The sequence below is a fragment of the Triticum urartu genome, chromosome 3A (genome assembly GCF_056163025.1).
Source record: "Triticum urartu cultivar PI428250 chromosome 3A, HENAU_Tu73, whole genome shotgun sequence".
Lineage (NCBI taxonomy): Eukaryota > Viridiplantae > Streptophyta > Magnoliopsida > Poales > Poaceae > Triticum > Triticum urartu.
Genome location: NC_141875.1, coordinates 209,976,517 through 210,048,312, shown reverse-complemented (window position 1 = coordinate 210,048,312; position 71,796 = coordinate 209,976,517). Strand labels below are relative to the sequence as shown.

At 47.1% G+C, this 71,796-nt stretch overlaps 2 protein-coding genes across 2 annotated transcripts; one reads left to right on the top strand and one right to left on the bottom strand.

The window, feature by feature from the left end:
* The first annotated feature begins 36,885 nt into the window (after positions 1-36,885).
* Positions 36,886-39,471, top strand: LOC125548281 (uncharacterized). The gene is made up of 6 exons (XM_048711932.2): positions 36,886-37,041; positions 37,148-37,354; positions 37,484-37,768; positions 37,961-38,122; positions 38,718-38,801; positions 38,936-39,471. The coding sequence occupies exons 1-6, from the start codon at positions 37,012-37,014 to the stop codon at positions 39,041-39,043; spliced, it is 876 nt and encodes a 291-aa protein (XP_048567889.1). The 5' UTR covers positions 36,886-37,011; the 3' UTR covers positions 39,044-39,471.
* Positions 39,472-40,388: 917 nt separating this feature from the next.
* Positions 40,389-40,995, bottom strand: LOC125548280 (uncharacterized). The gene has a single exon (XM_048711931.2). The coding sequence runs from the start codon at positions 40,802-40,804 to the stop codon at positions 40,547-40,549; it is 258 nt and encodes an 85-aa protein (XP_048567888.1). The 5' UTR covers positions 40,805-40,995; the 3' UTR covers positions 40,389-40,546.
* Between the last annotated feature and the right edge of the window lie 30,801 nt (positions 40,996-71,796).

Sequence of the window (71,796 nt, the reverse complement as noted above, 5' to 3'; positions counted from 1 at the left end):
ATTTGGAGCTATCCATTGGAGTGAGTTGCACTTTCAATACCTACACGGGTTAGTCCCACAAGGAACAAATAAGGATATCCATAGACATAAAGTGATGCACACACAAGATGATGTCTATGAAAGCTTTTAGGTTACCTTGTCCCTTGTCTTACAAACGAGAGGGTTTGTGACTCCTTGAACTAGTGCAAGATGTGGAAGTTGATTGCACTTGTTCTTGCCAAGATGATAAGAGTGAAGTTTGTTGGCGGAGTCACCCTCAAGAACTCTCTAGTTCTTCTTATTCGGGATCCACACCATCTTGATGGGAATCCTCGGTGTTGTAGTTGTACTTGATGAAGTGGGACTTGAAGTAGTCTTGGGAACCCACTTGACCAAGGCCTTAGGAGCTTCTTCAAATGCATCAATTTCCTCTTGAAGCTTGTCCTTGCCTTTTTGCTTGTGGTCTTGTGGTGGAAGATCATCTTGAGCTTGTGTCCCTTTGAAAGAAGTAGGATCATACTTCTCTTGTTGAGGAACAAACTTCGTCTTGGTGTATTGATCTTCTTCCCACTCAACTCCATTGGCATTGAACTTTCGTTCAAAACCAACACCTTGATTCTTCCGGTGCCTTCCTTGCTTGCGTACAATTTCCTCGAATTGCTTACTTCCGGCAAGGCTCTTGTAAACACCTTTCTCTATAATTCCCTTCAATAAGCTATTTTCTTGCTCAAGTGTAACTTGGCTAAGAGAATCATTAGTGGAATCAAGAGAACTACTAGAAGCAACAATATTGGATTTAGCATGATTATTGTTACTACTAGAGGAAGAATCTTTCTTGTTCTTGTTACTAGACTTGACTTGAGGCATGTAAGTGGATAAGAGTAAACGCTTGGCAATGTAAGAAGAACTTTTCTTGCGAAGATCATCATTGATTGCTTTTAAGAACTCATGCTCTTGCTCAAGGTTGAGCTTTTCAAAGCATAATTTCTCATGAGTCCTTAAAAGTTCTCGATGATCTCCTAAGATAGTTTCATGAGCTAACTTAAGAGTGTTTAGTTCTTTAGTTAGAGACTCAATCTTCTCCTTATCATTGTCATTTGTTTTATCTTGATTAGCATGATTAATTGACGTTTCATCATAGTATTCATCACTAGAGTTGTCAACAAGTAAATCATCATCACCTACCAAGTCATCTTCATCACTATTGAAATCAACATACTCAGGGTGTGATACCTTTGGGCCTTTAGCCATGAAGCATGTTCCAACTCCTTCATTTGGTGAGTCAAATATGTCATAGGAGTTGGTTGTCACAAGTGCTAGACCGACAACACCTTCATCTTGAGTATATTCGGAGTCGGAGTGATAGCTTCTCTCGGAGTGGTTGTCGGAGTCGGAGCCGGATACCCATTCACCAACATGAGCTTGATGTCTTCGTTTTGTGTAGCTCCTTGATGACTTGTCCTTTCTTTCCGAATCCTTGCTTCTCCGTGAGGGTCTTCGTTCATAACGATCATCTCTACTCCTTCTTTCTCTAGATGGCGATTCTTCTCTTCTACTTCTTCTCTTGGGAGAATCTTCTCTTCTCTTGTAGGGGGCCGTACACTCATTGGAATAGTGTCCGGCCTTCCACAATTGTAGCAATTTCTCTCTCGACTAGAAGATCTTTTGTCATTGTAGGACCTTGACTTGGAGCTTCACTCTTTGCTTCTACTCTTGTAGAACTTGTTGAAGTTCTTCACCACTAAGCTCAATTCTTCATTGAAGGTTTGTTTCTCATTCGATGATGTGGGGGCTTCACATGAGGCTTTGAAAGCACCACTTGATTTGTTGTGAAGTTCCTCTTTATCCTTGAGTGACATCTCATGAGCAACAATTCTTCCGATGACTTCCGTTGGCTTGAGATCTTTGTAATTGGGAATCATTTGGATCAATGTGCACAAGGTATCATATTTTCAATCCAAGGCTCTTAGGATCTTCTTGATGATGAATCTATCAGTCATCTCTTCACTCCCTAAGCCGGCAATCTCATTTGTGATAAGAGCAAGCCTAGAGTACATTTCAGCGACACCTTCACCATCCTTCATTTTGAACTTGTCAAGTTGACTTTGAAGCACATCCAATCTGGATTCCTTGACGGAGTCGGTACCTTCGTGCATATCAATCAAAGTATCCCAAATTTCCTTTGCATTCTCAAGACGGCTGATTTTGTTGAATTCTTCGGGGCACAATCCGTTGAAGAGGATATCACAAGCTTGAGCGTTGTATTGCAGCATCTTCAACTCTTCTGTGGTAGCTTCACGGTTCTGTTCTTTCCCATCAAAGAATTCACCTTGCAAGCCAATACACACAATAGCCCAAACGGCGGGGTTATGTCCAAGAATATGCATTTTCATCTTATGCTTCCAACTAGCAAAATTAGTGCCATCAAAGTAAGGACCTCTACGGTGATAATTTCCCTCGCTAGATGCCATACACTCCTAGTTGTGAAACCAAGGCTATGATCACCAAAAGCTATGGAAATCAAAGAAAATGGAGACCAAAGCTCTGATACCACTTGTAGGATCAAAAGTATGTCTAGAGGGGGGGTTAGACTACTTGACCAAATAAAAATCTAGCCTTTTCCCAATTTTAGTTCTTGGCAGATTTTAGCTATCTTAGCACAAGTCAAGCAATCTCCACACAATTCAAGCAAGCATGCAAAAGAGTATATGAGCAGCGGAAAGTAAAGCATGCAACTTGCAAGAATGTAAAGGGAAGGGTTTGGAGGATTCAAATGCAATTGGAGACACAGATGTTTTTGTCGTGGTTCCGATAGGTGGTGCTATCGTACATCCACGTTGATGGAGACTTCAACCCACGGAGGGTAACGGTTGCGCGAGTCCACGGAGGGCTCCACCCACGAAGGTTCCACGAAGAAGCAACCTTGTCTATTCCATCACGGCCGTCGCCCACGAAGGACTTGCCTCACTAGCGGTAGATCTTCACGAAGTAGGCGATCTCCTTGCCCTTACAAACTCCTTAGTTCAACTCCACAATCTTGTCGGAGGCTCCCAAGTGACACCTAGCCAATCTAGGAGACACCACTCTCCAAGAAGTAACAAATGGTGTGTTGATGATGAACTCCTTGCTCTTGTGCTTCAAATGACAGTCTCCCCAACACTCAACTCTCTCTCACAGGATTTGGATTTGGTGGAAAGAAGATTTGAGTGGAAAGCAACTTGGGGAAGGCTAGAGATCAAGATTCATATGGTTGGAATGGAATATCTTGACCTCAACACAAGTGTAGGTGGTTCTCTCTCAGAAAATGTGTATTGGAAGTGTAGGTATGTTCTGATGGCTCTCTCCACGAATGAAGAGTGGGTGGAGGGGTATATATAGCCTCCACACAAAATCTAACCATTACACACAATTTGCCAAACTTGGTGGGACCGAATGGTTAAACTCGGTCGGACCGATTCAGCAAACCTAGTGACCGTTAGGATTTTCGGTGGGACTGAGATGCAACTCGGTAGGACCGATATGGTTAGGGTTAGGGTATAACGTAATCTCGGTGTGACCGATTACACAAACTCGGTGGGACCGATTTTGGTAATAAGCTAACCAGAGAGTTGGTCAGGTAAACTCGGTGGGACCGATTCGCTCATCTCGGTGAGACCGAAATGTTACAAAAGGGAAACAAAGAGTTTACATTGCAATCTCGGTGGGACCGATCGCTCATCTCGGTAAGACCAAAACATTACGAAGGGAAACAGAGAGATTACAATCCCATCTCGGTGAGACCGAGATCCCTATCGGTGAGACCGATTTGCCTAGGGTTTGTGGCAGCGGCTATGACATTTGAAACTCGGTGGTGCCGGATAGAAAGAATCGGTGGGGCCGAGTTTGACTTTTGGTTTATGTCATATGTGGATGTGGGAAGGTAGTTGAGGGTTTTGGAGCATATCACTAAGCATTTTGAGCAAGCAAGCCATTAAGCAACACCTCATCCCTCCTTGATAGTATTGGCTTTTCCTATAGACTCAATGTGATCTTGGATCACTAAAATATAAAATGTAGAGTCTTGATCTTGAAGCTTGAGCCAAACTTTTTGTCCTTAGAATTTTGAGTGATCCACTTTCCTCATCCATGCCATGCCATTCATTGACCTTTTCCTGAAATATTAATCTTGGAATAATGTTAGCTCAATGAGCTATATGTTGTTAGGAATTACCAAAACCACCCAGGGATAGTTGCACCTTCAAAGCATAGCAAAGTCATAGCAACATCAATCTCAGAACATAGTGGACACTAGGGATCAAACCCTAACAAAACTAACTCGATTACATGATAGATCTCATCCAAACCATCACCGTCCAACAAGCCTATGATCGAATTACTCACGCATGGCGGTGAGCATCACGAAATTGGTGATGGAGGATGGTTGATGATGAATGTAACGCCCCGAGACCGTTGCGCCAGGTGTCTTCCAGTTATTCGCTGTTGTTGCCTTGTCATTGGTTTGCGTGTCATGCATTTCATATCATGTCATCATGTGCATCGCATTTTCATACGTGTTCGTCTCATGCATCCGAGCATTTTCCCCGTTGTTCGTTTTGCAATCCGACACTCCTATGTCCTCCGGCACCCCCTTTTGCCTCTTTTTGTGTGCGGGTGCTAAACATTCTCGGAATGGACCGAGATTTGCCAAGCGGCCTTGGTACACCACCGATAGAACGCCCGTCAAGTTTCATGCCATTTGGAGTCCGTTTGATACTCCAATGGTTAACCGGGGAACCGTAAAGGCCTCGTGTGTGTTGCAGCCCAACACCCCTCCAAAGTGGCCCAATGACCCATCCAAAAACCCCTCCATCCTCGCGGGCATTCGATCACGATCGTCTGGCCGAAAACCGCACCGCATTTGGACTCTCCTAGCTCCCTCTACCTATATATTTGTGTCTCCCTTCGAAATTTCGCGGATGAACCCTAGTCTTCCTCCTCCTCGCGCCGCCGGACACGTCTGCCCCCATGCCGGACATGTCCGCGCCGTCGTCCCTGACGAATCCGCTGCCGCCACATCGCCCTCCCTGGCCTCCCACCGCCGTGGGCCCGCTTGGCGCAGATCCGGCCCTCCGGGCTCGGTCGCCGTCGCCCCGCCCGCCTGCGCCCCCCGAGCGGCGCCACCGCATCCCCGCCCGCCGGCGCGCCACCGCCGCCTCGCCCCGGCGCCACCGCGCGTTGCCCGGAGCTGCTCGCCGCCCGCCGCCGCGGATCGCCTCCAGCCGGCGCCCGCCTCGCCGTCCGCCGTTCAAGTCCGGCCGCCGTCCCAGCGCAACTCCGGCGAGGATCCAGCGAACCTCGGTTTGCGCGCAGCCTCAGATCCAGATCTGAAAACGAGGTTGACCCTAAGAATTTTGTCTAAGTCCCAAAAATCTTACATTCTGATGCTCCCTTCATCATGGCATAACTTTGTGCTCGTTGGTCCGTTTTGCATGCATGATATATCAAAATGTTCATCTGGTTGTCCTCTTCATTTTGTTCCATTGTGTCATGCTTGTTTGAGTCCATCTTGATGCCCAAATAGTTCATGCAAGAGTGCTATAAAATGTTAGTTCCTGATTCTTACCAGTTTATGAGCATTTGTCATTTTTTCCATGATTATTGTGTGCTGCATATGGACTTGAGCCCTACATGTCTTTTGGGCTATGCCATGCCATCTTTACAGGGATGTATTCCATGTATTTTTGTGATCAATGTGGTTACTAGCACAAGCATGCAAATTAGCTCTCGTAATATTGCTGATTTCAGGGACTTAGAATTTCACAAAGTCATTGCTCTGTTGTTATTTTTTATGCCATGTATTCATGTTGTTTCAAGTAATCCATGCTTCTTTTGAGTATGTTCAGTAAGGATGATTTGGGCATATGGTTCTGCTCTATCCATCCATGCCCTTTTTTGCATTTATGGAGTGCCCTAGCATGACTCAATCTTGCTCTACTTTTGCTATAAAATGTTCGTGGCAGATTGTTTACATGTTAATCAATTTTGCCAAGGTTGTTGTAGTTGATCCATGCATGCTATGAGATTGTTCTTGCCATGGTTAGCTTCTTGATCATGTCTTCTTGCTGGGAGTATGCTTATTTTGTCATGCAATGCCTTGTGTTGAGTGCATCGAGCTCGCAAACAAGCCTTCGCAATTTTGTTTATGCCATGCCCAGTTATCTGCTAAGTCTGAATCTGTTAACGAAACTTGCTATGTTTACATGGGTGCCATCATATTTTATGTGCCCTTTTGGCTTATGGTCAGTAAGGGACTTTTTTTTATATGATTTGAGTAGATTCATGCCATGCCTTGTATTGCTATGTTCTGTTCCTGTAGCATGTTGTTATCTTGCTCTAAACATTGCTTCCTGATGTTAATTCCTAACATGTTAGTATTTTCACTAAGTCTATGAAGCTGATATCTTTTGCACTTTTTCCATGCTTGTTTGAACCTGCTCTTGTGTGTTTTAGCCATAGATCAGTGTTCATCTTTTGTCAAGCATCTTGAGTAGACCACTGCCACGTGCTTTGTTGCTATGTTAGAGTGCAGTAGCTTAGTTTCTTGTTGCATTTTAGATGGCATCGTGCTATTAATTGCAGATTTGTGCCATTCTTGTTTTTCTTGCCATTTGCAAACCATGCGTCCGATTCCGGTGATCTTTATATCGATTTCGACCGAAATCATCTCATCTTTCCAGTGGCACACTGGTTTGCCAAGTTGAGGCCTGGTTCAATCTTTCCCTTCCGAAGCATGCATACGCATTGCACATCACATCCCGCATATCATGCCATGTTTTGCATCATGTTGCTTGCGCATTGCACCGTGGTTGATTGTTGTTTCCTTTTCTTGTGTTCTTGCCTTGGGTAGAGCCGGGAGACGAGTTCGTGATCGAGGAACCCGTTGAGTATGCTTACGAGGATCAAGCTTTCGTCTTCTCGGAGAACTTTGCAGGCAAGATGACCATACCCTCGAAATCACTTCTATCTTTGCTTGCTAGTTGCTCGTTCTATTGCTATGCTGCGATACCTACCACTTGCTTTATCATGCCTCCCATATTGCCATGTCAAGCCTCTAACCCACCTTTCCTAGCAAACCGTTGTTTGACTATGTTACCGCTTTGCTCAGCCCCTCTTATAGCATTGCTAGTTGCACATGAAGATGGAGTTTGTTCCTTGTTGGAACATGGATTTGTTGGGATATCATTATTATATCTTGTTTACTTTAATGCATCTATATACTTGGTAAAGGCTGGAAGGCTCGGCCTTATGCCTGGTGTTTTATTCCACTCTTGCCGCCCTAGTTTCCGTCATACCAGTGTTATGTTCCTTGATTTTGCGCTCCTTACGCGGTTGGGTGTTATGGGAACACCTTGACAGTTCGCTTTGAATAAAACTCCTCCAGGAAGGCCCAACCTTGGTTTTACATTTGCACTAACAACCTATCACCTTCCCTTGGGTTCTGCAGACTCAAGGGTCATCTTTATATTAACCCCCCCGGGCCAGTGCTTCTCTAAGTGTTGGTCCGAACTAGAGTCCTTTGTAGCGCCACCTCGGGGAAACTTGAGGGCTGGTTTTAGTTGTACGGAGTGCTCATCCGGTGTTGCCCTAAGAACGAGATATGTGCAGGTCCTATGAGGATGTCGGCGCATCGGGCGGCTTTGCTGGTCTTGTTTTACCATTGTCGAAATGTCTTGTAACCGGGATTCCGAGTCTGATCGGGTCGTCCTGGGAGAAGTAATATCCTTCGTTGACCGTGAGAGCTTGTGATGGGCTAAGTTGGGACACCCCTGCAGGGTTTTGAACTTTCGAAAGTCGTGCCCGCGGTTATGGGCAGATGGGAATTTGTTAATGTCCGGTTGTAGAGTACTTGAAACTTAACTTAATTAAAATGCATCAACCGCGTGTATAGCCGTGATGGTCTCTTCTCGGCGGAGTCCGGGAAGTGAACACGGTTTTGGAGTTATGTTTGAACGTAAGTAGCTTTAGGATCACTTCTTGATCATTTCTTGTTTCACGACCGTTGCTTCGCTTCTCTTCTCGCTCTCATTTGCGTATGTTAGCCAGCATATATGCTTAGTGCTTGCTGTAGCTCCACCTCATTACCCTATCCTACCCATGAGCTTAAATAGTCTTGATCGCGAGGGTGTGAGATTGCTGAGTCCCCGTGACTCACAGATTACTTCCAAAACCAGTTGCAGGTGCCATTGATACCAGTGCAGATGACACAGCCGAGCTCAAGTGGGAGCTTGATGAAGATCGTGTTCGTTGTGTTGTTTCATTTCCAGTTGATCGGTAGAGGAGCCCAGTCGGGACGATCGGGGATCTAGCATTAGGGGTGGTCTTCTTTTATTTTGGTTCCGTAGTCGGACCTTGATTGTATTCTGGTTGATGTAATACTATTTTTATGTATTGTGTGACGTGGAGATTGTAAGCCAACTCTTTATCCCTTTCTTATTCAGTACATGGGATGTGTAAAGAATACCCCTCTTGCGACATGCCTACAATGTGGTTATGCCTCTAAGTCGTGCTCCGACACGTGGGACATATAGCCGCATCGTGGGTGTTACAAGTTGGTAATCAGAGCCTTCCCCGACTTAGGAGCCCCCTGCTTGATCGAATCGTTGGCGTTGTTGAGTCTAAAAAATGTTTCGAGTCTTATAGGATTATATATATCGGAGAGTAGGATTCTTTTTACTCCTCAGTCCCTTCGTCGCTCTAGTGAGGCCTCCTGACGTAGAGTTTTGACCCTTCTCTCCTCAAATTTCACTAAAAAAATTTAGGATCACGCGGGTATCTTGGAATCGTTCCGATGGTTTTGTGACGAGAACATTGTTCTTGGTGCCTCCTGACATTTAGGGGTTGTGGCAGTGTCCGGGGAGTTGAGCTCTGAGGTGTTGTCGTCACAATTTTATCGTTGCAGTTCTGGAATACCTGAGTTTCACCGACATCAAAAATCTCTTTTATGCAGTTGTTGGTGACATAACCTCGACGCCACCCAGTACTGGTGCGGGAGTTCGGGAGTATTGCCATAACTCGTATAACGGATGCTTTTTGAAGGTTGAGGTAAATGATTTCCGAAGGTTTCTTGGTTATGTGTTGAAGGATGGATACAACTAGATGTAGGATTTGTTAGTTTCGGTGAGATATTATGCTTCCCCTGTATCCCCAACACCTGATTGCATAACTAGACAGTTTTCGGGAGTTTATAAGTGGGAATTAAAGTATCACATAGGAACTCTTTCCAACAGAGACATGATACGATATGGGATCTATCATATGTTTCTTTCCGGCTTATTTTGCAAGCCAATCCTTTGTTTTTGTTTTGATTGTGGTATTCAAGTTGCTTCAATGTAAAATGTGGATTCCATAGCTGTTCTAAGCGGTGTTCTCATATTCCTATGTGAATACAAATCCTTCTTGATCTTTGAGTTTGTCATCTCAATTTCTTCTGCACCGGCTTGTTTCTCTTCAAGTGGATCCGATCATTTCAACATTCGCAAGAGCAAACTTCAGTTTTTCCAACGGTGCTCATTTCATCTGTCCCAAGCTGCCTTTGTTTTTCCCGCCCTCCCACCCTTTTCCTTCAAGGATCTGGATTCCCTAATCAACTATCATGTTATTGATGAGAAGTCTCTCCATTCTTTTTTGTCAATGTTCTTACCGGGTGATTCTCATGAAGATGCTAAGGAAGCTACAAGTTCACCATTGTTCGTTCTATTTCTTCTTCAGTGGATTTAATTCAAGCTTTCTCGATCAAATCATTTCCTCGTTTCATATGTTTTCTCATGCCGGTGCACACCCCATAATCATTCACCTCTCGCTATCCATTTGTTCCGGAGTGCTGAAGATATCCTAGAAGGCTCGTCTTGTCATTCAAGATCCGTTCAACTTATTTCGAGGTTGTTATCTCATTAAAGCCATTTAATTCTACTGGTGCAATCTCTCTTTCAAGTAATCGTTCAATGGTATTTCTTTTGAGTGGGCCCTAACCCACAGGTCTTTTCCCAAGATCTTACCTGACTCTTCTAATTTTTCTCGGAGTTACTCCCAAATTCTTTTCCAAGTTTGACGTAAGAATGATTTGTCATCAGTCAAATGTATTTATCCAAGATCTGGCTAATTCTTTTCATCGTTGGCTCAACCTTTCTATTCTTCATTATTCCGGAGTGTCTCAACGATTCATGGTGGTGTTCCTCGTCGTCATTCTCAGATTTTGAAGACCGAAGAAGAGTTTTTCCTCCAAATCTTATCCGTTTATCTCAAACATTCATGGTTCTAGCTTGTTTCCATCCTCTCATAATTGTTTTCGATTGTGAGAATTCTTTTCAACCATCCGGAGCATTTCAAGAACCTTTGCCAGATTGATTCTCTGGAGGCTATCATTTCAGAAGATTTATTCATTCCAGATCTCAGCTCTCATCCTCCAAATCATATCGGTGCATCATTCAAGTATCCTCTAATCAGTTCTTGATCTCTTCATTCACTTGTATCTGAATACCCTCAAGTATCTTCATTCGTTCTTCATATTCTTCCCGGTGAATTGTGCCTTTGCTACATTCATTTTCAATTCTTAGGTGGTTCATTCAAGATTTCTTTTTCTTCGTTACCATATCAATTCATTCGTTCTTTCAAATCCTACCGGTGGTCCATTGAGTTTGCGCTATATCTATATTAATCCTTTTTCAACAAGAATAAGTAGTATGCCAAATCCGTTGCTTGTCATCAATCTAAATTGGTGAAGGATGAGCATAACATAATTCTTATTCTTGATTCACCCAAATGGTTAATTCTTTATTCCGGAGGCTCATCAAATTCTTGGTTTCACTTGATTCATCTTTTCTTTTCCCGGAGTTCCAAGCTCTCATCATCACGAAGATCCATCTAATCATTGCAAGGCTTCAACCTTATTCTTTTCATCCTTCATTTCGTTTGTTCATTCTTTTATTACCGGAGTTCTTTGTGAAGACTCTACATGATGGTTCATAAAGGATTTAATTCCTTCTCAAAGTGTTCATCAAGATTCTTTTTAGAGAAACTCAAGTTTTCTTCATCTTGCAATCCAGAGTGCAATTGTTTCTCCCTTATCTTTTGAGGTGGTAATATATCATTCTTCATTCACAAGAATGGGATATTTTAAACCCATCATTTTCAATTTGGTCATGAGATCCTTTGCAACCCATCAATTTCTTCATTGGAGTTATCTTGGGTTATATTTCACCTAAAGCTTTCCCTAAGGATTGTTGCTATTGTGGTGCGTATAAATGACCCAAGTTCTTCATTTATCCTCCCGGTGAAATAAGTTTTTCATCTCCTTGTTGATATCAATCCAATCTATTGTTTTCGTTAGTGGCAGAATTTCACCTCAAGATTTTGAGATGTTTTCCATAAGCCCACAACAAGCTTATCCTTCCGTTGTTGTTAATACAACAACTCCGTTCTAGCATTTGTTGTAAGCATGCTCTCTCAAGATATTGTTTTCTCCTCCGTTCATTCCATTCCATCCTCTCATTTCTTCCGGAGGCATTGTCATGTTGCTCTCTTCAACCCATCTTCTTGTTTTGTTAAGATCATTTTCTTTCCTTTGATTATCCATTTAACCGAAGTGTTGTGCCCTCTGCTCAAGTGCTTTTCATCTTATCAAGTTTCTTATCACTTTTCAACCGGAGTGCTGCCCGAATTTGTTCTTCCTTGTTCCTCTTTTCTAATGGAGAGTTATCAACTTTGTTCATATTCGTTGTATTATTTCTTTCAATTTGCTCAACCTCACAAGGTTCTTTGGTTTCACTCGTTTATCGAAGAAGCAACTTAGTTTACCTCTCTTCTTCCTCTTCCTTTTTCCCTCCGGTGCCATCCTAGATCTCGGGATGAGATCCTCTCGTAGTGGTGGAGTGTTGTAACGCCCCGAGACTGTTGCGTCAGGTGTCTTCCAGTTATTCGCTGTTGTTGCCTTGCCATTGGTTTGTGTGTCATGCATTTGATATCATGTCATCATGTGCATCACATTTGCATACGTGTTCGTCTCATGCATCCGAGCATTTTCCCCGTTGTCCGTTTTGCAATCCGACGCTCCTATGTCCTCCGGCGCCCCCTTTTGCCTCTTTTTGTGTGCAGGTGTTAAAAATTCTCAGAATGGACCGAGATTTGCCAAGCGGCCTTGGTACACCACCGGTAGAACGCCTGTCAAGTTTTGTGCCATTTGGAGTCCGTTTGATACTCCAACGGTTAACCGGGGAACCATAAAGGCCTCGTGTGTGTTGTAGCCCAACACCCCTCCAAAGTGGCCCAATGACCCATCCAAAACCCCTCCATCCTCTCGGGCGTTCAATCCCGACCGCGTGGCCGAAAACCGCACCTCATTTGGACTCTCCTAGCTCCCTCTACCTATATATTTGTGTCTCCCTCCGAAATTTCGCGGATGAACCCTAGTCTTCCTCCTCCTCGCGCCGCCGGACACGTCTGCCCCCAGGCCGGACATGTCCATGCCGCCGTCCCCGACGAATTCGCCGCCGCCACGTCGCCCTCCCTGGCCTCCCACCACCGCAGGCCCGCTTGGCCCAGATCCGGCCCTCCGGGCCCGGTCGCCGTCGCCCGCGCTCCTTCGTGCCACCCGAGCGGCGCGGCCGCGTCCCCGTCCGCTGGCGCGCCACCATCGCCTCGCCCCGGCGCCACCGCGCGCCGCCCGGAGCTGCTCGCCGCCCGCCACTGCGGATTGCCTCCGACCGACGCCCGCCTCGCCGTCCGTCGTTCAAGTCCGGCCGCCGTCCCACCGCAACTCCGGCGAGGATCCGGCAAACCTTGGTTCGCACGCCGCCTCAGATCCAGATCTAAATACAAGGTTGACCCTGAAAATTTCGTTTAAGACCCAAAAATCTTACATTCTGATGCTCCCTTCATCATGCCATAACTTTGTGCTCGGTGGTCCGTTTTGCATGCATGATATATCAAAATGATCATCTGGTTGTCCTCTTCATTTTGTTCCATTGTGCCATGATTATTTGAGTCCATCTTGATGTCGTTGATGCAAGAGTGCTATAAAATGTTAGTTCCTGATTCTTACCAGTTTATGAGCATTTGTCATTTTTGCCATGATTATTGTGTGCTGCATATGGACTTGAGCCCTACATGTGTTTTGGGCTATGCCATGCCATCTTTACAGGGATGTATGCCATGTATTTTTTTGATCAATTTTGTGACTAGCACAAGCATGCAAAGTAGCTCTCGTAATATTGCTGATTTCAGGGACTTAGAATTTCCCTAAGTCATTGCTCTGTTGTTATTTTTTATGCCATGTATTCATGTTGTTTCAGAGTAATCCATGCTTCTTTTGAGTATGTTCAGTAAGGATGATTTGGGCATATGGTTCTGCTCTATCAATCCATGCCCTTGTTTGCATTTATGGTGTGCCCTAGCATGAATCAATCTTGCTCTACGTTTGCTATAAAATGTTCCTGGCAGATTGTTTACGTGTTAATCAATTTTGCCAAGGTTGTTCTAGTTGATCCATGCATGCTATGAGATTGTTCTTGCCATGGTTAGCTTCTTGATCATGTCTTATTGCTGGGAGTATGCTTAGTTTGTCATGAAATGCCTTGTGTTGAGTGCATCGAGCTCGCAAACATGCCTTCGTAATTCTTTTTATGCCATGCCCAGTTATCTGCTAAGTCTGAATCTGTTAACGAAACTTGCTATGTTTACATGGGTGCCATCATATTTTATGTGCCCTTTTGGCTTATGGTCAGTAAGGGACTTTTTTTTATATGATTTGAGTAGATTCATGCCATGCCTTGTATTGCTATGTTCTGTTCCTGTAGCATGTTGTTATCTTGCTCTAAACATTGCTTCCTGATGTTAATTCCTAACATGTTAGTATTTTCACTAAGTCTATGAAGCTGATATCTTTTGCACTTTTTCCATGCTTGTTTGAACCTGCTCTTGTGTGTTTTAGCCATAGATCAGTGTTCATCTTTTGTCAAGCATCTTGAGTAGACCACTGCCACGTGCTTTGTTGCTATGTTAGAGTGCAGTAGCTTAGTTTCTTGTTGCATTTTAGATGACATCGTGCTGTTAATCGCAGATTTGTGTCATTCTTGTTTTGCTTGCCATTTGCAAACCATGCGTCCGATTCCGGTGATCTTTATATCGATTTCGACCGAAATCATCTCATCTTTCCAGTGGCACACTGGTTTTCCAAGTTGAGGCCTGGTTCAATCTTTCCCTTCCGAAGCATGCATACGCATTGCACATCACATCCCGCATATCATGCCATGTTTTGCATCATGTTGCTTGCGCATTGCACCGTGGTTGATTGTTGTTTCCTTTGCTTGTGTTCTTGCCTTGGGTAGAGCCGGGAGACGAGTTCGTGATCGAGGAACCCGTTGAGTATGCTTACGAGGATCAAGCTTTCGTCTTCTCGGAGAACTTTGCAGGCAAGATGACCATACCCTCGAAATCACTTCTATCTTTGCTTGCTAGTTGCTCGTTCTATTGCTATGTTGCGATACCTACCACTTACTTTATCATGCCTCCCATGTTGCCATGTCAAGCCTCTAACCCACCTTTCCTAGCAAACCGTTGTTTGACTATGTTACCGCTTTGCTCAGCCCCTCTTATAGCGTTGCTAGTTGCACATGAAGATGGAGTTTGTTCCTTGTTGGAACATGGATTTGTTGGGATATCATTATTATATCTTGTTTACTTTAATGCATCTATATACTTGGTAAAGGCTGGAAGGCTCGGCCTTATGCCTGGTGTTTTGTTCCACTCTTGCCACCCTAGTTTCCGTCATACCAGTGTTATGTTCCTTGATTTTGCGCTCCTTACGCGGTTGGGTGTTATGGGAACACCTTGATAGTTCGCTTTGAATAAAACTCCTCCAGCAAGGCCCAACCTTGGTTTTACATTTGCACTAACAACCTATCACCTTCCCTTGGGTTCTGCAGACTCAAGGGTCATCTTTATATTAACCCCCCGGGGCCAGTGCTTCTCTAAGTGTTGGTCCGAACTAGAGTCCTTTGCAGCGCCACCTGAGGGAAACTTGAGGGCTGGTTTTAGTTGTACGGAGCGCTCATCCGGTGTTGCCCTGAGAACGAGATATGTGCAGCTCCTTATAGGATGTCGGCGCATCGGGCGGCTTTGCTGGTCTTGTTTTACCATTGTCGAAATGTCTTGTAACCGGGATTCCGAGTCTGATCGGGTCATCCTGGGAGAAAGAATATCCTTCGTTGACCGTGATAGCTTGTGATGGGCTAAGTTGGGACACCCCTGCAGGGTTTTGAACTTTCGAAAGTCGTGCCCGCGGTTATGGGCAGATGGGAATTTGTTAATGTTCGATTGTAGAGTACTTGAAACTTAACTTAATTAAAATGCATCAACCGTGTGTGTAGCCGTGATGGTCTCTTCTCGGCGGAGTCCGGGAAGTAAACACGGTTTTGGAGTTAGGGGTGGTCTTCTTTTATTTTGGTTCCGTAGTCGGACCTTGATTGTATTCTGGTTGATGTAATACTATTTTTATGTATTGTGTGAAGTGGCGATTGTAAGTCAACTCTTTATCCCTTTCTTATTCAGTACATGGGATGTGTAAAGAATACCCCTCTTGCGACATGCCTACAATGCGGTTATGCCTCTAAGTCGTGCTCCGACACGTGGGACATATAGCCGCATCGTGGGTGTTACAAGTTGGTAATCAGAGCCTTCCCCGACTTAGGAGCCCCCTGCTTGAACGAATCGTTGGCGTTGTTGAGTCTAGAAAAATGTTTCGAGTCTTATAGGATTATATATATTGGAGAGTAGGATTCTTTTTACTCCTTAGTCCCTTCGTCGCTCTAGTGAGGCCTCCTGATGTAGAGTTTTGACCCTTCTCTCCTCAAATTTCACTAATTTTTTTAGGATCACGCGGGTATCTTGGAATCTTTTCGATGGTTTTGTGACGAGAACATTGTTCTTGGTGCCTCCTGACATTTAGGGGTTGTGGCAGTGTCCCGGGGAGTTGAGCTCCGAGGTGTTGTCATCACAATTTTATCGTTGCAGTTCTGGAATACCTGAGTTTCGCAGACATCAAAAATCTCTTTTATGCAGTTGTTGGTGAGATAACCTCGACGCCACCCAGTACTGGGGAGGGAGTTTAGGAGTATTGCCATAACTCGTATAATGGATGCTTTTTGAAGGTTGAGGTAAATGATTTCCAAAGGTTTCTTGGTTATGTGTTGAAGGATGGATATAACTGGATGTAGGATTTGTTAGTTTGGGTGAGATATTATGCTTCCCCTGTATCCCGAACACCTGATTGCATAACTAGAAAGTTTTCAGGAGTTTATAAGTGGGAATTCAAGTATCACGTAGGAACTCTTTCCAATAGAGACATGATACGATATGGGATCTATCATATGTTTGTTTCCGGCTTATTTTGCAAGCCAATCCTTTGTTTTTGTTTTGATTGTGGTATTTGAGTTGCTTCAATGTCAAATGTGGATTCCATACCTGTTCTAAGCAGTGTTCTCATATTCCTATGTGAATACAAATCCTTCTTGATCTTTTGAACGTAAGTAGCTTCAGGATCACTTCTTGATCATTTCTAGTTTCATGACTATTGCTTCGCTTCTCTTCTCGCTCTCATTTGCATATGTTAGCCACCATATATGGCTTGCTGTAGCTGCACCTCATTACCCTATCCTATCCATGAGCTTAAATAGTCTTGATCGCGAGGGTGTGAGATTGCTGAGTCCCCGTGACTCACAGATTACTTCCAAAACCAGTTGCAGGTGTCGTTGATACCAGTGCAGATGACGCAGCCGAGCTCAAGTGGGAACTTGATGAAGATTGTGTTCGTTGTGTTGTTTCGTTTCCAGTTGATCAGTAGAGGAGCCCAGTCGGGACGATCGGGGATCTAGCGTTAGGGGTGGTCTTCTTTTATTTTGGTTCCATAGTCGGACCTTGATTGTATTCTGGTTGATGTAATACTATTTTTATGTATTGTGTGAAGTGGCGATTGTAAGCCAACTCTTTATTCCTTTCTTATTCAGTACATGGGATGTGTAAAGATTACCCCTCTTGCGACATTCCTACAATGCGGTTATGCCTCTAAGTCGTGCTCCGACACGTGGGAGATATAGCCGCATCGTGGGTGTTACAAGTTGGTAATCAGAGCCTTGCCCGACTTAGGAGCCCCCTGCTTGATCGAATCGTTGGTGTTGTTGAGTCTAGAAAAATGTTTTGAGTCTTATAGGATTATATATATATCGGAGAGTAGGATTCTTTTTACTCCTCAGTCCCTTCGTCGCTCTGGTGAGGCCTCCTGACGTAGAGTTTTGACCCTTCTCTCCTCAAATTTCACTAAAAAAATTTAGGATCACGCGGGTATCTTGGAATCGTTCCGATGGTTTTGTGATGAGAACATTGTTCTTGGTGCCTCCTGACATTTAAAGGTTGTGCAGTGTCCCGGGGAGTTGAGCTCCGAGGTGTTGTCGTCACAATTTTATCGTTGCGGTTCTGGAATACCTGAGTTTCGCCGACATCGAAAATCTCTTTTATGCAGTTGTTGGTGAGATAACCTCGACGCCACCTAGTACTGGGCGGGAGTTCGGGAGTATTGCCATAACTCGTATAACGGATGCTTTTCGAAGGTTGAGGTAAATGATTTCCGAAGGTTTCTTGGTTATGTGTTGAAGGATGGATACAGTTGGATGTAGGATTTGTTAGTTTGAGTGAGATATTATGCTTCCCCTGTATCCCCAACACCTGATTGTAACTAGAAAGTTTTCAGGAGTTTATAAGTGGGAATTCAAGTATCACGTAGGAATTCTTTCCAACAGACACATGATACGATATGGGATCTATCATATGTTTGTTTCCGGCATATTTTGCAAGCCAATCCTTTGTTTTTGTTTTGATTGTGGTATTCGAGTTGCTTCAATGTCAAATGTGGATTCCATACCTGTTCTAAGCGGTGTTCTCATATTCCTATGTGAATACAAATCCTTCTTGATCTTCGAGTTTGTCATCTCAATTTCTCCGGGTTAGTTCCATTCAAAGCATGCAAGTTAGAGTCCAAAACAAGGGCAAAAGTGTTTGGAAAAGTAGATACGATGGAGAAGTATCAGTCACCACGCCGTTGTGTTGACGGAACTCATGTACTTCCTCGACACCTTGCTGGATCAAGAAGGTGAGGGATGTCATCACGCTGAACGTGTGCAGAACTCGAAGGTGTCGTACGTTCGGTGCTTGATCGGTCAGAGCTAGAAGAAGTTCGACTATATCAACCGCGTTGTCAAATGCTTCCGCTTTTGTTCTAGGAGGGTACGTAGACACACTCTCCCCCTCGTTGCTATGCATCTCCTAGATAGATCTTGTGTGAGCGTAGGAATTTTTTTAAATTGCATGCTATGTTTCCCAACACCTAAAACTAAGCAGACTGAATGAGCACAACATTGAACATCTTCAGAGCCAACACAGGGGGACACTGTGAGCGAGCAAGATAGCGCCTTCAAGAAGGGAAACAACATTGTGATGGCATCACCATCCAATCCAAATAATTGGACCTAGGGTTTCCCTCAAAGCTCGTAGAGGGGCACAGAGAGAGAGAGGCCATGGTAGAGCCTTTAAGAAGGGAAACAACACCCACGAGTGTCGCCACTGCCAACATCGGCAATCCAAGCATGGATTTCGCTAGGCCTCTCTCCGTGCAATCCCATAGCCACCTGACGAGAATTCGAAGATGAGGAAGTCCGCCCACCGGTGGATCTCCACCATAGAATGGGGGGAGGGAGGTCGGGCTGCATCTGTCGCCAAAAAAACACGAGCTTTGGAGCCGACGTGGCATGTAGGAGGACGGGGTCAAGGAGGCAGGAGGGTAGAGAGCCGGCACAGATGGGTAGGGGTGGCGGCCATCACCGTAGGCAAGCCAGGAACCGGAAGGGGAGTCTAGTTCCAAGCTGTCAGGGGCGGAGTCGCCAAAACACCGGCGAGCCGAAGAAGCTGGAAGAGACGCAGCAAGCCGAGCACCGGGGCTGAAACTGTGTCGGCACAGGATGTCGGCATGCCAGGGACACCGGAGCACGCAGGTCCGTGGCCGCCGGGACCGGAGTAGAGTCAGCAAGGATCCACCGCCAAGCTTCAACGGATGCCATCAAAGACAACCATGACCTCACACCCGCAGAGGTCGGCACCGCAACTCGGAGGAGACACTATCGAAGACTGAGAGCGGCCTGCATGGGGCAAAGCAATGCCTCGGCCAGCCCGACCACCTCCACCCTACGCACGCCCCCACGAACAGTAGAGCGAAGAAGGGTTGCACCAACGAGGGAGGCAAGGGTTGGCGGGGAGGAGCACCCAAGGCGTGATCGCGCCACCATGCCGGACCCGCAGGGGAGAAGGCAACTTTTGAAGAAGGAGAAGTCCGCCGTGTGCTAGATCGGATCTGGGACGGCGGGTAAGGGCCCTCCAACGCCAGGGAAATGAAAGACTGCCTCACCGCCGCCATCCCTAGGCGCGTTACGGGTTCCCCAGCCGGCCCTCCGGCAACGGTGAAACAACAATGGTGGTAGAGGGGTGCTCCCGCCGGCGGTCGAGGTTTCCCCGGTGTCGTCAGATGCGGGCGATGCGGGGGTGGGTCTTCTTTCGGAAGCATACAACAATTGCCAAGACACATTGATGACATCTTAGCTTGGGTGCTGGACCTCAAGGCCATAATGCGCTCTGCCTACTGCTTCACCTTGGATGAGCACACTTGCACGAGCAGGCACCGGATGGCACACATTCTGTGTGCGAAGCATTGTGGGTGCGGCCCACCCCTCCCGGTGTACACGTCTTTGCATGGAATCTCCCGACAAACTCTTTAGCTAGTATACGATGGAAAGAAAAGTGACACATTGAAAAATCTAATATGTGCATGATTTATGGGGTGGAATGCGAGGATACCTTGTGGTAGCTGCTTGGTGTAAACTATACTACTTTAGATGTCATTACTCAGGAAGATGGGGAATACCATATTAAAGTGACTATTCAAGATGTGAAAAGCAAGTTCATATGGGACCTGGTGGTGGTGTATGGGGATGCTCAGCCATCTGGCAAAGCAAGATTCCTTGCTGAATTATGTAGAATCTTTCAAAACAGTGTGAACCCCATCCTGATAGGAGGGGATTTCAACATAATTAGGAAAGCTTCTGAAAAAAAAACCTGGTACTCCAGGACATGGACTTTCCTTTTTAATGTGATCATAGAACAAGCTGGGGTTAGAGGGCTTGCCATGCATGGTAGACAATATACTTGGGGAATAATTTACCCCAACCTACCTTTGAGAAATTAGACAGAATTTTATGTGATGTGGAATGGGAAGAGAATTATCCTTTAACAGATGTCTCTGCTCTTTGCAGAGAAAAATCTGATCATGTACCCTTATTTCTGTACACTGGAGATGTGATTAAAAATGATCCTTTGTTTATATTTGAAAACTCCTGGTTCCTTAGGGAAGGGTTAGATGAATTGGTTACTAAAACTTGGAAAACTAATGGAAATCTGATCATGTACCCTTGTTCCTGGACACTGGAGATGTGATTAAAAATGATCCTTTGTTTATATTTGAAAACTCCTGGTTCCTTAGGGAAGGGTTAGATGAATTGGTTACTAAAACTTGGAAAGCTAATGGATCCAAAATATCTAGTCTAGACAACTCGCAAAATAAACTGAGAAGTTTAAGACCAGTTTTAAAAGGGTGGAATAGGAATATGAATGCATGGTATAGAGAGCTCAAAAAAGATATATTGATTAAACTGGATAATATTGATAAAAAATGTGAGATGTATGGATTAAATGTAGATGATAGGAGAGAACAAATGGAGCTCAGAGTTCAGCTAGATAGGCTGTTGGGGCAAGAGGAAGCCAAATGGAAACAGAGAGCAAAGGTGGATGAACTGATTGGGGGAGATGATAATACTAAATATTTTCATGCAAAAGTGAATGGGAGGCATAGGAAAAATAAGATTACAGTGCTTGATCAAGAAGAAGGGAAAGTGGAAGGGGAGAAAAAAATTAATTGACTATATTAATTTTTTTTATAAAACTTTATTTGGAGCAGCTGATGCTTCTAGTATTTCCTTATGCATTGATAATCCTCACAAGATACTCCCAACTCAAAAAGAGATGCTGACTGGGGAGTTTTCTTTGGAGGAAATTAAGACAACTATTTTTCAGATGGCACATAATAAATCTCCTGGTCCAGATGGATTTACTGCTGAATTCTATCAACATTTCTGGGAACTGATTAAGGTAGATCTCAAACAAATGTTTGATGATCTATAAAATGGGAACCTGGATATTAAAAGACTGAACTATGGAATCATTACCTTGGTGCCAAAAACTAAAGAAGCTAATCAGATACAAAAATTTAGACCCATATGTCTGTTGAATGTTAGTTTTATTTTTTACAAAGGTCTTAATGAATAGATTTAATCTAGTGGTTGATTCTATCATCTCCCTTGTACAAACTGCCTTTATTAAAGGGAGATACATAATGGAGGGGTCGTGGTAATAGTGTTCATGTTAAAAAATAGAGTGCTCTATTGTTGAAAGTAGATTTTGAAAAAGCCTATGATAAAATCAAATGGCCTTTTGTTCTCCAAATGCTAAAAGGAAAAGATTTCCCTGATAAATGGATAGATTGGGTTATGAGTACTATTAGAGGGGGGAAAATTCGTATTAAAGTTAATGAAAACTATGGCCCTTACTTCCCTACCTATAAAGGGTTGAGACAGGGAGATTCTTTGTCCCCTTTAATGTTTAATCTAGCAGGAGATGCCTTCGCTATTCTAATGAAGAATGCTAGGAAAGCTGGCATAATTAAAGGGCTGCTGGCTGACACCTTGGAAGGAGGGATTAATATGTTACAATATGCAGATGATACCATTTTCTTATTGCAAGATGATTATGAAAGTGCTTGCAATTTGAAATGTACACTATGCCTGTTTGAACAAATGTCTGGCTTAAAGATCAATTTCCATAAGAGTGAGATCTTCTTATTTGGCGTAGCTGCTGACAAAAAACGAGAATACTCTCAGATATTTACATGCCCTGTGGGAGAACTTCCTATGAAATACTTTGTCTTCCTATTGATAAAAAACCAAAAACAAAAACTAGAAGCCATCTGAAAACAAAATGGAAGGGAAATGTGGAACCTGGCAAGGGAGGCTATTATCTAGTGCTGGGAGATTGACTCTGATACAATCTTCTCTAACTGGAATTCCATACTTCATGATGTCCTTTTATGGCCTGCCCGTGGGTATGGAAAAAAGAATGAATTTCTTTATGGCTAGGTTGTTATGGCAAGAAAACAATGATAAGAAAAAATATCATCTAGTGAGGTGGGAAGAGGTGTGCAAACCAAAAGATATGGGAGGTTTGGGCATACAATATCTAGCTTTTATGAAAAAGCCTTGCTCTACAAATGGTGGTGGAGAATCTACAACACAGATGGGATTTGGCAACGAATCCTGAGGCATAAATATATAAAAAAGAATTGTGTCACTAATGCTAAGAGTATAAGTGGAGACTCGCGGTTTTGGGGGGAGTTGTTGAAACATAATTTTTTTTCTTCTCTTTGTGTAAATTTGAGATAGGAAATGGTGAGAACACCAGATTTTGGGAGGACTAGTGGATTGGCCCCAAAACTCTGAAAGATAGTTATCCACGCCTTTATAACATTTGTTTTGACAAGGAAAAGTCGGAGTCAGATATTCTGAACAAAGGGCTTGACAAAATACGCTTTAGGAGAACTCTATGGGGGGGGGGGATCTTTGGAACTATGGGAACACATCAGGGGGTGCGAGAGTTTGACTTTAGATAAATGTCAGGACAAGATCAGATGGACACCAGCAGGGGATGGTAAATATAATGTCAAAACCTGCTACAGACATCTGGTCCAAAATGGGCTACAACAACCCTACAAATTCCTTTGGAAAACAAAGATGCTGTCACATCCCTAGTTCTGGTATGACCTAGGCTAGCTAGTCATGTGTGCATCACGTTTAAATTTCATTTAAATTTGAAATGGGGATTTGTAAAACCCTCAGAAATCATTTCTGGAAATGACCCAGATAAAAATTGCTCCAAAAGGGTCCAAGAAAATGTTCATGTCTCTCTCTGAAAATATTGGGCAGAGGTAAAATTTCAAACCAATATTTTTAGGAGCTCATAAATATTTATTTTGGCCATTTGGAATTAATCCAGTAATTATTTGCGTTGGATAAATATTTTTATATATATAAAATATTGTCCAATAATTCTGAATTTTGGTGAGGGGATTTGGAATAATCCTTTAGGCCCCTGCAAAAAATTTCAGAAGAAAATAACTTGATTCAATATTTTTATTAAATCAAATCAAAGGTCAGAAAATAGAAAAGAAAATAGGAAATAAGAAAACTTTTACCTGACTTACCTGGCGCCCCACCCCGGCCCAGCAGTGGCCCGGCCCAACTAGCCGTTGCCAGTCGTCTCCCACGCCAGGAGGCAGCGGCGAAAGGGAGCACGGCGAGCGTGCATGCCCGCCAGGCAACTGCTTGCTGCCTCCTCTCCCTCCTCAGCGTTGTCCACCCCCGAGAGCTCCACCGAGCCCCCTGGCCTCTCTCACTTCCCCAGTTCTCTCCTCTCTTCCCCCTCGCCCTCTCTCTCGCGGCCGAAATCGTCGTCGCCGCCGTCCACAGCTACCGTGGCCTCGGCCAGTGCCGCACCTCCCCGACACGCTTCCCAGCACCGTCGCGACCCCTTCTCCCTCCTCACCGAGCAAAGCAACCGGGCGAGCTCCGCTTCATCCTCGGCGCCGTCGTCTTCATCTCCGGCCGCCGGAGATCGTCCTCACCGCCCCACTGACTCCATCCTTCCCCGAGCTCCTCGACAACGCCCGCCGGTCCCCTGTGAGCCCCGCCATCGTTCCCCCTACTCCCCTGCCCTTCTGCGCCCTCTAGCCCCTCTGCCGCACGCCACCGAACACCGGCCGCCGCCGCGAGCTTCGCTCCGGCGAGCTCCGCCGTCCCCGCAGCCTCCCGACTGCTCCACTGGATGCGCGCGAGCACCAGCTCCTCGGGGATGGTCTCCGCAGCCCATTTGGTCGCTGGAGACACGATCTCGAGCCCCTCCGCCGCGTCTGGCTCGCCGGCGTCAAGCCGCCGGCGGGTTTTGACCCCGCTGACCAGGAGGTTTGACCTCCCGTGGGTCGCTGACATGTGGGGCCCGGCCCTATTAATTTTTAGTTAGGATTAGTTTAACAACTAATTTAACCCTGTTAACTAATTGGGTCACTGACGGTGGGCCCAACCCCATTAACTAAGCCAGTTTAGGTTTAATTTAATTAGGATTAGCCACAGACACTGACGTGTGGACCCCACACGTCAGGTTTGACTCGGACAGCTCCTTTGACCTGCTGACGCAATGCTGCCGTGATGCTGACGCAATATATCATTTTCTGGTATTAAAATAAATCAGGAAATTCCAGAAAATGGTATAAACTTCAAATATTCATAGAAATTCAACCGTAGCTCAGATTGAAATAATTTATATATGAAAAATTATCAGAAAAATTCAATCTATCCATCTGTACCATTTTCATGCATGAAAAACCAATCTGTACATGCTGTATAAGGGAAACACTAAAATGGCATATTTAAGAGCTTATGTTAAAGATGCATTTGAATCTTTAGTTCAAATGGACTTTAACCAATTGAATGCTAGTTGCATTAGCTCAAACAACATCACATCTTCATGCCATGTTCATGCATCATATTGTTGCATATGTTTGTGTATTGATTGTCGACACCGTTCCTTCTTGATAGGTCCTGCTCCGGAGACCGATCCAGAGTATCTATCTGTGGAGCAGTGCCCCCTCTGTTGATCTACCAGGCAAGCAAACCCCCTTGTTCATTTCGATACAATCCTACTCTCTCGCTCCTGCTCTCATTATTGCATTAGGACAACAACGATTCAACTGCTACTTTATGTTGCGGTAGTTGAACCCATTCCTCTGCATGACCTGTCATTGCCACAGTAAATAGTTAAAACCCACTAGCATGTGTAGGAGTTGATTGAGCCATGTTGTGTTCTTGCCATGCCATGCCTGCTATTGCTTAGAGTTGTGTCAGGTCTGATTCATCGGGAATGAATTGGAGTGGTACGATATGTTCTGGTGCTGAGAGTTAAGCGTGTGAACACGATTTGGTAAAGGTAGCGGTGAGAGGCCATGTAGGAGTACATGGTGGGTTGTCTCACTGGAACCGTCCTTAAGCACTGAGTTCTGTGTATGTTGTCCAATGACTAGCTACTACCACACATTGGGCTCCGGGCACTCCAAGCTCTCTCGACTTATTAACCAACTTGATCTTTGTCCAGGAGTTGCAATTAGTTTCTGGTGTTTGTAGGTAGTGTTAGTAGTCTACCAAGTGGCACCCGGCTAGGTGGGCTTGGGACAGACTAGGCACAAGTGGCACGGTGTACCAAGCGTAGATCCATCCGGCGAGGTGGGCTTGGGAACCCTGCACACATCGTTTGGGGCCGTGAGCGACACCCTGGCCGGATCTCCTTGCGGATGGAACCCGAATAGGCGATAAACCTGGACTAGAGTCCTGTGTGGTTAGTCAGGTCGTGGCCGACACCCTCGCCAGGCTTCCGCTTGAAGGTTGCCGAGATACATGACGTGTACATGGTGATAAGTGGTGAAAGCGTGTGTGAAGAAGTACACCCCTGCAGGGTTATCATGATCTATTCGAATAGCCGTGTCCTCGGTTATGGACTTCTTGGATGCTTACGTGGTACATAGACAACTTGAAGTGGATACTCTAAAATTCTCAAGACAAGTGTGAGTGCTATGATGGCCTTCTCGTAGGAAGACGGGAATGAATCCATAGTAGTGTATTGACGTGGTGATTAGTGGACTCGTGTGCGTCACCTCAAAAGAGTTACCAGTAGTCGTAGTACAGGATAGCCACTGAGTCAAAGCTGGCTTGCTGCAACTAAACTCCACATTACCTTCTTGATACAAGTGCATGTATGATATGATCTGATGTAAGTCTTGTTGAGTACCTTTGTACTCATGTTGCTTTATTTATGTTTTTGCAGCGGAGACTTCGGTCTTACTAGTTTACGTGGACTTCGACAAGTAGCTTGTACCTCAGCTACGATCTTGATCGGATGTTGTAGATAGTCGGGCTCCTCAGCCTTTTTCATTTGTAGTTGTCTATACTCAGACATGTAATGCTTCCGCTTGTTGCTTGTATGCTCCGAATGATGGGTCATGTGACCCTTGCTTGTACTTAATGCTATGTGGTTCTTCTGAGCCTTTATCTATATGAGTTTGCATTATGTTGTGATGCCATGTTGTACCTCACATACTTACATGTTATGCGTACGTGTGACGTGTATTGCTATGTGTGGGATCCGACAATCTAGTTGTTTGTCCTTGGCAGCCTCTCTTATGGGGAAATGTAGTCTAGAGCTTCCTTGAGCCATAGTAGTCCACTACAGCCCGGTTCACCGGAGTCCTGCTAGCCCAGCACTACTGCTCAGAACACTTGACTGGTCGGCATGTGTTTCACTTCGTTCCTGTGTCTGTCCCTACGGGGAAATGTCACGCGGTGACATCCGGAGTCCTGCCTAGCCTGCTACAGCCCGGGTTACCGAAGTCCTGTTAGCCCAGTGCTACAGCCCGGATTCATATGCTGTTGACCGACATGCTCGATGTGACTCATGTATGCCTGTCCCCATAGGTTAGCACCGCTTTGGGTTCACGACTAGCCATGTCGGCCCGGGTTCTCTGTCATATGGATGCTAGCGATACTATCATATACGTGAGCCAAAAGGCGGAAACGGTCCCGGCCATGGTAAGGCGACACCTGTGGAAATACCGTGCGTGAGGCCGCAAAGTGATATGAGGTGTTACAGGCTAGATCGGTGTGACTTAGAATCAGGGTCCCGACAGCTTTGGTATCAGAGCCTGCCTGCCTGTAGGGTTTCCAAGCCAACCTGGTCGAAGTTGAGTCTAGAAATTCTTTAGTTATGTAAGGGAATTGATTGTGGAAGGGAATGTAAGGCTCTTTTTACTCCTTATATCTCATGCCCTTCTGATCTGAGTCATCCTATCTTTCCTACGGGGTTAAGGAACTAGGCTTTCTTTTCTGTCTATCCGGATCACGTGTTACTACTCCATAGTCTCTTAGGATTGGTTGATCAGAGTCATATCCCAGTTCGAGTACCTCTGGTGTAGCCTGTTTAGTAATATCTCAGAACCTTGAGTGATGATGTTGAGTATGGTGCTACCCCATCTTTCGCAGAATGTCTCATTCTGAGCATTTTACTGCCGTTATGCTGCCGGAATTGTCCTAGGAGTTTGAGAGATACTAAATTTCCTTGTGCTACATGTTGCATCCTATAGTTGTTGTTGACCTCGTCCTTGGTTCCGCTTCTCAGGATGTCGTCAATTAACCGAAGTTCTGTTGCTTGTTGCCTGAACCACGGAGATGGTAGGGATGAGGAGGATCCTCCCAACCAACCTTCATTGACAGAGTTCATGATAGAGATGGAGAGGAACAAGCGTGAGTCTAACCGCTTGTTGGCACGTATCGAGGAGAACACCGCACATCGGTGCAAAGAGTCAGCGACCATCCAGGATTTCATTGATCTGAAACCACCCACCTTCCATCATTCCATTGAGCCACTCGATGCAGATGACTGGCACCATAGTATCACACACAAGCTGCGTTCTGCGAACGTAGCTGAAAGTGACAAGGTCACTTATGCTGCATATCACCTGGAAGGTCCTGCTAGTCTCTGGTGGCAGAACTATGAGGCTATGCTTCCAACTGGTCAAATTCCTACCTGGAGAGATTTCACTGAGGCTTTTCGCGAGCATCACATTCCTGAAGCCCTCATCGATCGCAAGAGAGAAGAGTTCTGTAGTTTCACCCAGGGTAAGATGGTTGTTGATGCTTATAGTAGAGAGTTTGAGAACCTCGCCCGCTATGCTACAGAAGAAGTGTCCACAGATGCCAAGAAGCAGGCTAGGTTCCGGAAGGGTCTCAACCCCAAGTTGCGTCGTGATCTCCACTTGCGTCGTGATCTCCACTTGAATCGTTGCAATACATTCCACGCTCTTGTGAACAAGGCCATTAATGCAGAGACAGCTCAACTCACCTACGAGGAATCTCGTAAGCACACCCGTGATTTGGGTTCTTCCTCCGGTTCTAGTTCTCAGAAGCGCCGGATTTGGGTTCCGAACTCCGCTCTTCCACCCGGTTATACACCAAGGCCTTCTTGTGTGGCACCTCACCTAGTTCAACCATATGCTACACCCATGCCTATTGGTAGACCACTTGTCAATGCGGGTCCTTGTCCTACCTCCAAGATTTGTTACAAGTGCGGAGAGCCAGGCCACATTGCCCGTATTTGCACTCAGACCCGTGTTGCTCCACCCCAGCCCGAGAAGTCTGTTGGCCGTGGTAGTAAGCCTTCACACCAGATTATCAGTGCCAAGTCAGCTCCCACTGAACTTGGACGTGTGCATCACGTCTCAGCTAAAGACGCTCATGATGATCCAGATGTCGTTCTTGGTACACTCCTTGTCAACTATCACCCATCTTCGGTTCTATTCGATACCGGGGCATCTCACTCCTTCATTTCCGAAAGTTATGCCCATTTGCACGACATGTCATTTTGTGATATGCCCTCCCCACTACTCATTCAAACTCCTGGATCCAAGTGGCAAACTTCTAGGATAAGTTATGGCAATGAAATACATGTTGACAGACTTGTATTTCTAGCTTCCTTGATATCCCTCAAGTCTTCAGATGTTAACATCATTTTGGGTATGGACTGGATGAAAGCTCATTATGCCAAGATTGACTGTTACACCAGGTCTGTTCAGCTCACACACCCCTCTGGCAAGGTAGTCACTGTCTCCACCAAAATTGCAAGGCGTCAACTATATTCTCTAAATGCCAGCCGTCTTCCTGACCTTGAAGATATTCCGGTAGTCCGTGATTTTCCGGATGTCTTTCCAGAAGAACTGCCAGGTATTCCACCTGACAGAGATGTAGAGTTTGTTATAGATCTTATCCCCGGAACCGCCCCAATTTCTAGGAGACCTTACAAGATGGCACCCTTAGAGCTAGCTGAGCTTAAGAAACAACTCGATGAATCCTTGCAAAAGGGTTTCATCCGTCCTAGTTCTTCTCCCTGGGCTTGCCCCGTCCTCTTCGTCAAGAAGAAGGATGGTACGGACCGAATGGTTGTAGATTATCGTCCTGTTAATTTGGTCACGATAAAGAACAAGTATCCGCTCCCCAGGATCAACGATCTGTATGATCAGCTCGCTGGATCCTCAGTCTTCTCCAAGATGGATTTGAGGTTAGGCTACCACCAAATCAAGATCAGAAATGGGGATATTCCTAAGACGGCTTTTGTCGCTCGTTATGGTCAGTACGAGTACACCGTCATGTCCTTTGGTCTAACCAACGCTCCAGCTACTTTCTCTCGCTTGATGAACTCGATCTTCATGGAGTACTTAGATAAGTTCGTCGTGGTTTACCTCAATGATATCCTTATTTACTCGAAGAACGAGGAAGAGCATGCCGAACATCTTAGACTTGTGTTAGAAAAACTCAGAGAGCACCGCCTTTATGCCAAGTTCTCCAGGTGCGAATTTTGGTTGCCAGAAGTGACCTATCTCGGCCACGTAATCTCTGGTAAGGGCATTGCTGTCAATCCCGAAAGAGTTCAGTCCGTTCTTGATTGGACTCCGCCTGAAACAGTTAAGCAAGTTAGGAGTTTCCTTGGTCTAGCCAGTTATTGTCGCCGATTCGTTGAGAACTTCTCCAAAGTGGCCAAACCTCTCACGGAACTTCTCAAGAAAGATAAAAAGTTTGAGTGGTCCCCACAGTGTGAGCACAGTTTTCAGGAACTGAAAAGACGCCTGACTTCTGCTCCCATACTTGTGCCACCGAACTTCACTAAGGACTTTGTTATCTATTGTGATGCCTCACGACAGGGACTAGGTTGCATTCTTATGCAAGATCGCCATGTGATTGCCTATGCATCTCGACAGTTGCATCCACATGAGGAGAATTATCCTACACATGATCTAGAGCTTGCAGCCGTAGTCTATGCACTTAAGACATGGCGACATTACCTTCTCGGTAAACGTTGCGAGATTTACACCGATCACCAGAGTCTCAAGTATATCTTCACCCAACCAGATTTGAACCTTAGGCAAAGACGTTGGTTGGAGTTGATCTCAGATTATGATTTAGGGATTACCTACACCCCAGGTAAGGGGAATGTCATGGCTGATGCGCTAAGTCGTAAGTCCTATTGCAACAATCTCATGTTGCAGTAGGGCCAACCACTTCTCCATGAGGAATTATGTAAGCTTAACCTCCACCTTGCTCCTCACGGATTCCTTTCTACCTTGGTGGCGAAACCTACTCTTGTGGATCAAATCATCTCTACTCAGCAGCAGGATACGGGAATTTCCCGGATCAAGAGAAACATTAATAAGGGAGTTGGTGGTAGTTTCTCTATAGATGATCGTGGTGTTGTTTTCTTTGAGAGTCGCTTGGTGGTTCCCAAGAATCAAAATCTTCGACAATTAATCCTTAAGGAGGCGCATGAATCTCCTCTCACGATTCATCCCGGTAGTACTAAGATGTATCAGGACCTATGCCAGAGGTTCTGGTGGACTAGGATGAAGAGAGAAATTGCTCAATTTATTGCTAACTGTGACGTTTGTCGTCGCGTGAAGGCAGAGCATCAGAGACCTGCTGGCACTCTTCAACCTTTAGCTATTCCCGAGTGGAAATGGGATAAAGTTGGTATGGACTTCATCACCGGCTTTCCCAGGACCAAGAGAGGGAATAATGCTATCTTCGTAGTCATTGATCGTCTTTCCAAAGTGGCTCACTTCCTACCCGTTCGAGAGAGTATCACTGCTAGTCAGCTCGCTGACTTATATATTTCTCGAATAGTATCACTTCATGGTGTTCCACTAGAGATCAATTCAGACCGTGGTAGTCTTTTCACTTCTTATTTCTGGGAGAGTTTCCAAACTGCCATGGGCACCCATCTTTCCTTCAGTACCGCTTTCCACCCTCAATCAAGTGGTCAGGTGGAAAGGGTCAACCAGATTCTTGAAGACATGCTTAGAGCTTGTGTTATCTCATTCGGTATGGATTGGGAGAAGTGTCTTCCCTTCGCCGAGTTTGCTTATAACAACAGCTACCAAACCAGCCTCAAGAAAGCTCCTTTTGAGATTCTGTATGGACGAAGATGTCGAACACCTTTGAACTGGTCAGAAACTAGTGAAAGACAATTCTTTGGACCGGATATGATCCAGGAGGCAGAAGAGCAAGTTCGCGTCATTCGTGAGAATTTGAAAACAGCCCAATCTCGTTAAAAGAGCCAGTATGACCGTCGTCATAAGGAAGTGGCTTATGAAGTTGGCGACAAGGTTTATCTTCGGGTTACTCCCTTGAAGGGTACCCATCGTTTCGGTATCGAAGGCAAGTTGGCTCCTCGTTACATTGGTCCTTTTCGTATTCTCACTAAACGAGGAGAGGTTGCCTACCAGTTGGAACTACCCCCACATCTTTCTCGAGTACATGATGTCTTCCACGTCTCTCAACTCAGGCGTTGCTTCTCGGATCCCATCCGCGGAGTGGACCACGAAACGCTTGATCTCCAAGATAACCTCACTTATCGAGAGTACCCTGTTTGCATCCTTGATCAAGCAGAGCGTGTCACCCGACGTCATAACATCAAGTTTCTCAAGGTTCAGTGGTCTCATCATTTCGAGAGAGAAGCTACTTGGGAGCGTGAAGATCGTCTTCGATTTGAGTACCCCGCTTCCTTCCCGCCGACTCCTGAATCTCGGGACGAGATTCTTCCGAGTGGGGGCGAGTTGTCACATCCCTAGTTCTGGTATGACCTAGGCTAGCTAGTCATGTGTGCATCACGTTTAAATTTCATTTAAATTTGAAATGGGGATTTGTAAAACCCTTAGAAATCATTTCTGGAAATGACCCAGATAAAAATTGCTCCAAAAGGGTCCAAGAAAATGTTCATGTCTCTCTCTGAAAATATTGGGCAGAGGTAAAATTTCAAACCAATATTTTTAGGAGCTCATAAATATTTATTTTGGCCATTTGGAATTAATCCAGTAATTATTTGCGTTGGATAAATATTTTTATATATATAAAATATTGTCCAATAATTCTGAATTTTGGTGAGGGGCTTTGGAATAATCCTTTAGGCCCCTGCAAAAATTTTCAGAAGAAAATAACTTGATTTAGTATTTTTTTTTAAATCAAAACAAAGGTCAGAAAATAGAAAAGAAAACAGGAAATAAGAAAACTTTTACCTGACTTACCTGGCGCCCCACCCCGGCCCAGCAGTGGCCCGGCCCAACTGGCCGTTGCCAGTCGTCTCCCTCGCCAGGAGGCAGCGGCGAAAGGGAGCATGGCGAGCGTGCATGCCCGCCAGGCAGCTGCTTGCTGCCTCCTCTCCCTCCTCGGCGTTGTCCACCCCCGAGAGCTCCACCGAGCCCCCTGGCCTCTCTCACTTCCCCAGTTCTCTCCTCTCTTCCCCCTCGCGGCCGAAATTGCCGTCACCGCCATCCACAGCCACCGTGGCCTATGCCACTGCCGCACCTCCCCGACACGCTTCCCAGCTCCGCCGCGACCCCTTCTCCCTCCTCACCGAGCAAAGCAACCGGGCGAGCTCCGCTTCATCCTCGGCACCGTCGTCTTCATCTCCGGCCGCCGGAGATCGTCCTCACCGCCCCGCTGACTCCATCCTTCCCCGAGCTCCTCGACGACGCCCGCCGGTCCCCTGTGAGCCCCGCCGTCGTTCCCCCTACTCCCCTGCCCTTCTGCGCCCTCTAGCCCCTCTGCCGCACGCCACCGAACACCGGCCGCCGCCGCGAGCTTTGCTCCGGCGAGCTCCGCCGTCCCCGCAGCCTCCCGACTACTCCACTGGATGCACGCGAGCACCAGCTCCTCGGGGATGGTCTCCACGGCCCATTTGGTCGCTGGAGACGCGATCCCGAGCCCCTCCGCCGCGTCTGGCTCGCCGGCGTCAAGCCACCGGCGGGTTTTGACCCCGCTGACCAGGAGGTTTGACCTCCCGTGGGTCGCTGACATGTGGGGCCCGACCCTATTAATTTTTAGTTAGGATTAGTTTAACAACTAATTTAACCCTGTTAACTAATTGGGTCACTGACGCGTGGGCCCAACCCCATTAACTAAGCCAGTTTAGGTTTAATTTAATTAGGATTAGCCACAGACACTGACGTGTGGACCCCACACGTCAGGTTTGACTCGGACAGCTCCTTTGACCTGTTGACGCAATGCTGCCATCATGCTGACGCAATATATCATTTTCTGGTATTAAAATAAATCAGGAAATTCCAGAAAATGATATAAACTTCAAAAATTCATAGAAATTCAACCGTAGCTCAGATTGAAATAATTTATATATGAAAAATTATCAGAAAAATTCAATCTATCCATCTGTACCATTTTCATGCATGAAAAACCAATCTATACATGCTGTATAAGGGAAACACTAAAATGGCATATTTAAGAGCTTATGTTAAAGATGCATTTGAATCTTTAGTTCAAATGGACTTTAACCAATTGAATGCTGGTTGCATTAGCTCAAACAACATCACATCTTCATGCCATGTTCATGCATCATATTGTTGCATATGTTTGTGTATTGATTGCCGACACCGTTCCTTCTCGATAGGTCCTGCTCCGGAGACCGATCCAGAGTATCTATCTGTGGAGCAGTGCCCCCTCTGTTGATCTACCAGGAAAGCAAACCCCCTTGTTCATTCCGATACAATCCTACTCTCTCGCTCCTGCTCTCATTATTGCATTAGGACAACAACGATTCAACTGCTACTTTATGCCGCGGTAGTTGAACCCATTCCTCTGCATGACCTGTCATTGCCACAGTAAATAGTTAAAACCCACTAGCATGTGTAGGAGTTGATTGAGCCATGTTGTGTTCTTGCCATGCCATGCCTGCTATTGCTTAGAGTTGTGTCAGGTCTGATTCATCGGGAATGAATTGGAGTGGTACGATATGTTCTGGTGCTGAGAGTTAAGCGTGTGAACATGATTTGGTAAAGGTAGCGGTGAGAGGCCATGTAGGAGTACATGGTGGGTTGTCTCACTGGAACCGTCCTTAAGCACTGAGTTCTGTGTATGTTGTCCAATGACTAGCTACTACCACACATTGGGCTCCGGGCACTCCAAGCTCTCTCGACTTATTAACCAACTTGATCTTTATCCAGGAGTTGCAATTAGTTTCTGGTGTTTGTAGGTAGTGTTAGTAGTCTACCAAGTGGCACCCGGCCAGGTGGGCTTGGGACAGACTAGGCACAAGTGGCACGGTGTACCAAGCGTAGATCCATCCGGCGAGGTGGGCTTGGGAACCCTGCACACATCGTTTGGGGCCGTGAGCGACACCCCGGCCGGATCTCCTTGCGGATGGAATCCGAATAGGCAATAAACCTGGACTAGAGTCCTGTGTGGTTAGTCAGGCCGTGGCCGACACCCTCACCAGGCTTCCGCTTGAAGGTTGCCGAGATACATGACGTGTACATGGTGATAAGTGGTGACAGCGTGTGTGAAGAAGTACACCCCTGCAGGGTTATCATGATCTATTCGAATAGCCGTGTCCTCGGTTATGGACTTCTTGGGTGCTTACGTGGTACATAGACAACTTGAAGTGGATACTCTAAAATGCTCAAGACAAGTGTGAGTGCTATGGATGGCCTTCTCGTAGGAAGACGGGAATGAATCCATAGTAGTGTATTGACGTGGTGATTAGTGGACTCGTGTGCGCCACCTCAAAAGAGTTACCAGCAGTCGTAGTACAGGATAGCCACTGAGTCAAAGCTGGCTTGCTGCAACTAAACTCCACATTACCTTCTTGATACAAGTGCATGTATGATAGGATCTGATGTAAGTCTTGCTGAGTACCTTTGTACTCATGTTGCTTTATTTATGTTTTTGCAGCGGAGACTTCGGTCTTACTAGTTTACGTGGACTTCGACAAGTAGCTTGTACCTCAGCTACGATCTTGATCGGATGTTGTAGATAGTCGGGCTCCTCAGCCTTTTTCATTTGTAGTTGTCTGTACTCAGACATGTAATGCTTCCGCTTGTTGCTTGTATGCTCCGAATGATGGGTCATGTGGCCCTTGCTTGTACTTAATGCTATGTGGTTCTTCTGAGCCTTTATCTATATGAGTTTGCATTATGTTGTGATGCCATGTTGTACCTCACATACTTGCATGTTATGCGTATGTGTGACGTGTATTGCTATGTGTGGGATCCGACAATCTAGTTCTTTGTTCTTGGCAGCCTCTCTTATGGGGAAATGTAGTCTAGTGCTTCCTTGAGCCATAGTAGTCCGCTACAGCCCGGTTCACCGGAGTCCTGCTAGCCCAGCACTACTGCTCAGAACAGTTGACTGGCCGGCATGTGTTTCACTTCGTTCCTGTGTCTGTCCCTTCGGGGAAATGTCACGCGGTGACATCCGGAGTCCTGCCTAGCCTGCTATAGCCCGGGTTACCGGAGTCCTGTTAGCCCAGTGCTACAGCCCGGATTCATATGCCGTTGACCGACATGCTCGATGTGACTCATGTATGCCTGTCCCCATAGGTTAGCACCGCTTTGGGTTCACAACTAGCCATGTCGGCCCGGGTTCTCTGTCATATGGATGCTAGCGATACTATCATATACGTGAGGCAAAAGGCGCAAACGGTCCCGGCCATGCTAAGGCGACACCCGTGGAAATACCGTGCGTGAGGCCGCAAAGTGATATGAGGTGTTACAGGCTAGATCGGTGTGACTTAGAATCGGGGTCCCGACAGAGCCCCCCCCCCCCCCCCCCCGGGTTAAAGTCTTTTTATGGCTGTTGATGAGGAAAAGCATTCTCATCAAACAAAACTTAAAAAAAAGAGGATGTCAGGGGGACAACAATTGTTCCTTCTGTGGTAGAGAGGAAGATATAGATCATCTCTTTATACATTGCTCGGTGGCAAAAATGTTATGGATGGTCATGAAATGTTCCTTTAATTTACAAGATATCTCTGACAAGATTAATGATATATTTGGTAGATGGACAAATAAGTTTGAAAAAAATGATAAAAGTCTTATGACAGTTGGAATATCTGCTATGTTATGGACGATGTGGAAACTAAGAAACATACTAGTTTTTGATAATCACAGGATAGTTGATCCCTGTGTTCCTGTGAATCTGATTATTAAAAATTTACATGAATGATGTGTATTGCAGAAAAACCAAGGAAGAATAAATCGCATGAAGGAGGGTGTAAAGCAAGTAGAGCGGGTTGCTAGGGAGATCTTCAAGGCGACGCATGGATGGACGATCGGAGTACCCAGGTTGGAAGGCTCTTGAAGGACAGACATGCCGAAGCCTCTCCTCCTCTGTCACCCGCAGCTCAAGTGTTTTCTCCCTTTCCTTTACTTGTTGCGTTTTGAACCTTCTGTTAATGTGAGGGATCCTTTTCTCTATGTAATAGCGAGTAGAAAAATCTACTAGCTTTTGTTTTTTTTTGGTGCTGTATGATGCTGGAGACCTAGCCTATCTTAACATAATGCTGTGTGGGAGGAGGAAGGGATGGATCCCTCTTTCAACAAAGCATTGTCAGTTGTTGCCTCGCGGGGCTTTAAGTCTGTTAGTTAGCGTCAGGTTTGGGGTCTGTAAACCTTGTGATTTCTTTAAATGAAATGAGAGAAGGAAGCTCTCTTTTATAAAAAAAAAGGGAATTAAGTCATAAAGGACGGTATTTGTGACGGGAAGTTTTTGTTTTTTGGTACCCGGTCGGCTGTCATTCGCAAGGAAGGAAAGCCCATCGTTGCTGATTACTACTCCTACTCAGCAATCATCAGCATCTTGTTACAGTTCCTACTCAGGCAACTTTGGAGCAGCGGCCGCCGACGCCGTGTTCGTGAAAATGTGCAAGAAAGCCATCCGATACGCCGTGGTCAGTACTGTACTTACCATCTTCCCCTCTCCTCTTCTTCACTCGCACGGTCGCGTCGCGCCTCTCGGAAAGTGACGTCGGCCCGGCCGTCGTGGTCTCGTCGCAGGTGGACGCCTTCGCGACCGAGCCGTTCAAGGGCAACCCCGCCGCGGTGTGCCTCCTCGACGACGACAACGCCGCGGACGAGCGGTGGATGCAGTCCGTCGCCACCGAGTTCAACCTCTCCGAGACCGCCTTCCTCGTCCGCGACTTGTCCCGGCCCGCCAGCGCCGCGCCGCTCTTCCACCTTCGATGGTTCACCCCCGTCACCGAGGTAACCACATAGCCCTCCGTCCATCTCCTCCCCAAATCCTCGGATCCCCTTTCTACTACCAGCATCGACCGATCTGAACAACCCGTCGACTGGCCTGCATTGACCCCGAGCACGCGTCGTCGCTTTCAGGTCGACCTGTGTGGGCACGCGACGTTGGCCTCCGCCCACTTCCTCTTCACGGCCGTTCTGCCGGAGCATGGCATGATCGAGTTCATGACCAAATCCGGCATCCTGACTGCGAAGAAAGTTCCTGCGCCAGGGGGCGCAGGCGAGGCCCACGGGAAGCTGTTTATTGAGCTGAATTTCCCCATGATTGATTTCCTGGACTGCAACGAGATGCCGTCGATTCCAGAGACCCTAAACGGCGCACCAGTGGTCAGTGTTCACAAATCGGCGGCCGACGGTGATCTCATTGTACTGTCTCTCCCCTGTTTTACCTGCATCATTACATTCCAAAATAAACTTCCCCATTTTAAGATGGGGCATGTTGGTGCTGCTATGATCATTCTCCTAAGCTAAACAGCTATACTGTATTCTCTTAGTTTCTCCTATCTCAGTTGTGCTTCTGAAAAATCAACTGCCCAATAAACAGCTGGTGGCTTTCAGGTGGAACTTTCTTCAGCAAAAGAGGTTGCCGACATCCTTCCTAACATCGAAGAAATTAAGAAGTTGTCATGTGGTGGTATCATGGTTACAGGACCGGCACCTGCTGGATCTGGTTATGACTTCTTCACACGTTTATTCTGCCCGAAATTTGGGATGGATGAGGTGATGTCCTTTCTTAGTCCAAAGTTGTGTATACAAATGGTGAAGCTTGTTTAACTTACCAAGGTATCGAGCATTTGAGTAAAAAACAGTATGGAGCTAAGTATAAGAAAGTCGATGCAGGAGTGCCTCTCCCAACACCTAATTGTGCTCATGTCTCAAATATGTCACTACATCTTTCATTCTGGATAGCATAGTCCTGTAGTGTTGTCTACTTCCAGCATGCTCTGAAGTCTGAACCCTGCTTGTCCTAGACAAATTAATATCATCATGAGTTACTTCTGTTTAGCTAGAATTTTATCTATATTCACAATATCGATTAGCAGGCTAAGAGCTGCTTTGACTAGTAGTGTTATCTATGGTAGAACAAACTTTATCTCAGTGGATGCTTGTAATTATTGTTGAGGAATGAGGAATCGATGCCCTGCTTGCAAGTTGCAATTATAGAGTGCCACCATTTGTACTAGTTGAAATCTGTATAGGAAAACCCTCGTTCATTTAAATTAATCTTGGGCGTCCATTGGCTATTGATATTGTCCATGTAATGCAACCTCATCTTTCATACAAGTCGTAACCCCTGATTTCTGTATTTTTGCAGGACCCTGTTACTGGCAGTATACATTGTGTATTGGGACCCTTTTGGGGTAGAAAGCTTGGGAAGCAAAAACTGACGGCATTTCAAGTATGCTTTCGACGTTTTAATTGTTTGGATGTATATGTTTTATTTTACAATAATAATGCCACAACATGCGCTCAATCAGCGCTAAATCATCGTGTTAATTTTTCCTTCATGTGACCATTTCCATGTATCATCAGGCATCTCCAAGGGGTGGAACGCTATACCTGGAACTGGATGACGCAAATCGGCGAGTGAAAATCCAAGGAGAAACCGTTACTGTCATGTCCGGGACACTCCTGGTGTAATATGCATGCTGCTTGAAAACTTTCAGGCCTCCTTTGGTTTAGAGGAATTTCATAGGAATTCTAGAGGATAGGATTTTTTTCTTTAGAGCCCTTTGGTTCATAGGAATGGATTCCTATTCCTATATAGGATTGGTTTCTATCCTCCACATTTCATAGGAAAATAAAAAAGAGCCTAGACTCAATGGAAAAATTCCTTTGGTGTCAACCAAATGACATCTTGTTTCTTATTCCTACTCATAGGATTTGAGATACATGTCATCTCATTTCCTACAAGATTCCTATTCCTATAATAATCCTATCCTATGAACCAAAAGAGGCCTCAGTGGTTTTTTGAGGGTCACTACGCCGGTCGTGTATGATCTGAACCTAACACAATGGATGCTTAAAATATACATCGACATAATTGCAGTTATGGCAGATAGATATTATGTGGAAATCGACTCTGTCGTGCTACATCTATATCTATATATATATCTATATCTATATACCTACTATTAAAGGGAGGTGATATTCTTATTTTCGTCCCGCTTTGTTTTGTCCCGCTTCAATTAATTTCACATACGCTATTTGGTAACCATCCGTTTTGGCCCAATTGAGGAAGCCCACCCGACGGCACATTGTAGCCCAGGTCCGCAGAACTGGCAAAAAATAAAATTGCCGATGGAAGGTTTCGATCTCATAACCTGCCAACCGGCCACACATAATTTATCCAACTGACCCAGCTAGAGACATGAGATAATGTTTTTTTTTCTCTCGTTGTAACACATGGGTTTTTTTGCTAGTAGGACTTATTACTGAAAGTGCAAATTCAGGGAGAAACTGTTACTTTAATGGATGGGCACGCTCCTAGCTTAGCTAGCAGGCCATTGCCATCCATCTAGCAATTTCCTATGCTGGGAATCGAACTATCGATGACAGCCCACCATCCATGGAGTAGTATGATCTTTGATACTATTTGCAATTGTGTTTGATGTTATTTGCAATATGGGACTTGAAAACTCCAGAGCTCTTGTGGTTTACCTGAACAATGCCTTGCAAGGCCAAGACAACAAAAAATGCACTGTTAAAAGTACAAAAAGTTCAGTTACAGAATGGATTGCAAGTTTGTATAGGGAAAATGCGTTGTTTTCTGTAGTCCACGTTGAGAAGGTCGGTGTGGGTATACCCGCTCGATGGACTGTCATTATCCACCCGATTACGAGAACCATTTAATTCTGCAATTAGCATGGGATTATTGTCAGTACCCGGTCGATTGCTACGAGGAAAAAATGTTGCAAACGAGTTCGGTCGATTATGATCTGATCAGAAGGTTGAATCCCCGAAGAAAAAGTCACGAGACAAAAAGGAACACAGGGAGAACATTCAGCGCTGGCTTTGTATATTTACATGTTCATTTCATAGAACTCGAGGCAACGAGGAATCACATGACACATCTTCTTCGTCCTCGGCAGCAAAACACAGAACAACCTCGAGGCGAATCGACCTCCTGAGTCAGCGGAAGGCTCAGGGCCACATCACGTCCACCGATATCCTGGACACGGCGGAGAGATCCTCCAGGTCCAACGACGACGGCTCCTCATCCTTCGCCGCCGTTGAGGTTGTTCCCCGCAGCTTCGGCTCCGTGGGCGCCCGCTCGCCCGTGGCCGCCGTGGGCCGGAATTCCCGCAGGCTGTGGCCGCCCATGTAGCAGTTGGCCTCCAGCATGCTGGTGCTCCCCGCGCCGCCGAGCAGCTCCGACAGCAGCAGCACGATCGAAGCCATCCTCCCAATGGCAGCACTACCTCTCTGTTGGGCGTTGGCTTGGTGGTGTACTCGTGTAGTACTGCAACTAGCTGTAAGCCTGAACTGTTGATGGGGACTGTAGCGCTAGCAGCTCGGAAATTATGGCGCTGCGGATGAAGGAAGGGTGTGGTCTTTATATGCGCGCGGGCAGGTAACGGTGGGCCGTGTCCGCTGTGGTTTTGGACGTTTACGGCTCCGCGCGCACGCCATGAATGGCCGCCGCCTTGTTCGGTAGGAAGCGAGCGAGCGAGCTGACGGCCGCTGGGTTTCGGCCGAAACGGAGGGCGGAGAAAGCCACGGCCCCTTGTCTTGTCGTTGTCAACTTGCCATTTGTTTTTTCTGGGAGACGTGGTTTTTCTCTTTGGAGTGCAGCTGGCGTGAGCTGATGCATGGTATTATGCCGTGTCCCGTGCGGTGCGGTGATGGCTCGGACGGATCAGGTGATCCTGTGTGTGTCCTTGTCCAGGTTCCTGGGTTGCTGCCTTGCTCTACTCTACCGACGTTAGGTGGTGCCGGTACAACAGCCTGATGGATAGGCATTTTCCATTTTCCACGTGGCTAACCCGGTAATAGAGAATATATATCCGCTCAAAATGAAAATGTAAAGAGGGGATTTTTTTCTATCATAAATGCTGCTTTTATTAACTTAAAATTTAGTATCAAGCATATAGAAAGCATGATGAGCAACATCTGACCACTGCAGACCTAAGATGCACACAACCAACCACCAATATTCTAGCAAAAGAAAGAAGATAGAAACAGACATATCGGCAGCAGTAAAGTCATATAAAACTGACACTAGGCCTATGTAGAGAGAAGGAGGTGATGGACCAGTCTGGTGATTATGCTGCCGTCCAAGTTAGCCTAGGTCTAGGGTCCTGATTTTTTGTTTTTGAAAAAGCTCAGACTTTATTCATTTGTAACAAGTAGTAGATCGTTTCTGAGGATCATTACAATTTCATTTAAAGGCTGCTTAAACCAATCAGAAGTCAAAGAAGATCTTGCTAATCTAGCCAGCTCATGAGCTACTTTATTTGCTTCCCTATTACAATGCTCAAATCTAGCAGTAACGAAACCACAAGCATAATGGAAACAATCATCAAAGATTGCTGCCGCTGCACCCGCCGATTGTCCTCCATCATTCATAGTATCAATCCCCTCCGTATTATTTGAATTTATAATAAGGCGATTGCATCCCGCCCGTTGTGCCAATGTTAGATCGAATTTTAGAGCTAAAACTTTTGCCCTCAACACATCCACGCAAACATCTATTTTCTCATTCCCTCCAGCTATGAACCTTCCTTTGCCGTCTCGAAGGACCGCTCCCATAGAACCCCTAAGAAGATCGTGATCAAAAGAAGCATCAACATTAAGTTTAACGAAACCTCTTGGAGGACAAGACCAACTCTCCTTTTTCATCGATGCCTTGGGGATAATGCATTAACAATTTTTTTTTGTTAGAGCAAGAATCCCCATTGAGATGTGAGTTACATTTTGAGTTTTTTCATTGTGTACCAGCTTCTGTCTTTCCCATCATAAATACCATGCTGAAATAACAATCATCTCACGTACATTGTGGTAACCCAATATCCACAAATCTTGATCTGGTAGGAGTAGTAGATACTCCCAACACCGTCTCTCCCGCACGGTCAACTTCACAAGCTTTATCAATAATATCATCCATCCCTAGCCTTTTCCAAACCTCCTTTGCTTTACTACAGCAGAAGAGCATAAGTTTTGTATCTTCTAAACCCTCTAAGCAAGTAGGGCAGATGGGTGAAACCTTCATATGTCTGTTTGCTAGCGTAGCCCAGCATTTGATCGTACCATGTAGCATACGCCATAAGAAAATTTTAACTTTTGCCGGACAGGCTAACTTTCATATCTTACTCCAAGTAGGGTTAACTTGGTTCGCCCCATCCCATTAGAGTGTTTCAATTTGCTTCCATACTGGTGATTCCACTCCATAAAATAGGCTGATCGAACCGATAAAATACCCCTTTTTGTATAATTCCAGGCAATGAAATCTTGCATATCATGTTGCAGTAGGGGAACTGAAAGAATCCTTTGTACATCGATTGGCCACATAGTTTGTTCAATTAGGTCTTCATCCCAAGTATTAGAAGCAGGATCAATGAGATCACCTACCTTAGTTAACATATTACCTCCCTTAGGCGTTACAATTTTCCTAGTTGCATAGTTTGGGATCCAGGCATCTTCCTAAATATTGATGTTGTGTCCATTCCCCACTCGCCAAATATAGCCACGTTTCAGTGTATTTGTGCTTGCCATGATACTTTGCCATGTAAAGGAAGAGCCTTTCTTTACCTTCGCATTTAATAGATCACCATCGGGGTAATAATTTGCTCGTAGGATAGAAGCACACAAGGAATCAGGATTATCCAACAGACGCCATGCCTGTTTGGCGAGTAACGCCAAATTAAAACATTTGATATAACGAAATCCCATCCCTCCTTGATTTTTAGGAACACAATTTCCACCAGGACATCCAATGCATCCTCTTCTGATTCTCCTCGTCTCCCCACCAGAAATGCGCTATCACGTCGATGATTCCTTTACATTTTTTTAGGAATTTTAAAGACCGACATTGCATAGGTAGGTATGGCTTGGATTATAGCCTTGAGCAGGATCTCCTTTCCTGCGGTAGTGTGACGCCCCGAGACCGATGCGCCAAGTGTCGTGGTTCTAAGTCTGACAGTAATGTAGGGGGGTAGGTATGGAGAGGCAAGATCTTAGCTATGGAGTAGTTGTAAGCACACGAGGTTTACGAGTTCAGGCCCTTCTCGGAGGAAGTAATAGCCCTACATCTCAGAGCCCGGAGGCGGTCGACTGGATTATGTGTGTATGAATTACAGGGGTGCGAACCCTTTACACTGAGGAGGGGATGGCTTATATAGAGTTCGCCAGACCCCTCCGGCCCTCAGTTATGCAGAGTTTCAAATACATTAAGGTCGGGCGTTACTGGTAACACCCCTAATAAAGTGCTATGATGACCATAAAAGCTACTTAATGACCGACCGTTAGCGTGCGGAGTGATTTTAGGTCTCCTGGCCGTCGAGTGGTTGGATCTTGGTCGAGTGATTGCTTCTTGGTCGAGTATCTTCGAGTATGTCGAGTGGAACACCTCCAAGTCGATTGAAAGGTGATTTCTTCTAGAGATGTCCTTGGGTAGGGCAGTTAGGACAGGTCCATGACCGTACCCTAGGTACATAGCTTCATCATTAGCCCCCGAATGGATCGAGGTTTGAGTGGGGAAGGAGTTCAGAACTTCTCCGACTCATTTTTCATGCCATGAGCATATCTTGTTTCGGATCAATGAACCTGAGTGATGACAGCAACTTCCTTTTCAGTCGCCTTGATCCATTCTTAGTTTTTTGTCGAGTGAGTTTCTTTACTTGAAAAGCTCCGAGTGACGGTGTGGAGGAGATCTTCCGTCTGACAAGTTGTTCTGCTGCCCGCAGATTTCGCGGGATTCGGATTTTGGGAAGCGCGCGGGACGGGGGAGGCCGCAGTAATTGGATGGGATAGGGCGGAGCCGCCTCGATCTCCGCGCCACCTTTTTCGCCATGTATTGCACGCGCGATTGTTACGGGATTTGACAGGATCGTCCGGCCCTACCAGTCAGCCACTCGGAAGTGACCTCATATAAGGCGTCGGACCGGGGTTTCTTGAACAGTGTGTTCTCATTTCCTCTTCTCCTCTTCAGGCTTCTTCGTCGCGCTCGCTCTCACCCCAGCGCCGCCGCTCCATACGCGTCTCGCCGATGACGATGGGGAAGGAGAAGACGGCGGCTCTGGAGCGGGCGAAGAAGGCAACAGCAAAGGCGAAGGGGAAGGCGACCAGTCGGGGTGGATCTTCCTCACGAGCCGGCCTGCCGAAGGGCTGGATCCAGGGCGACTGGATCCGCTCGACGATCCGCCAAGAAGACCTCGACAACCTAGCCGACGGAGGACTGATCCCCCATGGATCGGCGCGGCTTCCGGGGGAGGAATCCGAGCCGCAACCTCGGGAGGGTGAGCGCGTTCTCCTTGCCACCCACGTCGATCGTGGATTTTCCTTGCCTCCTCACCCTTTCTTTCGGGGATTTCTGAATTTCTTTGGGGCACAACTCCACCACTTCACTCCCAACACAATCGTGTATCTCGCTGCTTTCGTGTCTTTGTGCGAGAATTTCTTGGGTTGTCGGCCTCACTGGGGTCTTTTCAAGCACAATTTCACCTGTCGTTCTCAGACGGTGAAAAAGGCCAACCCGAGTGACGAGAGAACACAAGTGATTCAGATGTGTGGGGGTCTTAGTGACCAGATGAGAGGGAAAAGTTCCTTTCCGGCCATGATTCTTCCCGACTCGGTCCGTGGATGGCAGTCGACCTGGTTTTACTGCAAAGACCAGCCGACGCCAGGGCAGTCGACTGGCTTCCCTCCTTTTACCATGGACCGAGTGAGGAAACCCTCCTCTTTGAAGGTGCTCTCGGAGGAGAAGGCGCAAGTTAGGGTGCTGGTCGAACGAGTGGTCCAGCTTATCCGTGACGGGGTCACTGGTATGGATCTCTTGGAAGTTTTCCTTCGGCGGTGCATCCAGCCTCTTCAAGCTTGAGACCATCCGATGTGGATGTATTCGGGTCTTGATGGCACCACTCGGATTCACCCAGAGGAGGTCGATGACGACACACTGGAGGGGTGGCTGTCGGGCATCACCGGAAACAAGGACAACCCCAGGGGAGCCAGGAGAGTTCCTCCATTCGACCAGTCCCACGAACCAGAAAAGGTCCGATTCTGAGCTTTTGATTATAATCTGAATTCACTCACGCAGCTGTCTATACTGCGTCGACTGACTTTATTCTTCCTACTTTCTTTCAGGCCCTTATCGAAATGTACTCAGTGCCCAACGGGGAGCAAGAGCAAGATCTGGAAGGAGAGGCGAGCGGCGGCGACAGTGGCGAATGGCATTCTGACGGAGAAGAGGACGAAGAAAGTGACGACTCAAGTGACGAAGAAGAAGTCGAGTCGCCTCCTCGCAGGGAGAGGCAATCCAAGCTTGACTAAGAATGACCGAGCGCCCGTGAAAAGGCGATTGCTCAGACTGGTCAGTCTTCAAAGCGTCCTCGGACATCTTCACCAACCCCAACTGAAAAAGTGTCAAAGCATCTCAAAGTTGCAGAGCAGAAGCCTCGGAAGGCGTTGCCGAAGATTAATATTGACATCCCCGTCGCTTCTGCGTGAGTGTCTCCCTTTGTATTCACTCGACGCTCCGTGCTGTTTATTTTTTCTTGATTTAACCAGATGAACTTTGGAACTGGCAGCGCTGCTACTTCCGGGACCTCAGCTTACAGAGATGAGGATGAGGTAATGGAGGATGCAGTCACTTCCAATCTGGGTATGATTTCTGTCATTCTGTCTTTATTTGGTCGACTCAACTGCAATGTGTACCATTGGGTGATGTGATTTTGGCGATTGATCTTTGAACAGCTCCTAACATTATTGACCTCCTCGATGATGATGATGAAGAGCCTGAGAGGCCTTTGACGAGGAAAAATAGGAAAGCTCCTGCAAGCAAGGTGCCACAGTCGACGCCGATGGCGGAACCAGTCGTTTAGGACGCTGGTGATGCCAATCGGGGTTCTGTTACCTTCGCCGTACCATTGTCGAGTGCCCTGCCTTCTTCGTCGACTGCTCAAGCTCCTGCCGACCCACCTTCAGTTTTTGCGATCCATCATGTCCCAGAGGACGAAGTGAATGCTGCCAAGGAAGCCATACGCCAGGCGGGCATTATGATGGAGAAGGTGAAGATGGTGCGGGACGCCAGTCAGGCCGCCTACGACGCCAGCTCGGCTCTCCAAAGCAATGTTCAGGTTAGCTGGTCACCGCTTATTCTGTTAGGATATGCTATCTGGAGACTCTCTTTCCGAAAATCTTTGCATCTGTACACCCACTGGGTGCGTCGATTGAATTTTTGGACTAGTGGGGGCACGCTGAGTGCACCCACTGGGTGTAGTCCCAGAGACTACGGTGGACTGCTGGCAGTCGACTGTAGTCTTTGTATTTTGATTCTTTCGCTCGATCTGGTCTGGCCGTGTCGAGTGTAAACCGAACCGGTGGGGGCACGCAAAGTGCACCCACTAGGTGTAGTCCCCGAGACTATGGTGGACTGCAGGCAGTCGACCGTAGTCTTAGTATTGATTGTCTTTGTCGTTTTTCGCTGTAAAATAACTTCCCCTCCCCGTTTGCAGAAATCTTGCGATCTTGGAGCTCGCTTTGCTGACTTGGAGAAACAGAAGATCCAGCTAAACCTTGACTTGGAATTGGCCAAGACAGAGCTGCAAATGGCCAAGGACGACGCCAATGGTAAGACGAGCTTGTCGACTGGTTTGCCTTAGGCTTGAGTACCCTTTTGCTCTTTCTGAATCAAGCACCATTTCTTTGCAGAAAAACTGAACGAAGCTCTGGCGAAGAAGGATCAGGATTTGGCTGTTGCTCAAAAGAAAGCTGACGACAGAACCGCTCTGGCTGAACAGAAACTGGCTTCAGTCGGCCAATTGGAAGAAGAGAACGCCAAGATGAAATCTGCCCTGAACGAAGCCAACAAGGAGTGCACGCGCTTGAAGAAAAACAATGTCAACCTGTACGAGAAGATGGAAGGCATCGCTCGCGGGAGGGACGATCTGGAGAGTTATCTGAGGAGCCTTGCCAAGAAGTTGTTCATCAAGCTTGAAGGTATACATTTTGTTCTGACTGATGTTTTTTTGTCGACTCAGCATACGAAAATTGACTTATCCTTGGATCGTGAATGCAGAGTTTTTCCAGAACTTCGAGGAGGAGACTGGGCGGATTGAGCCAGGTTTGGACCCCATCAACTCTCCCATGAAAGATGAAACTGCCATGAATCTGCTCCGACTGGAATCCCGCATCGACGGTGTTGTGGACTACTTGGCGCGACTGAAGGTCGCCACGTCACGGATCGACACGGCACTTTAGCCAGGGGCCACGCTCCAGAATGATCTCGAGTCTCTGATGACTCGACTTAACGAGATCCCTGGTCGAGTGCAGGAGTGGAAGAAATCTTCTGCCCGGTGTGGTGCTGATGTGGCTCTGTCTTTGGTTCGTGTCCACTGCAAGGAGGTGCGACAAGATAAGCTGGCAGCAATCAAGGTCGCCAACACCCAGAGGCATGACTTCCGATCTTTTATGGAGACTTTTATTGCTGCAGCCACTCGGATCGCCGACGGCGTCGACCTGGATGAGTTCGTCGAGCCTGCCAGTCCTCCTCCTGCGGAGTGAACAAACTTTTATGCCCCACCTTAAATTTGCCTTGGAATGCCGAGTGGTTTTTGTAACCATTAAACTCTTTCGGGCTAAATGCCCGAGCACTTTGATCTGCGGTCTGGAACCTTTAGGGTTTATCTGAACTTGGTTTATCGTTGAATATCTTCACGAATTCTCCGTCGAGTGGAACTCGTTCTTCACTCGAGACAACTTTTGTATTTGTGGTGCAGCTCCGAAGGAGAAGGTAGCAGTCGACCTGCACCTCGTCGTCCTTGCGGGTCGGGATGGAGCGCATGTTGTGTTTGTGGCGAAGCTCCGAAGGAGAAGGTGGCAGTCGACCTGCACCTCGTCGTTCTTGCGGATTGGGATGGAGCGCACGTTGTATTTGTGGCGAAGCTCCCAAGGAGAAGGTGGCAGTCGACCTGCACCTCATCGTCCTTGCGGATTGGGATGGAGCGCACGTTGTATTTGTGGCGAAGCTCCGAAGGAGAAGGTGGCAGTTGACCTGCACCTCGTCGTCCTTGCGGATTGGGATGGAGTGCGCGTTGTATTTGTGGCGAAGCTCCGAAGGAGCAGGTGGCAGTCGACCTGCACCTCATTGTCCTTGCGGATTGGGATGTGTTTCATACTTAGGTGAGTACTGGACTGCAGCTAAGCCTCCGAGTGGGAGGGTCGCTCTCCACTCGGTAGGATTTTTCAAACTTAGGCGAGTACTGGACTGCAGCTAAGCCCCCGAGTGGGAGGGTCGCTCTCCACTCGGTAGGATTTTTCAAACTTAGGCGAGTACTGGACTGCAGCTAAGCCCCCGGGTGGGAGGGTCGCTCTCCACTCGGTAGGATTTTTCAAACTTAGTCGAGTACTGGACTGCAGCTAAGCCCCCGAGTGGGAGGGTCGCTCTCCACTCGGTAGGATTTTTCAAACTTAGGCGAGTACTGGACTGCAGCTAAGCCCCCGAGTGGGAGGGTCGCTCTCCACTCGGTAGGATTTTTCAAACTTAGGCGAGTACTGGACTGCAGCTAAGCCCCCGAGTGGGAGGGTCGCTCTCCACTCGGTAGGATTTTCAAAATTAGGCGAGTACTGGACTGCAGCTAAGCCCCCGAGTGGGAGGCTGGCTCCCCACTCGGTAGGATTTTCAAATACTTAGACGAGTACTGGACTGCAGCTAAGCCCCCGAGTGGGAGGCTGGCTCACCACTCGGTAGGATTTTCAAATACTTAGGCGAGTACTGGACTGCAGCTAAGCCCCCGAGTGAGAGGCTGGCTCACCACTCGGTAGGATTTTCAAATACTTAGGCGAGTACCGGACTGCAGCTAAGCCCCCGAGTGGGAGGCTGGCTCTCCACTCGGTAGAATTTTCAAATACTTAGACGAGTACTAGACTGCAGCTAATCCCCCGAGTGGGAGGCTGGCTCTCCACTCGGTAGGTTTTTCAAACACTTAGGCGAAACGGGTTCGCAGCTAAGCCCCTGAGTGGGAGGCTGGCTCACCACTCGGTAGGAAATTATTTTTACAAACTTAGGCGAAACGGATTCGCAGCTAAGCCACTCACTGGGGGATTTCTCACGCAAACAAAAACAATAACAATCACTGGGAAAATTATTACGCTCTTGTCTTTGATAAATAAACTACAGAAGTTTTTCTTATTACATCTCATCCGAGTGAGAACTCAAGTATAAAAGGGGCGGAGCAGCTCCGCATTCCAGGCTCGTGGCTCATCAATCTGGCGATCGACATTATAAAGGTGGTACGCTCCATTGTGGAGGACTCTGGTGACTATGAAGGGACCTTCCCAAGTAGGAGCGAGTTTGTGTGGTTTCTGTTGATCCACTCGGAGGACCAAGTCTCCTTCTTGGAAGGCTCGACTCTTCACATTTCTGGCATGGAATCGACGCAAGTCTTGCTGATAGATGGTCGATCGGATCATGACCATTTCTCTTTCTTCTTCCAGGAGGTCGACTGCATCCTGCCGGGCTTGTTCTGCTTCATCTTCAGAGTAGAGCTCGACTCGGGGTGCGATGTGAAGTAGGTCACTCGGCAAAACTGCTTCGGCTCTGTAGACCAGAAAGAATGGGGTTCTTCCAGTCGATCGGTTCGGGGTTGTCCTCAATCCCCAAAGAACTGATGGAAGCTTGTTGACCCATGCACCTGCTGCGTGCTTGAGATCGCGCATCAGTCAGGGTTTCAGTCCTTTGAGAATTAAGCCGTTTGCTCTTTCCGCTTGTCCATTCGACTGGGGGTGAGCGACTGAAGCGTAGTCGACTCGTGTGCCTTGAGAGGCGCAAAAGGCTCTGAATTTGTCAGAATCGAAGTTTGACCCATTGTCAGTGATGATGTTGTGCGGAACTCCATATCCGAATATCAACTCTCAGATGAAACTGATAGCAGTGCAAGCATCAAGATTCTTGATAGGCTTAGCTTCAATCCATTTGGTGAACTTGTCGACTGCTACTAGCACATGAGTGAAGCCGCTCCTGCTCGTTCTCAGTGGTCCAACCATGTCCAGTCCCCAAACAGCAAAGAGCTAGACGAGTGGAATGGTTTTCAGGGCTGACGCGGGTTTGTGCGACATATTGGAGTAAAACTGACATCCTTCACATTTGTCGACTAATTCTTTCGCCATTTCATTCGCTCTTGGCCAGTAGAATCCCACTCGGTATGCTTTAGCCACAATGGTCCAAGAGGACGCATGATGACCACAGGTCCCCGAGTGGATATCATCAAGGATTATCTGACCTTCTTCTGGTGTTATACACTTCTGACTGACTCCAGTCGCGCTTTCTCTATACAACTGTCCCTTTATGACTGTAAAGGCCTTGGATCGATGGACGATCTGCCGAGCCTCTTCTTCGTCCTCTGGGAGTTCTTTCCTTAGGATGTACGCGATGTACAATACCGTCCAGTCGGGAGTGATGACCAAAACTTCCATGATCAGGTCGACCACAGCTGGAACTTCAACTTCAATCGGATCCGTGGCACTTTTTGGCTGTGGGGCTTCTTCAGTGAAGGGATCCTCCTGAACTGATGGTGTGTGGATGTGTTCCAAAAACACATTGCTGGGAATGGCTTCTCTTTTGGAACCTATTTTCGCCAAATCATCAGCTGCTTGATTTTTCAGTCGGGGTATGTGATGAAGTTCTAACCCCTCGAATTTCTTCTCCAGCTTTCTCACTGCATTGCAATAACCAGTCATGGCCGGACTTCTGACGTCCCACTCTTTCATCACTTGATTAACCACCAAATCTGAGTCGCCATAGACCATGAGGCGACGGACGCCGAGTGAAATGGCCATGCGCAACCCATATAAAAGTGCTTCATATTCTGCTTCGTTATTGGAGGAATCAAAGTGGATTTGAAGAACATATCTGAGCTTATATCCTCGGGGGGAGACCAATACTACTCCGGCACCGGAACCATTCAGCATTTTGGAACCGTTGAAGAACATGATCCAATGCTCCGAGTGAACCTGAGTCGGCAATTGTTGTTCAATCCACTCGGCGATGAAATCTGCTATTGCTTGGGACTTGATAGCTTTCTTTGCCTCAAACTTGATATCTAGAGGAAGGAGTTCAATCGCCCATTTTGCCACTCGACCAGTTGCATCTCTGTTGTGCAGGATCTCTAACAATGGAGTGTCGCTGTCGACCGTAATGGAATGATCAGAGAAGTAGTGAGCAACCTTCTTTGTGGTCATATAAATCCCATATACAAGCTTCTGATAATGAGGATATCTTTGCTTCGATGGGGTCAAAACTTCAGAAACATAATATACTGGGCGCTGAACTTTGAAGGCTTTTCCTTCTTCTTCCCGCTCGACCATAAGTACCGTACTGACGACTTGTCCCGTGGATGCGATGTAAAGCAGCAAAGGCTCTTTGCCGATTGGAGCAGCAAGCACCGGCTGGGTGGAGAGCAGAGCTTTGAGCTCTGCAAACGCTGCATCAGCTTCAGGAGTCCACTCGAACTTGTCTGACTTCTTCATCAATCGGTAAAGAGGAAATGCCTTTTCACCGAGACGAGAGATGAATCGACTTAAAGCGGCCAAGCAACCAGTAAGCTTCTGGACGTCGTGCACTCGCACGGGACGTTTCATCCAGAGTATAGTACCGACTTTTTCTGGATTGGCGTCGATTTCCCGTTCGGAAACGAGAAAACCGAGTAACTTTCCGCCAGGAACTCCGAATGTGCACTTTGATGGATTAAGCTTGATATCATACCTCCTGAGGTTGGCAAAGGTTTCAGCAAGGTCAGTCAGCAGGTCGGAACCCTTCTGTGACTTGACCACAATATCATCCATGTATGCGTCCACATTCCGACTGATTTGAGTGAGCAAACACTTCTGAATCATCCTCATGAATGTGGCTCCGGCATTCTTGAGGCCGAATGGCATGGTAACATAACAGAAGCACCCGAATGGAGTGATGAAAGTTGTTTTGATCTCGTCAGGTCCATACAGACGGATCTGATGGTACCCGGAATAGGCGTCTAAAAAAGATAGTTGCTCACATCCCGCAGTCGAGTCAACTATCTGGTCGATGTGGGGGAGAGGAAAATGATCTTTCGGGCAGGCCCGATTGATATGTTTAAAGTCAATGCACATGCAATGTGACTTGTCCTTCTTGGGGACCATGACAACGTTGGCGAGCCACTTGGAGTGGTAAATCTCTCGGATGAACTCCGCTGCTAAGAGCCGAGCCACCTCCACACCAATAGCCTTTCTCTTCTGGACGGCTGACCGTCGGAGATGTTCTTTGACGGGTTTCACTTTCGAGTCGACTCGTAGGCGGTGCTCAGCCAGTCTCCTGGGAACACCCGGCATGTCAGAAGGCTTCCATGCGAAGATGTCCCAGTTCTCACGGAGGAACTGGATGAGCGCTTCTTCCTATTTGGAGTCGAGTGTTGTTGAGATATGAGTCGGAGCAGCACTGGGATCGGTCGGGTAAATGTGAACCGGCTTCATTTCACCAGACGACTGAAAAGCTGATTCTGTAGCGGGCTTCTTGGCTCGCAACAAATCACTCGGGTCTGCAGCCTTCTGGTACTCCTGCAGCTCCACCACTGCCATCTGAGCATCAGCGATCTTTGAGCCTTTCTGAAAACACTCTTCTGCTTTCTTCCGATTGCCCGCAACAGTGATCACACCTTTGGGACCAGGCATCTTCAATTTGAGATACACATAACATGGTCGAGCCATGAAGCGTGCGTAAGCTGGCCTGCCCAAAATAGCATGATAAGCACTCTGGAAATCCACAACTTCGAACGTCAACTTTTCTTTGCGGTAATTCTTGGAATCACCGAAAACCACATCAAGAGCAATTTGACCGAGTGACTCAGCCTTCTTCCCAGGAATGACTCCATGGAAACTCATGTTGTTGGTACCGAGTCTGGACATCGAAATGCCCATCCCTTTCAACGTCTCAGCATACAGTATGTTCAAACCACTGCCACCATCCATCAAGACTTTGGTCAGTCGAGTGCCTTCAACAACTGGGTCGACCACCAAAGCTTGCCTCCCAGGGGTGGCAATGTGCGTTGGGTGATCGGACTGGTCGAATGTGATGGCAGTCTGAGACCACTTCAGATAACTGGGTGTCGCCGAAGCAACCATATTCACCTCACGGTTGATAACTTTTAGTCGACTTTTGCTTTCAACATCAGCAAAAATCATCAAGGTGGAATTGACCTGGGGGTATCCATCATCACTGTCTTCCTTGTCCTCAACTTTGTCCGACTCCTTTTCCTTATCTTTGGGCTGTTTGCCCTGGAACTGCTGGATCAAGAGCCGACACTGTCGAGTGGTATGTTTCGGGTAAATGAGCTTACCCTCTTCATCTTTCTTGGTGTGGATGTGACATGGCAAATCCAACACATCATTTCGGTCTTGATCTTTAACTTTCTTGGGGTTCCAAGGCCCTTTGGGTTTCCCCTTAAACTTTCCTTGAGTTACAGCCAAGGCTTCCCCAGGAGCAGCTGGCTCGGCTTTCTGCTTCTGTTTCCGATTGGAATTTCCTCATCCGGTTTCTTGGGCGACTGACTTGTGCTTGCTACTCCGGAGTCGATCCTCATCTTCACCATTAGCATACTTGGTGGCAATCTCCATCATCCGGTTCGAACGAATTTCAGATTCAGTTCTCTGTACTTGACGCCTTCTTTGAAGGCACAGACTGCTTGGTGATCAGGCACATTCTCTACCGTGTGATGTAACGTGATCCATCTCTGGATGTAATCCCTCAAGGTTTCATTCGGCTTCTGCACGCAAGACCGCAGTTCCGTCAGTCCTGCCGGTCGCTTGCATGTTCCTTCAAATGTAGTGACAAACACTCGGGCGAGATCTTCCCAAGTGTAAATGCTGCTGGGTGCTAACTGATTCAGCCACGCTCTGGCCGAGCCCTCCAACATGAGAGGCATGTGCTTCATGGCCACTTCATCATTGCCACCGCTAATCTGGACAGCCACTCGGTAGTCTTCAAGCCAAGTATCGGGCTTGGACTCACCAGTGAACTTACTGACTCCAGTCGCCAACCTGAAGTTGGGAGGAATCACAGCGGCCCTGATGGCTCTACTAAAGCACTCTGGCCCTGAAACATGTACTCTGCTGCTGGTAGGTGCATCTCTGTCGTGACCTTCTCGGTGAGCTCTGTTCCTTTCGACCAAACCTTGAACGAGAATGGATCTCGCATCAAAGCCTGGTTCCCTGGGGTCGACTGGAATCCTTCGCCCAACACTATGAGGGCGCCTGTCATCCTGTTGTCGAGGCACATATGATCCACTCCTCGGGGGAGGGGTGGGCACTCGACGTCGATCGTCACGATCGAATCGGTGATCATACTGCTCACGGTTTCCGTACTGATCACGCCAGTCCCCATGTCCGTCACGCCTCGGGGGCGATCTTGGACTATGAGCCGACTTGACTATGTCTGCAGCAATGGATCTGCTATGAATCCTGTTCTGCGACTGAGAAATAGCGGAATTCTGGTCTCCTGCTGCCCGGAGTAACGCTCTTATCTGCAGCAAGCCTTTGCCAGCCTCTGATTGGGAAGGCTGGATCGACTCTGCTATACGGGCTGCAGCTGCTAAATTCTGAATCGGAGTTCGATATACCTGCAGGGGCGGAAAGAGCTGACGTCGACTGGATTCTGGAACCCGTTGTCGCGCACGCTCGTCGAGTGCTCGCTGGAGGTTCTCTAGTCGAGTGCGCTCAGCCAAGTTTGCCAGGCGCACGTCCTCCAAGGCACGAGCCTCGGGGGTTTCTCCAACGATAGGAGTGTGTAGTGCATCCATGTTCCGGCGACGAAGTTCTTCTCTCTGCAGCGACGTGAGAGGCTTGGGGAGATATTCCTCATGGGGATGCGGCGGGTCGCCTCCACCTGCGCCTCCATCGGTGCGGGGAAAACCGGGGGGACTACGCGGTCCATCGACCATCAGAACCTCCGCCGCCGGATCACTTATGTCGCACTCGGATGCGGTCTCTGCGGAGCCAGTCGAACAGGCCGTAGAGGGATTCGTCGGGCTCGATCACCGCGACTTGAGGGGTGGCCAACTGGCGTGCCACCGCGTGTCTCACCCACCGTTGAAGTCTCCACCGACCAGAGTGCTTGCGCCTGCGGGAAACAGGGAGGGAGGACAACATAGGGGCCGTGTAACACTCCGGATGTAACTTTCCCAATTTGTACTCCAACTCTTGCCGTTTCTGGCGTTAAGTTATATTTATTACCTCGGGTTCGGGTCTTTGTCTCCGTGTGTTGTTTTCAGTGTCATGCATCTCATATCATGTCATCATGTGCATTGCATTTGCATACGTGTTCATCTCATGCATTCGAGCATTTTCCCCGTTGTCCGTTTTGCATTCCGGCGCTTCGTTCTCCTCCGGTGGCCATTTCTAGCTTTCTTTCGTGTGTGGGGATTTAACATTTCCGGTTTGGACCGAGACTTGCCATGCGGCTTTGGTTTACTACCGGTAGACCACCTGTCAAGTTTCGTACCATTTGGACTTCGTTTGATACTCCAACGGTTAATCGAGGGACCGAAAAGGCCTCGTGTGTGTTGCAGCCCAACACCCCTCCAATTTGGCCCAAAACCCACAAACCCTGCTCCATGTCCTAGAGCGTTCGATCACGATCGCGTGGCCGAAAACCGCACCTCATTTGGACTCTCCTAGCTCCCTCTATGCCTATATATACACCCCCCATTCGAAATTCCCGGATCCTCTCCCCCCTAACCCTAGATCCGCCGCCGCCGGACAAAAATCTGCCGGGCCAGACGTGTCCGACCCGAGCCCCTCCGCCACGTGTCCGCCTCCCACTGGCCGCCGCCGCCGCCCCACATCGCCGCGCCGCCAGCCCGCGAAGCCCGGGGCGGGCCCTCCCCGGCCCGCATCGCCGCCCGCCGCCGCCTCGCACCAGCCCCGCCTCCTCCCTTGTCGCCGGGCACCCGCGCCACCGCGGCCAACGTCGCCGTCCGGCGCCACCTCGCCGCTCCGGCGACCGCGCCGCCGCGCCACCGCGGCCGCCCCGAGCCGGCGCCGCCCCCGTCCCCGTCCGGCGCCGCCTTGCCGTTCCGGCCGCCCCCGGCCTCTCCTCCGGCCTCCCCCGGCCTCTCCTCCAGCCTCCCTCGCAGCCCCACGAGCTCCGGCCACCACGGTCTCCGGCGGTGAACAGTGAACTCCGGCGTGCCTCGAAGTCCGTGCGCGCCAGATCCAGATCTAAAAAACCCTAGGGTTGACTTTTTCCCCTCTCCCCCTAATTTTTGTGCATATTTGACCGGCTATATCTCCGCATCCGTAGCTCCGTTTTGGGCATATAGCATATCAAAATGTTCGCCTCGATGAGTACATCATTTCATTCCATTGCATCATTTTCATTTGAGTTCATCTTGATACCTGAAATGCTGTTAGTAGAGGCCTTCGTGAGTTAATTGTCAGATCTGCTAGTTCATCCTAGACTTTTGTCATTTTTGCCATGATTAATGTGTGCATGATATGCCTGTGAGTCCTTCATATGTTTTGTTAAGCATCTTGTTATCTTTCCAGAGGTGCAACCCATGCATTTTTAGGATGTGTGTGGTGACTTGTGCAAGCTTGCAAAGTGAGGCACCCGGTAAATCTGTTTTCAGGGACTTAGTAGTTTTCACTAAGTCTGGGTTTATTTAGTTCACGACGCCGTATGTTCGTGCTGTTTCCTAGTGATCCGTGCCTCTTTTGAGGATGATCAATAAAGGAGTTTTGTTAATATTGTTATGCTCTATCCATCCATGTCTTTACTTGCAATTATGGAGCACCCTAGCTTGAGTCAATCGAGCTCTACTTTTGCTTCGTGGTGAATCTGGGCAGATCGTCAACTCGTTTGCAATTTTGCTGGCGTTGTTGTGGTTGATCCGTGCATGCTATGCCATTGTTCTTGCCATGTATAGCTAGCATTTTGTGCCTTCTTAATGGATGTATGCTTGCCTTTCCATGACTTGCACCGTAGTGAGTGCATCGAGCTCGTTTACATGCCTTCGTGAGTTATATTTCAGCATGTCTCAGTTTTCACTAAGTCTGAAAACTGATTATGTTTTTGCTATGTTCGTGTGCTTGTTAGTATATTTTGTGATCCCTTTTGACTCAAGGTCACTAAGGGACTTTTGTTAAGCTTGTTGAGTAGCTCCATGCCATGTATTTTTTTGTCATGTTCAGGTCCTGTAGCATGTCGTTTTGCTGCTCCGAAGAGGGCTTCATGATCTGAAATTTCAGACAAGTGTTAATTTCAAAGTCTGAAATCTGTTTTGCATTTGCGTTTTTGCCATGCTTGTTTGAACCTCATAATGGATGAATTGGCCGTAGCTCAGTGCTAGTCTTTTATTAAGGATCTTGTGTGCATCCCTGCCATGTATTTTGTTGTCATGTTTGGGTGCTGTAGAATGTTCATTTCGTTGCATTTAGATGCCTATTTGCTGTAAATCGCAGACCGGTGTCATTTTTGAAACGCTTGCCATTCCCAAACCGTAACTCCGATTCCGGCATTCTTTATATCGTTTTCAAGCGATTTCATCTCATCTTTCCAGTGGCACACTTGGAATTCCAAGTTGAGTCCAGCTTCATGCATTTCCTGTCATATCTTGCATTTTGCATCCCGCATCGCATCCCGCATAGCATGTCATCATTGCATCTTATTGTTTGAGCTTGCACGTGGTTGATTGTATCCTTGTTGCTCCCGGGAGATGAGTTCGCTAACGAGGAGCCCGTTGAGTTTGCTTGTGAGGATCCAGTCAACTATGACAACTGTGCAGGTAAGATGATCATACCCTCGAAATCACTACTATCTTTGCTATGCTAGTTTGCTCGCTCTTTGCTATGCCAATGCTACGATGCCTACCATTTGCTTGTCAGCCTCCCAATTGCCATGTCAAACCTCTAACCCACCTTTGTCCTAGCAAACCGTTGATTGGCTATGTTACCGCTTTGCTCAGCCCCTCTTATAGCGTTGCTAGTTGCAGGTGAAGATTGGAGGCCGTTCCTTGTTGGAACATCTTTTATTTACTTGTTGGGATATCATTATATTGCCATGTTATCTTAATGCATCTATATACTTGGTAAAGGGTGGAAGGCTCGGCCTCTCGCCTAGTGTTTTGTTCCACTCTTGCCGCCCTAGTTTCCGTCATATCGGTGTTATGTTCCCGGATTTTTGCGTTCCTTACGCGGTTGGGTTATAATGGGAACCCCTTGATATTTCGCCTTGATTAAAGCTTTTCCAGCAATGCCCAACATTGGTTTTACCATTCGCCACCTAGCCCCTTTTCTTTCCCTTGGGTTCTGCAGACTCAAGGGTCATCTTATTTTAACCCCCCCGGGCCAGTGCTCCTCTGAGTGTTGGTCCCACCGAGCGATGTCCGAGGCTACCAGGGGCAACTCTGGGCTGGCTTACCCGACGTCTGGCTCATCTGAGTGTGCCCTGAGAAAGAGATATGTGCAGCTCCTATCGGGATTTGTCGGCACATTCGGGCGGTGTTGCTGGTCTTGTTTTAACCTGTCGAGGTGTCTTGAGTTACTGAGATACCGAGTCTGATTGGAATGTCTTGGGAGGAGGTCTATTCCTTTGTTGACCGTGAGAGCTTGTCATGGGCTAAGTTGGGACTCCCCTGCAGGGATTGAACTTTCGAAAGTCATGCCCGCGGTTATGGGCAGATGGGAATTTGTTAATGTCCGGTTGTAGATAACTTGAACCTTAATTAATTAAAATGAATCAACTGAGTGTGTTGCCGTGATGGCCTCTTCTCGGCGGGATCCGGGAAGTGGACACGGTGTTGGAGTAATGTTTGCGCAGGTTGTTCTCTAGCTTCTCGCTCATGCTTTGCCTCCTTTTCTCGCTCTCTTTTGCGAATAAGTTAGCCACCATACTTGCTAGTCGCTTGCTGCAGCTCCACTCATATTTTACCTTGCCTTACCTATAAGCTTGAATAGTCTTGATCGTGAGGGTGCGAGATTGCTGAGTCCCTGTGGCTCACAGATTACTATTACACCAGATGCAGGGCCTGATGATTCCGCTCCAGGAGACGCGTATGAGCTCAAGTGGGAGTTCGACGAAGACTCTCAACGATACTACGTTTCCTTTCCCGATGATCAGTAGTGGTGCCTAGTTGGGGGTGATTGGGACCGTGTCGCATGTTGGGTTCTCTTTTATTTTGGCGCCGTAGTCGGGCCATGAGTGTTTGGATGATGTAATGTTATTTCTGTACTTGATTGACATGGCGAGTGTAAGCCAACTATGTTCTCCCCTTTATTATTTACATTACATGGGATGTTGTGAAGATTTCCTAACTTGTGACATATGCCTTCAATGCGATTATGTCTCTAAGTCGTGCCTCGACACGTGGGAGCTATAGTCGCATCGAGGGTGTTACAGGCCGACCGATAATGGGTCGACGGTTGCCGCAAGAGGATGCCGCGAACGCACGCGTGAAAGTGTGTTGCCCCGCGGACAGGGAGTGCGTCGATGTCGAGGGGAGCCTCCCGAAGCCAAGCGGAGTCGTCGGCGGTGAACGTGAGCGCGCCGAGACGAATCTCGCGGCCCTCCACCAAAACTCCGCCAGAAACCATGATAATTTGGATCAGAAAAGATCGCAACTCCTCCAACAAATTGCTAAGACACCGGCTCCACGGTGGGCGCCAATTGTCATGGTTCTAAGTCTGACAGTAATGTAGGGGGGTAGGTATGCAGAGGCAAGATCTTAGCTATGGAGTAGTTGTAAGCACATGAGGTTTACGAGTTCAGGCCCTTCTCGGAGGAAGTAATAGCCCTATGTCTCGGAGCCCGGAGGCGGTCGACTGGATTATGTGTGTATGAATTACAGGAGTGCGAACCCTTTACACTGAGGAGGGGGGTGGCTTATATAGAGTTCGCCAGACCCCTCCGGCCCTCAGTTATGCAGAGTTTCAAATACATTAAGGTCGGGCGTTACTGGTAACGCCCCTAATAAAGTGCTATGATGACCATAAAAGCTACTTAATGACCGACCGTTAGCGTGCGGAGTGACTTTAGGTCTCCTGGCCGTCGAGTGGTTGGATCTTGGTTGAGTGATTGCTTCTTGGTCGAGTGTCTTCGAGTCTGTCGAGTGGAACACCTCCAAGTCGATTGAAAGGTGATTTCTTCTAGAGATGTCCTTGGGTAGGGCAGTTAGGACAGGTCCATGACCCTACCCTAGGTACATTGCTTCATCACCAGGTGTCTTCCAGTTATTCGCCGTCGTTGCCATGTCTTTCGTTTGGTTGTTTGCATTTCATCATGTCATCATGTGCATTGAATCATCATGTTTTGAAAAACTTGCATTCGTCCGGGGTATCCCAGTTCTCCCCGTTGTCCGTTGTGAGCCGAGACACACTCGCACGCGCTCGCGGCACGTCTGTATATTATTTTATAAGAGGCCGGATAATGTTCTCGGAATGGTATGAGAGTTGACATGTGGTCTTATTATAGTGTAGATAGACCGCCTGTCAAATTTCTTCGCATTAGGAGTTCATCTGACGCCCCAACGGATAACTATAGCGGCATTATAGCTGGTCTAACGTCGGACGAGTTCGGTCTTCGGAAACAGTTGCTGGGCTGCCTTATCTTCTCTGCTCTCAGCTCATCGCACTCTGCCCAGCCCACCTGCACTCCATCTAGTCCCCCTCTGCCCGGAGCCGCACGATCGCGATCCGAGGGTCCGAAAACGGCCTCAAACCCACCAAACCCTAACCCCTACCCTATTTAAACAGTCCCCTTGCCATTTTTGGGCATCCCTAGCCCTCCACCTACCTCTAGCCCCTCCCCCCTCAATTTCCGCGCCGCTCCAGCCCCTCCTCGCCACTTGGCGCCACCCCACAGGGCCGGCCACCACCTGCGCCGCCGCTCAGGGCCGCTCCCACGCCTCCATGTCACCCCTAGTCTCTCCGCCGCCGCGAAGCCCGCGGGCCCGCTAGGACCCGGATCGGGGCCCTGGAAGCCCATCTTTGCCCGAAGCGCACCGTTGCTCCTCCTGTAGCGCTCGATCCAATCTAGATCAAGGCAACGGCCTCCGCCGCGAGCGCCACCTCGCTTCTGCGCTGCACCCCGTCAGCGTCGCCGGCGGCCACCGGAGATCCCGTCGCCGTCAAGCTCCACCGGAGGACCTCCTAGGCCGATCTAGCTCCCTCTCCTCTTCTCATTTTTCCTCTATGCTCTCTCTCCCTCATGAACTCTCTCTATCATCTTCACAGGAGGAGCCCCATCCGCGCCATGGACGCCCTGCCTCGTCGGATCCGAGGTGGATCCAGCCTTTCCCGCTGTTCCACGCCCGGATCCGCGCCCTAGATCCTCCTCTGCGCCTCCCCGTCGGTGAGCCGCCGTCATCCGCCGCCATGACTGTCGTTCCTCCTCCTTGCTCGCGTGGGGGCACGAGGACGACGGGCAGGAGCTGCTCGCTCCGCTCGTAGCCCCCCCGTGGCCCAGAGCTGCCAGGCCCAGCACCACCTCTCTCCAGCGGCCTGCTCGAGCGCCCCCTGGGCCGCCTCCACCGACCTGGGCTGAGCCCAGCTAGGTGAGCTGCAAGCCGCCAAGTGGGCTATTTCAGATGTGGCCCGAGACATGTTTTTTTTTCGCAGATCATTTTGATATTAATCCTGAGACTGCAGTTTTCACAGAAAGGTCCCTAATCTTCATGCATATATTAACTTAATAACCGTGCATGGGTTTAAAATGACTTATATATGTAAAATGCTTAGTTTTTCATCTAGCTTCATAATAGGTCACTTTCATGCATGTTTAAAATGTTTAAACTGTTGTTTGCATATATTTTGCCATATTGCCATGCTAAAACGGTTTATTTCATAACTAATTAACCGTAGCTCCAAATATAATAAACTTTACATGTAAATGGGGTGGAAAAAATGCCTAGTTTAACATGGTGGCATCACTTTGCATGTTTAACAACTATAAAATATGGTTTAGGGCAGAACAGTACCATAACCAAAATATGTACACGAGGAGTTTCCGGACTTGTTGTTTGTCGTTCCGGCCTCATTTAAACTTGCCTAGATAGGTAGTTTTCATTTGCTTCACCCTCTTGCCATGTTAATCAACATTTAATATTGTTGGGTACATAAACGAGATCAAACTAAATAACTTGTTGTGGTGTTTCGTCAATATGCAACTCGTTGCATATTGATCTCCACTTAATTTGTAGAATTGCTTGTGCACTTTGCCATGCCATGCCTCTTTAAACCGGACATGCATCATACTTGGTTGTGCATCAGGCCATGTTCATGTGTTGGTTGTTTACTATGTTGTGTGCTTCTTTCCGGTGTTGCTTCTTCGGGTTGGTTTCGATAAAGTCGCGTTTGTGAGGAACCGTTCGACTATGGCCGTTTGTCTTCTTCATAGACTCGTTCTTGTTCTTTGCGGGGTTTCAGGCAAGATGACCATACCCTCGAAATCACTTCTATCTTTGCTTGCTAGTTGCTCGCTCTTTTGCTATGCCTATGCTGCGATACCTACCACTTGCTTATCATGCCTCCCATATTGTTGAACCAAGCCTCTAACCCACCTTGTCCTAGCAAACCGTTGCTTGGCTATGTTACCGCTTTGCTCAGCCCCTCTTATAGCGTTGTTAGTTGCAGGTGAAGATGAAGTTTGTTCCTTGTTGGAACATGGAGATGTTGTTCCTTGTTGGAACATGTTTACTTGTTGGGATATCACAATATCTCTTATTTAATTAATGCATCTATATACTTGGTAAAGGGTGGAAGGCTCGGCCTTATGCCTGGTGTTTTGTTCCACTCTTGCCGCCCTAGTTTCCTTCATATCGGTGTTATGTTCCCGGATTTTACGTTCCTTATGCGGTTGGGTTATAATGGGAACCCCTTGACAGTTCGCCTTGCATAAAACTCCTCCAGCAATGCCCAACCTTGGTTTTACCATTTGCCACCTAGCCTTTTATTTCCCTTGGGTTCTGCAGACTCAAGGGTCCTCTTTATTTAAACCCCCCCGGGCCAGTGCTCCTCTGAGTGTTGGTCCGAACTGAGCTACCTGCGGGGCCACCTCGGGGAAACTTGAGGGTTAGTTTTAGTTGTACGTAGTGCTCATCTGAGTGTGCCCTGAGAACGAGATATGTGCAGCTCCTATCGGGATTTGTCGGCACATTCGGGCGGTGTTGCTGGTCTTGTTTTACCATTGTCGAAATGTCTTGTAACCGGTATTCCGAGTCAGATCGGGTCTTCCCGCTAGAAGGAATATCCTTCGTTGACCGTGAGAGCTTGTGATGGGCTAAGTTGGGACACCCCTGCAGGGATTTGAACTTTCAAAAGCTGTGCCCCCGGTTATGGGCAGATGGGAATTTGTTAATGTCCGGTTGTAGAAAACCTGAAGTTGATATTAACTAAAATACATCAACCGCGTGTGTAATTGTGATGGTCTCTTTCTCGGCGGAGTCCGGGAAGTGAACACGGTGTTGGAGTTATGTTTGATGTAGGTTGTTCTAGGATCACTTCTTGATCATAGTTGTCCGACCGTGCTTTGCCTTCTCTTCTCACTCTCATTTGCGTATGTTAGCCTCCATATATGCTAGTCGCTTGCTGCAGCTCCACCTCGTACCTTTTACCCTTCCTATAAGCTTAAATAGTCTTGATCGCGAGGGTGTGAGATTGCTGAGTCCCCGTGACTCACAGTTACTTCCAAAACTAGCTTGCAGGTGTCGTTGCACCGTGCAGATGACGCAACCAAGCTCAAGGAGGCGCTCGATGAAGATCTTGTCCTTTGTGTTGTTTTGTTCTAGTTGATCAGTAGTGGAGCCCAGTTGGGGTCGATCGGGGATCTGTGTAGCATTTGGGGTAGTCTTCTTTTATTTTGGTTCCGTAGTCGGACCTTGATTGTATTTGGATGTTGTAATGCTTTATTCATGTAATTGTGTGAAGTGGCGATTGTAAGCCAACTATGTATCTCTTTCCCTTATGTATTACATGGGTTGTTTGCGAAGATTACCTCACTTGCGACATTGCTTTCAATGCGGTTATGCCTCTAAGTCGTGCTTCGACACGTGGGAGATATAGCCGCATCGAGGGCGTTACAAGTTGGTAATCAGAGCCTTCCCCGACCTTAGGAGCCCCCTGCTTGATCGAATCGTTGGCGTTGTTGAGTCTAGAAAAAATGTTTTGAGTCATCTAGGATTATATATATATATATATCGGAGAGTTAGGACTTCTTTTTACTCCTGAGTCCCTTCGTCTCTCTGGTGAGGCATCCTGACGTAGAGTTTTGACTCTTCTCTTCTCGAATTTCACTAAATTTTTTTAGGATCACGTGGGTATCTTGGAATCGTTCCAATGGTTTTGTGACGAGAACATTGTTCTTGGTGCCTCCTGACATTTAGGGGTTGTGGCAGTGTCCCGGGAAGTTGAGCTCCGAGGTGTTGTCGTCACAATTTTATCGTTGCAGTTCTGGAATACCTGAGTTTAGTTTCGCCGAGATCGAAAATCTCTTTTATGCAATTGTTGGTGAGATAACCTCGACGCCACCCAGTACCAGGGCGGGAGTTCGGGAGTATTGCCATAACTCGCATAACGGATGCTTTTCGAAGGTTGAGGTAAACGATTTCCGAAGGTTTCTTGGTTATGTGTTGAAGGATGGATACAGCTGGATGTAGGATTTGTTAGATTTGGGTGAGATATTATGCTTCCCCTGTATCCCCAACACCTGATTGCATAATCGGAAAGTTTTGGGAGTTTATAAGTGGGAATTCAAGTAGTCCTTAGGATATCTTTCCGACAGATGTATGATATGTAATTGGGGTTCGACGTCTAGTGGTCCGCCTATCCACGGTTGGTTTTACAGTGGTCTCGTTGTGTCTTAAAGAGTCCTTGGCTATGCCGACTCGGGGACGCTTCGTATGTCATGTGCAGTGCCTTGTACATGATGGTGTTGTACGATCGAGCCCGTGTAGGCCCCACCACGAAAACTTCGGACGAAATCTCTATCATATGTTTGTTCTAGCTTATTCTGCAAGCCAATCCTTTGTTTTGTTTTTGAGTTGTGGTATTCGAGTTGCTTCGAAGTCAAATGTTGATTCCATACCTTTCCTTTATAAGCGGTTTTCTCATATTTCTCTATGAATACCAATCCTTCATGATAATCGAGATTGTTATGTCAATCCTTTTCAATCGGTGTGCCTCTCTTCAAGTGGATCCGATCACTTCAACATTCACAAGATCAATTATCAGTTCTTCTCAACGGCGTTTGTTTCATCCGTTCCAAGTTGTCTTTGTTTTCCCACCCTCCCACCCTTGCTTTTCTTGAAGGACTCAGATTCCTTAATCAAGTATCCATGTTATCGATGGAAGTCTCTCCATTCTTTTCTTTCAATGTTTGTATCCGGTGATTCTCATGAAGATTCTAACGGAGCTTTTAGTTCATCATTCTTCGTTTTTTTCTTCTCCGGTGGATTCAATTCAAGCTTTCGGTGTTGATCATATTCTTTTCCTTGTTTCAAATACCTTCTCATACCGGTGCACCTCATAATAATTCACTTCTCGCTATTCATTTGTTCGGGAGTGCTGAAGATATCTCGGAAGGCTCGTCTTTCCATTCAAGTTCCATTCAAACCTATCTCGAGGTTGTTATCTCATCCAAGCCATTTAAATCATCCGGTGCAATATCTTTCAAGTAATCGTTCTATGGTGTTTCTTTTGAGTGGGCCCTAACCCACAGGTCTTTTCCCAGGATCTTACCTGACTCTTCTTATTACCCGGAGTTATTCTCAAATTCATTTCAAAGTTTGACGTAAGAATGATTCATCATCAGTCATATGTATTTCTCCAAGATCTTTCAAATTCTTTTCATCATTGGCTCAACCTTCCCATTCTTCATTCCGGTGTGCCTCAATAATTCTTGGTGGTGTTTCTCGTCGTCATTTGAAGACCGAAGAAGAGTTTTACCTCCATATCATATCCGTTCTCTCAGAGATTCGTGGTTCTAGTTCGAGCCCATCCTCTCATAATTGTTTGATTGTGAGAATTCTTTTCATCCATCTGGAGCAATTCAGGAGCCTTTTCAGTTTGTTCATCCGGAGCCCATCATCTAAGACTTATTCATTCTCAGCCTTCAGCTATCATTCTCCAAATCTTACCGGTGCATCATTCAAATATCCTCTAGTCAGCTCGTGATATTTTCATTCACTTGCATCTAAATTCTCTCATGTATCTTCGTTCATTTGCTAATTTTTCCCGGTGTTTCTTTATCTTTACTTCGTTCATTTTCAATCCTACCGGTGTTTCGTTGAAGACCTTATCAAGTTATCGATATCTCTCCTAATCCTTTTCAACGAGAATAAGTTGTATGCAATCCGTTTGCTCGTGATCAATTTAATTGGTGAAGGAGGAGCATAACATAATTCTTATTCTTGATTCACCCAAATGATTAATTCCTTATTCCGGATGTTCATCAAATTCCTGATTTCAATTGTTCATCTTCTCTTTTTCCCGGAGTTCCAATCTTTTTCAACTATTTCACCACGGAGATTCATCTAAATCGGTACAAGGATTCACCTTGTCTTTTCAACCTCTTTTTCCTTTCGTTTGATCATCCTTTTGTTACCGGAGTTCTTCATGGATGTTCTACATGATGGTTCATCAAGGATTTAATTCCTTCTCAAAGTGTTCATTGAGATTCTTTTCAGAGGAGCTCAAGCAATCTTCATCTTGCAATCCAGAGTCCAATTCTTTCTTCCGTATCATTTGAGGTGGTGCTATGTCATTCTTCATAATTTGAGTTCATGTTTCATGATTTCACATGTTGTCAAGAATGAGATATCTTAAATCCATCAATCTCTTCATTGGAGTTATCTTGGGTTATATTTCACCTAAAACCTTCCCTAAGGAATGTTGCTATTTATGGTCTTTATCGATGATCCAAGTTTCCTCCTATTCTTGCGATGAAAGATGTTTTCATCTCTCCGTCGCTCTCAAGCAAGCAATTGTTTTCGTTTGTGGCAGGTTTTCACCTCAAGTTTTTGAGATGTTTTCCATAAGCCCTCAACAAGTGTGTTCTTTTCGTTGTTGATTTCCCAACAACTCCGTACAATCCTTCTTTTTAAGGATGCTCTCTCAAATTCATTTGAGGTAGAACATGTTGTTTTCTTCTCCATTCTTTTCTTTGCATTCTTTCATTTCTTCCGGAGGCATTGTGATGATGCTCTTTTCACTCATCATCTCGTACTGTGAAGATCATGTTCTTTCCTTTGCTTATCCATTCAACCGGAGTGTCGTGTTTTCTTTCGAGCTCTCTCATCTTATCAAGTTTTGCCTCCCTTCTCAACCGGAGTACTGTCTAGAATCTTTCTTACCCCTTGTGCCATTATTTCAATAGTTCCGGAGGCAGTGTGTTGTTGATTTCATCAAGTATCCTCTCATCTTGTCAAAATCTTGTTCTATTCCTTCCATTTTCAGTCGAAGTGCTGTCCAAATTATATCATTCTTATTCCTTCTCTATCTTGTTTTAACCGGAGTGTTGTCGTAATTAATCCTTATCGTTCCTTGTACATCTCGTTTTAATCGGAGCTCTTGCATGTACTTCTTGTCCATTGCAATCCTTTTTCTTACGTCTTTCGACCTACAAGGTTCTAGTAAGGTTCCTTGTTTCTCTTATCTAACGGAGTGTTTTCAACTTCGTTCATCATCGTTGTATTCTTTCTTTAAAATTGTTTAACCTCTCAAGGTTCTTGGTTTCACTCGTTTGTCAAAGAAGCAACTTAGTTACCTCTTCTCTCCTCTTCCGTTTCCCTCCGGTGCCATTCTAGATCTCGGGACGAGATCCTCTCGTAGTGGTGGAGTGTTGTGACGCCCCGAGACCGATGCGCCAGGTGTCTTCCAGTTATTCGCCGTCGTTGCCATGTCTTTCGTTTGGTTGTTTGCATTGCATCATGTCATCATGTGCATTGCATCATCATGTTTTGAAAAACTTGTATTCGTCCGGGGTATCCCAGTTCTCCCCGTTGTCCGTTCTAAGTCCAGACACACTCGCACGCGCCCGCGGCACGTCCGAATATTATTTTATAAGTGGCCGGATAATGTTCTCGGAATGGGATGAGAGTTGACATGTGGTCTTATTATAGTGTAGATAGACCGCCTGCCAAATTTCATCGCATTCGGAGTTCGTTTGACGCCCCAACGGATAACTATAGCGGCATTATAGCCGGTCTAACGTCAGATGTTTTCGGTCTCCAGAAACAGTTGCCGGGCTGCCTTCTCTTCTCTCCTCTCAGCTCATCGCACTCTGCCCAGCCCACCTGCAGTCCATCTAGTCCCCCTCTGCCCGGAGTCGCACGATCGCGATCAGAGGGTCCGAAAACGGCCTCAAACCCCCCAAACCCTAACCCCCTCCCTATTTAAACAGTCCCCTTGCCATTTCTGGGCATCCCTAGCCCTCCACCTACCTCTAGCCCCCTCCCCCTCAATTTCCGTGCCGCTCCAGCCCCTCCTCGCCACTTGGCGCCGCCCCACAGGGCCGGCCGCCACCTGCACCGCCGCTCAGAGCCGCTCCCACGCCTCCACGTCGCCCCTGGTCTCTCTGCGCCGCCGCGAAGCCCGCGGGCCCGCTAGGACCCGGATCGGGGCCTTGGAAGCCCATCTTCGCCCGAAGCGCACCGCTGCTCCTCCCATAGCGCTCGATCCAATCTGGATCAAGGCAATGGCCTCCGCCCCGAGCGCCACCTCGCTTCTGCGCCGCACCCCGTCAGCGTCGCCGGCGGCCACCGGAGATCCCGTCGCCGTCAAGCTCCACCGGAGGACCTCCTAGGCCGATCCAGCTCCCTCTCCTCTTCTCATTTTTCCTCTCTCCTCTCTCTCCCTCATGAACTCTCTCTATCATCTTCACAGGAGGAGCCCCATCCGTGCCATGGACGCCCTGCCTCGTCGGATCCGAGGTGGATCCATCCTTTCCCGCCGTTCCACACCCGGATCCGCGCCCCAGATCCTCCTCTGCGCCTCCTCGTCGGTGAGCCGCCGTCATCCGCCGCCATGATTGTCGTTCCTCCTCCTTGCTCGCGCGGGGGCACGAGGACGACGGGCAGGAGCTGCTCGCTCCGCTCGTAGGCCCCGCCGTGGCCCAGAGCTGACAGGCCCAGCACCACCTCTCTCCAGCGGCCTGCTCCAGCGCCCCCTGGGCCGCCTCCACCGACCTGGGCTGAGCCTAGCTAGGTGAGCTACAAGCCGCCAAGTGGGCTATTTCAGATGTGGCCCGAGACATGTTTTTTTCCGCAGATCATTTTGATATTAATCCTGAGACTGCAGTTTTCACAGAAAGGTCCCTAAATTTCATGCATATATTAACTTAATAACCGTGCATCGGTTTAAAATGACTTATATATGTAAAATGCTTAGTTTTTCATCTAGCTTCATAATATGTCACTTTCATGCATGTTTAAAACGTTTAAACTATTGTTTGCATATATTTTGCCATATTGCCATGCTAAAACGGTTTATTTCATAACTAATTAACCATAGCTCCAAATCTAATAAACTTTACATGTAAATGGGGTGGAAAAAATGCCTAGTTTAACATGGTGGCCTCACTTTGCATGTTTAACAACTATAAAATATGGTTTAGGGCAGAACAGTACCATAACCAAAATATGTACATGAGGAGTTTCCGGACTTATTGTTTGTTGTTCCGGCCTCATTTAAACTTGCCTAGATAGGTAGTTTTCATTTGCTTCACCCTCTTGCCATGTTAATCAACATTTAATATTGTTGGGTACATAAACGAGATCGAACTAAATAAATTGTTGTGGTGTTTCGTCAATATGCAACTCGTTGCATATTGATCTCCACTTAATTTGTAGAATTGCTTGTGCACTTTGCCATGCCATGCCTCTTTAAACCGGACATGCATCATACTTGGTTGTGCATCAGGCCATGTTCATGTGTTGGTTGTTTACTATGTTGTGTGCTTCTTTCCGGTGTTGCTTCTTCGGGTTGGTTCCGATAAAGTCGCGTTTGTGAGGAACCGTTCGACTACGGCCGTTTGTCTTCTTCATGGACTCGTTCTTCTTCCTTGCGGGATTTCAGGCAAGATGACCATACCCTTGAAATCACTTCTATCTTTGCTTGTTAGTTGCTCGCTCTTTTGCTATGCCTATGCTGCGATACCTACCACTTGCTTATCATGCCTCCCATATTGTTGAACCAAGCCTCTAACCCACCTTGTCCTAGCAAACCGTTGCTTGGCTATGTTACCGCTTTGCTCAGCCCCTCTTATAGCATTGTTAGTTGCAGGTGAAGATGAAGTTTGTTCCTTGTTGGAACATGTAGATGTTGTTCCTTGTTGGAACATGTTTACTTGTTGGGATATCACAATATCTCTTATTTAATTAATGCATCTATATACTTGGTAAAGGGTGGAAGGCTCGGCCATATGCCTGGTGTTTTGTTCCACTCTTGCCGCCCTAGTTTCCGTCATATCGGTGTTATGTTCCCGGATTTTACGTTCCTTACGCGGTTGGGTTATAATGGGAACCCCTTGACAGTTCGCCTTGAATAAAACTCCTCCAGCAATGCCCAACCTTGGTTTTACCATTTGCCACCTAGCCTTTTCTTTCCCTTGGGTTCTGTAGACTCAAGGGTCATCTTTATTTAAACCCCCCGGGCCAGTGCTCCTCTGAGTGTTGGTCCGAACTGAGCTACCTGTGGGGCCACCTCGGGGAAACTTGAGGGTTGGTTTTAGTTGTACGTAGTACTCATCTAAGTGTGACCTGAGAATGAGATATGTGCAGCTCCTATCGGGATTTGTCGGCACATTCGGGCGGTGTTGCTGGTCTTGTTTTACCATTGTCGAAATGTCTTGTAACCGGCATTCCGAGTCAGATCGGGTCTTCCCGCTAGAAGGAATATCCTTCATTGACCGTGAGGGCTTGTGATGGGCTAAGTTGGGACACCCCTATAGGGATTTGAACTTTCGAAAGCCGTGCCCGCGGTTATGGGCAGATGGGAATTTGTTAATGTCCGGTTGTAGAAAATCTGAAGTTGATATTAATTAAAATACATCAACGGCGTGTGTAACCGTGATGGTCTCTTCTCGGCGGAGTCCGGGAAGTGAACACGGTGTTGGAGTTATGTTTGACGTAGGTTGTTCTAGGATCACTTCTTGATCATAGTTGTCCGACCGTGATTCGCCTTCTCTTCTCGCTCTCATTTCCGTATGTTAGCCACCATATATG

Coding starts and splice junctions, on each gene's coding strand:
- LOC125548280 (XM_048711931.2), bottom strand. CDS start 40,804: ATGGCTTCGATCGTGCTGCTGCTGTCGGAGCTGCTCGGCGGCGCGGGG.
- LOC125548281 (XM_048711932.2), top strand. CDS start 37,012: ATGTGCAAGAAAGCCATCCGATACGCCGTG. Junction 37,769..37,960: donor CGGCCGACGGTGATCTCATT/GTACTGTCTCTC, acceptor GGTGGCTTTCAG/GTGGAACTTTCTTCAGCAAA. Junction 38,123..38,717: donor CGAAATTTGGGATGGATGAG/GTGATGTCCTTT, acceptor GTATTTTTGCAG/GACCCTGTTACTGGCAGTAT.